Source organism: Ipomoea nil, unplaced genomic scaffold (assembly GCF_001879475.1).
Source record: "Ipomoea nil cultivar Tokyo-kokei standard unplaced genomic scaffold, Asagao_1.1 scaffold2151, whole genome shotgun sequence".
Classification (NCBI taxonomy): Eukaryota; Viridiplantae; Streptophyta; class Magnoliopsida; order Solanales; family Convolvulaceae; genus Ipomoea; species Ipomoea nil.
The window spans coordinates 177440-249528 of NW_017618579.1; the positions used below are offsets into that span (position 1 = coordinate 177440).

Consider the following 72089-nt stretch of genomic DNA (forward strand, 5'->3'; position numbering starts at 1 on the left):
AATGCTGAGTCAGCCCGCTCTTTTGCGATCAAAAGTCATACAAAGAGGGTTTGAAGTTAATTTGTATAATGAAGAAAAGTATAAGGAAGGAAGAATAATGTGCGACATATTTGGAAGGGGGTGAAAAGATGGAAGAAAGGGAGAAGAATGAGCAATTTTGTCAACTTGTCATTCCCATACACACTTGTATATGGAATAATCTCCTACTTGCATGCTACACTGAAAATGATGAAAGGATGTGTGGAAAAAAGGTGGCAGCTTAATGACCATGTCAAGGCAGAATGTATACACCCGCACGGATGCATGAAGCTTTGAGAAGGGGAAGTTACATAATTATGAAATTGAAATGCGGGAGCTCGGGGAAGAAATTCCAAATTCGTTGAAGGAATATGAGACAGACTAAGGAACAGCCCAATCAGCTTCAAGGTCGACTCCTAGAGTCTGACCGAGTAGGTCCGCCTATTTGCGCTGGGCCGACCACTCCGTGTCGGACATTGGATTGTCCGCCCAATCAGCTTCAAGGCCGACTCCTAGAGTCTGACCGAGTAGGTCCGCCCATTCGCGCTGGGCCGACCACTCCGTGTCGGACATTGGATTGTCTGCCCAATCAGCTTCAAGGCCGACTCCTAGAGTCTGACCGAGTAGGTCCGCCCATTCGCGCTGGGCCGACCACTCAGTGTCGGACATTGGATTGTCCGCCCAATCAACTTCAAGGCCGACTCCTAAAGTCTGACCGAGTAGGTCCGCCCATTCGCGCTGAGCCGACCACTTCGTGTCGGACATTGGAATGTCCGTCCAACTAGATTTAAGGCCAACCACCGAGCGCCCGGACCTCGGATGGTTGACCCATCTAGTTATACGGATATAAGATGAAGAAGGGGCAAAATTGTTAACACGCAAAAATATCGACGATCTCTCCAAAGCCAGTGAAAATAATAAAAATAGAAGGGGTACATATGTGGCATGCAATATGTGGGCGCAACTCGACATGAAGATTTAGTTCAGTGACAAGTATGAAAAGTCAATACATGAAGAAACAGAGGAGTGCGGGATTAAGAGAAAAGAAGAAAAGTCACAACCGATAGTCGCCTCGACTGAGGGACTCGGAAAGAAAAGAGATAGGAAACAAGGGCACTAACCCTTAGACGTTTCTGAGAAAAAGCCTATAGGAGTCGCCTCGACTGAGGAACTTGGCGAGAAAAGAAAGAAACGACGGGGCAGTGACCCTAAACAGTTTCTAAGTTAGAAAAAGCATAAAGGGTCGCCTCGAATGAGGGACTCGATGAGAAGAAATAGGAAACAAGGGCACTGACCCTTAGACGTTTCCGAAAAAAATCCTAAAGAGTCGCCTCGACTGAGGGACTCGGCGAGAAAAGAAAGAAACGACGGGGCACTGACCCTATACAGTTTCTAAGTTAGAAAAAGCCTAAAGGGTCGCCTCGACTGAGAGACTCGGCGAGAAGAGATAGGAAACAAGTGCATTGACCCTTAGACGTTTCCGAGAAAAAACCTACAAGAGTCGCCTCGACTGAGGGACTCGGTGAGAAAAGAAAGAAACGACGGGGCACTGACCCTAAACAGTTTCTAAGTTAGAAAAAGCCTAAAGGGTCGCCTCGACTGAGGGACTCGGCGAGAAGAGATAGGAAACAAGGGCACTGACCCTTAGACATTTCCGAGAAAAAGCCTACAGGAGTCGCCTCGATTGAGGGACTCGGCGAGTAAAGAAAGAAATGACGGGGCACTGACCCTAAACAGTTTCTAAGTTAGAAAAAGCTTAAAGGGTCGCCTCGACTGAGGGACTAGGCGAGAAGAGATAGGAAACAAGGGCACTGACCCTTAGAAGTTTCTGAGAAAAAGCCTACAGGAGTCGCCTCGACTGAGGGACTCGGCGAGAAAAGATAGAAACGATGGGGCACTGACCCTAAATAGTTTCTAAGATAGAAAAAGCCTATAGGGGTTGCCTCGACTGAGGGACTCAGCAAGAAAAGAGAAAAGGAGCAAGGACACCGACCCTTAGACATTTCCCAGAGGGAAAAGAAACTACCACCGAAGAGTCGCCTCGACTGAGGGACTCAGAGAACAAAGAAGGAATCGAGGGTCCGAACCCTTAGAAGTTTATTAGAGAAAGAAAAAGTTATAGCCGAGATTCACTTCGACGGCTAAAGAAAAAAAGGGCTTGAAGCCGAAGGCTTACATCCACTGAAGCAGTCGGTCATATGGCAAACGAAGAGAAGTCGGGAGGATGGAGTCGTTTGGAATCTTGAATAAAGAGTTGGCAAAAATCGAGGCGGCTAATAAAGGGAATTTTGAGGCGAGACAATATACTTTCCCATGCCCTGCTGAGTGCGAGACATAGAAAAGTGAGGGACTAGTTGATGGGGTGTGAACCCCGTGGGCTCGGGACCCAAGAAGAAAAGAGATCAAGCCCAGAAGAAGAAGGGAAGCCCAAGAAGAAAATTGAGCAAGCCCAAGAATAGATGTGGGCCAAACCGAGGGGTCGGCTCGACCCAGAGGTCGGCACGGGTGGAAGGTCGGCCTAAACTAGCCGTTAACCCATATTAATCTCCTATTTACTACCCTATATATCTACCCCACCATTCCTAACCACCCAATTATTACCCTACTTACCAACTAGCCGTTAGCCTCCTTATCAACTAACTTAATACCCATAACCCCTTAATTATCACCCATCAATACCCTACTAAATTGTCCAACATACACTATTTGGTTGGCTAGCTATAAGAAGGGATGAGCACAAGGGAAAATGGGGGCCATTCATTCATCTACATGTGGGAGGACTCTCCCAAGTACTATCTTACCACCCAATATTCTTTCATCCCCAAGAAGACTCCATCACTCTCCCAAAGAGAATGTACTCTTCCACAACCACTCTCCACTCATCTAAGCAAGAAGACCACATGAAGAAGACTCCATATGAGAAGACTCCACCACTCTTCCACGCATGAAGAAGACTCCCTCTCAATGTACAAAGTATAGTAGCTCTATCTCTACACAACATCATATACACAAAATAGCCCTACAATATGTACAAGGACACCTCCAAAATACATAGTGAATTTAGGCTTGGCACCGCCCAAAAAGGCCCGTGGTTTTCCTTTCGGTTTCCACGTACAAAAGCATTGAGTTATATTGTTTCTACTTATTTTTCTATAAGCCGCATTGTGAAAGGTGAATCCACCAACTAAGGTTGTGTTGGACCTCCCTGGGCCCAAAAACCCTAAAACCAACACTTTTCATCAACAATAATGAAATCATTGATTTTTTTTTTTTTAATTTACATTCGTTGTTGAGACAAATTATTTTGAGAGTTTGTCAATGACAATTGTTACAATCACTGTCAATAGAGGATGATAATAAATAATTCAAAATATATAGTTATAATAGATATTGTTATAATGATATAGTAAAAATTAACTTACAAATTTCTTTGAAAGTTTTCATGCATTGATAAAATTCTTATGTGTAAACTTGTTCAATTGGAGCCAGTGGGATGTCAACATTGTCAATTCTTTGGAAAATGATCCTACTGTGACACCCCAAAAATCCACATTTCAATCCATGAATTAATTGAGTAATTAATTCTATATCTTTTGAGAAATTGATTCCTAAAATCCTGATTTTTAATACTCAAGGACTAGAATTTGACTAGTCAACCTTTAAGTTGTGTTGTACCTTGTGCTTTGAGGGGAGTTCCCTTGTTCCTTACACTTTCTAAGGGTTAGTAAGGGTATCCTTGTTTTTTCACCAAGAGTTAGTATTGTAACCTAACCTAGAAGACTTCTTCATTTCATTCTTTACAATTCCTAGAAAAATATCTCTACCTTCTCTCTAGAAAAGAAGTGTAGCTTATTCTTCAAGCCAAGTTGAGACCCTTTTCAAGATTCCAAGTTTTGCTTCCAAGATTCAACCTTTCACCTATTTGGGCATCTAGGAGGGTAAGATCTAAGCTTGTCTTGTGTTTTTGGTTCCATCTTAGTTGTCTTTTTCTTAAAGGTAGGATCTTTATGATCTTTTGGTTTGATCTTGAAGTGGGTTTGAGAAGTGAGCCTAGTGGAGAGCTTGTTGTGGTGTAAAGTGAAGTCTTTTGGTCTTCAAAAGGTAACCCATGCTCTACAAAACCTATTTTGCTTACCTATATGTGATTTCTTGGATTCTACTTGTGTTTTGCTATGAAATGTGAGGGTTTATGCATTTATCTTGTGATATTGCATATCTAGAGCTTGTGTTTAGGATTCCTTTGTGCCATTGCTTGGCATTTTCCATGGTTCAAGTCATTTTGTTGTATTGGGTGAGATTTGGCATGTTTTGGACTTGAATTTGTGTTTGGAGAAGAAAATCCCCGAAGGGATTATTTTGCCCAGGAGTATGTACCCGCGGGCGGAACGGCGGGGAGAGCCCTACCCGCCGCCCACCCGCAAGTACATAGGCTTGTGGGTAGTGTACCCGCGGGCAGAACCACGGGTAGGGGCCTACCCGTGGGTCCACCCGCGGGGAACACGATGGTGTTCGTTCGGGATTTGTTCCCCGTGATTTGTTTGTCTTGGTATTTGGTCTTTTGGCTTCCCGATGTTCTTTTGTGGAACTATTTGAGTGTCTTCTTGATGTTTCGTAGGTCTAGAACTATATGGTAGGTATCTATGTAGGACTTTGGTGTCTTGAATCGTGCTAAGTGTTCAACATTGTGTTTTGTTGGACCAAGAGGTGTCTTGTGTGTTCCTCGGAACTATCTTGAGTTTCCCCGTTATTAAGAATGCTAGTTCGTTGTCTTAATACTAGCGTGTGTGTGGTTTGTACCTTCCGTTTGGTTGATGATAACTTGTGTTATTCATCGTTGTTGTTGTTGGGCTGTGACCCGTTCCTTGATTGAGTATGTTTCATACCTTCATTGCAATCCTTTGATTGATTCCTGTTGAGGTGTGGTGTGTGTGACTTTACCTGGATTGCACGATTAGTGGTATGGGACACTAGTCACCAAGGTATTGCAGCGGTCCTCGTGGTGGCCGTGACGTGATTATGAAGTGTGACCTGTGTGTCAGGTTCACGTATTTCTTGGGTAAGGCGTGTGTCGCCGAGGCGTGTGTCGCCATGTGTGTGAAATTGGTGGTTTTGTTGGTGGTCTGTTGGTGGGGACGACGGTCCCAGGAGGGAAAAGGTTGGACTAAGAAGTACAGGGGTTCCTGGAGGTAATGGTTGGAAAGAAGATACAAGGTTGGGGGTAGCCATAAGGTTGGAACAGGGCATAAGGCAGGCATATCAACTCGTGATGGGTGATGTTGCGAGGGCTTGTAAAGCCGGGGTTGTGTGAGCTTCTCTCGTGATATGTGTAGTCACGGAGGCTTGTGTTGTTTGGCATGTGTTGCCGTTGGGTGAGACTTTATCCTTGCGTGTGGTTAACCTTTGTGGTTTGGGATGTGTTCCCGGTGTTATCTTTGTGAGTGGTGAGTCTTGTGTTAACTATTGATCTTGACTTTTGACTTATATACTTATGTATTCCGTTTCGAAAATGGTTTTGTGGCTTATATCTATCTATATATGATACTTAACAGTATTGGTGGGTTACCAGCATTATTCGCTGACCGGGCGTCGTCCCGATGTTTATCTTTGTATCTTTCAGGTGATGTTTAGACGAGCGCGATGTCTAGAGCCTGGTAGCTTAGCTCCTTTACCTTTGTGGTTTTTGTGGCCTGTGCGCCAATGTAATTAGATAGACTGATGTTTTGGGATAGTTGTATACACTTGCAGATTGTTCGCCTTAGCGTGTACCGAGTTCGGTAGACGTGGCATAACACCTCGTTGGATTTCTTTTTATCCAGTTTCTGTTTTATCTTCCGCTGTGCTAGTTTTGTTGTTTAATCTACATGTGTTAGGGCTTTTATATAGGCCTTGTTTGGGGGTGTTACACCTACCGTTTTAGAGTTCAGGTGTAATTGTATTTATGATCAACAACTTTGTAGTTAGGTCGCGCAGGTCTGACAATGATGTAAGAACAATTTTGTCTGATAAAAAAATAATAGTATAATATTTATAAAGTAATGTACAATTATAAAAATACATACAAAAAATATTAATACCATAACGACCTAAATCATACCAATAATGCAAAAATATAATTAAAATATTATGTTTTGTTCTGATCTAAATAATCAAAAGAAGATTAATTATATGAAAAAAAAAACTAAACATAAATTTTATTTTTAAATGCATAAAAATCAAATGATTTTTAAAGTTCATGATTTATAATCTTTTATGCTTAACTTAGAATGTTATGTATTTAGTCGGACTAATTATTTGACCAAAGTTTATGTTAAATTTTATATTATATATATTTTAATACATTTTAACATATTCGTAGTATATGTTTACCAATTATTCCAACTATAACTGGGATGAGGTTCGAACCTAAGACTTTTCTTTTAGAAATTAATGAGTAAGTTAAAAATAATAAATAGTTATCGGAATATTCCGTTACTAAAGTTTATACTAACGGAATTTAGGTTATTTAAGGGAAAAAAAATAATATAATAGAGGGTAAATAAGGAAAATCATTAAAAAAAATATTAAAATCAAAATAATATGAACCATTCATTTTAAGAAACAATACTACCGATATTTTTTTTCCAGTTAAAGGCCTAACATTATTGGCTCTTATTATAATTGTAGATGTAGAAATGATAATTTAGTAGCTACAACAAAAAATAATACATATGCATTTCTTTAATTTAGAATTATGTGTTTACAATGTCTTTATTCAAAAAAAAATTATTCATTATCAATAAATTATATAAGAGAAATAATCTCATTAGTTATATTGTCTTTATTTTTCTCCAATATAAAAATTATTTACATTCAAATTCATTCATTGATTATATTCGCTACATTGTCCCTACAATGCCTTTATTAAAAAAAATATTCATTATCAATAAATTAATTAAGAGACATAATTTCATTAGTTATATTGTCTTTATTTTTCTCCAATATAAAAATTCTTTACATTCAAATTCATCAATTGATTATATTCTCTACATTGTCTATTATCTTTTTTTGTGCACTATTTTTTAATTAAATATCAAAGTTATAATACAAAATAATACTATATATTTATTTACCAAGTATTTTATTAATGCTATGAACAAATTAAAATATATATATATATATAATTAAGTCAATCATATTAACTATGTAATTTTGCATATTCTCTTAATCTAGAATAGTCAATTTAATTTCATGCCGACTTGATAGTGGATAGATTAACACACACTAACGATCAGACACTCAATCAGATAGATAATCAGATATAGCGTAATGCGGAAGACTAAGGCAGAAAGTAAAGGCAACACACAGGTTTGTTTACGTAGTTCGATACAGTGTGTATCTATATCTAGGGGATGATCACCGATGCGTCCAATCCACTAACTCAGAATCCAATGTACAAAGGTATAGAAGAACAATCTCACCCAAGTGCCCCACACAAGGTCAGTACCCAGTCTACAAAGGTTTAGTGGATTGTTGAAGTTGAAGAGTCACGCATCCAGAAGTCCACTGAAATTCCTTCAATGGAGAGCTAACTCTGATGCAGACCGCTTCACTGACGCAGTCCCACGTTGTTCCCACAATTGGGTGATCTTCGCGTCCAATTGTTCAAGCAGTGTTGATTCTTCTCAAGTTCATCTTCGTAATCACCATGAACTATAGGTCTTGAGAAGAGGCATACAAACCAGAGATGTTTTTCTTTTTAATATTGAGAGCTGCGACTTCAATCAATGCAACTCTAACTTCTGAAAGTATATGTGTATATATACTTCTTGACTTGGCCTCTCTCCAAATATAACACTGGTTGTAAAAGGTAGGACTTGTGTAGCAAAAGGTCTTGAATCTTTAATGAGATTTAGTTCATACCTCAAGAGATGATTCGCTGATATTCTTTCCAAAATAGTCCATCTCATAAACGCGTATGCTAGCTTTTAGAAACTTTTCTTAACCAGTCCTTTGACGGCTTGACCTAGAGACGCTTCTGATGTCTGTACTGATCAATCAGTCTTCTTTAGTCTTCAAAGACGGTCAGACACCAAGCTAAACCCTATCTTAATTTGCCATAATAATATTGCCAATTATATGTTGGGGTTTTTCTCAAAACATAAAACACTAACAAACTACTTGAGGGATTTGTTGACAAAGAGAGTATTCAAATCACACAACAAATTGAAGTGGGAAACTATCTCGTAATTTCCTTGTTTGGCAATCAGCAGCTTGCGGTTAGCGTTAGCGGATTATATTAGCGGATTTGACCAGCGAATTATATCAATGGTTGGTAAAACGATATTTGAAAAAATTAGAAGTTTAGATTAACATGTAAAATGACTTAAGGTATAATAATAATAATAATAATAATAATAATAATAATAATAATAATAATAATAATAATAATAATAATTGTTTTTAAAAAATAAAAAATAATAATAGTAATTTTATAAAAGAAATAAAATTTTAAAAAATATTAAAAAAATAAAACATAGGGGAGTCGAACGTTCAGCTCCCATTAGTTTTGTCACTTTTCCCACATCGGTGGAAAAAGTGGCATGGGAGCCCTGAGGCTCCTATAAAAGGTGCCTTAAGGCTCCAATTTAAAAATAAGCTTGCCCATCCGTTGATGGGCAAGCAGTGAGCCAGCGAAATTGGCTCTTGTTATTCAAGGAGTCGAAATGATTCTACAGTTTTAACTGTTTTTTTTTTAAATAAAAATATAGAGGTGTTTTGGAAAATTATTCTCAAAAACGCTAAGTGAAAATATTGTAAATTGCAATGTTTGTATTTTTAGTGGCTTGTAACAAATTGTTGCTTCAAACTGTTGAATAACCAAACACTTTCTTTAGCATTTTGATCTTTGGGTTACATCATATTTTCCAATCGTCCAATATATTTCGGTTACATTATAATTAAATTTTTAAATTTTTACTACATCTAAATTCCTTAAATTATGGATTTCTTTATCCATAATAATTTATTCAACAATAATGGTTGAACTAAATGAACACCGAGCAAAACACCTAAAGGATTGGCCCTATTCATCCATTGATCTCCATTGATCTTGTATATATGTGCATTCATTAAATATATTGAACCCTTTGCAACAAAAATACTTGATTACTATTTAAAAAATGTTTAGTAACAATTATCATGAATCTCCTATATTACATTGTATTCATATACTAAATAAACAAATTCGACATTAAATTACTTATGTATGAACTTCTCATATATAATCTTGCATTGATATACTTTCAAATATTTATTTAATTATAAACAGTGGACATTAACTCATTCGCGCAATGCAGCCCTGAAATATTGAGAAAATCATCAATCATCTTTTATTCATCATTCAAATCAATATATATATATATATATATATATATATATATATATATATATATATATATCAAGTACAAAATTTCAGTATAACTACAATACTAAAAAAGATAAATATGTATTATAATAATATAATATCTATAATAATGTCCACATATTTTTTTTTATACAACAAAACGTTTATTATTTTTGGGAGGTAGTAAAATGTTTATTTTTATAAGAATAAATTTTTACTTTTAGTCATTGATTATTGTGATATTGTCATATTTACTACTTTTTTAATGTCATCACATTAAATTCTTTTTTTTTTTTTTGAAAATAAATTATTGGCTTTCATTTGTTTTACACATTTAGTCATCATTTTAATTTTTTTTGCGAAAACCATCATTTTAAATTTTATTATTTCACAATTTAATAAATATGGCTAATTTAAAAGAGACTTGGATGACATGTTGGTGAAAGAGACTTAATGATGAAATTATATGTTATACATCTTTATTAAATGGTGAAATGATAAAATTTTTAAAAGCGAACTAAATGAAAGTAAAAAATACAATGTGACAAAATTAAAAGAACAGAACTACATTTGATAATACAATAATAGGCGATAACTAAAAGTGAAATTTACAATTTGTATAAATTGAAATTTTAACAACGTAAAGATTTAATACAAATATTCCTAAGATAGTCAATACAAATAGTACTTGCAAATTATTTTATTTTATTATATAGAAAAAAAAATTCCATATTGTATTGCTTGATGTTATCCTTAAACTTGGTTAGTCGTATACTCGTATATGTACTTTTTGCTTTGGCCGTTTGGGTTGTTTGTGGAGTTGTGGGGTCAAATAGCAAATGATTTATAGTTTAGGGGTAACATTGTGATTTCAGAAGTACTCAACAAAACCCAGGAAAAGGATGAATGTGGTTTGTAATTTCCAAGTCTACGCCACGCCTTCAAGTTTGAAGGAAAGAAAGAGAGAGAAAGAGAAGAGGGAGATAGAGAGAGGAAGTCAGAGAGACAGAGAAAAACTCATACTCTACCTCTCTTCGTCACTGGTACGCTTCCTTATCCATACAATCCGTTTGAATCCCTATTTAATCTCAATCGTAATCTTCGTTTTCACTGTTGATTACAGGCATGGTTATTATTTTAGAATAGAATGCTATGAAATCTAACATTTTTTATTTTAGTTAATTACGGAGTATTTGATGATTTTGTTAACAAATGTTTGAGTTTTTTGATAACTTTTTCTAGCTGAAATTCCGATGTGAATTTTGGGGTTCGATCAGTCGGAGGAATTGTGTGTTTGTTCGGTCAGAGATGATGTTTGGCTTGGGGGTTTTGGGTAGTGGAGGATCATCTTCTTCTTCTTCTTCTTCTTCTTCATCGTCGTCCAATTTATCGCCTTTGGCACCACCCTTTACTGTTGATCGCTTCAATCATTCAAAACCCAATTCCAATCCGCTCTTGCCTTTAAATGACTCGTCTTATAATATGCTCTTTAGCCAGTCTTGGCAATACGCCAACCCCTCTGCTTCTAGCCCAGGCTTCTTACCAAAACCGGAACTGGGTGCTGATTCTATGAGGACTACTTCGGTGCCTTTAGCAGCTGAAGAAAACTCGGTTCCACAGTCTGTGAAACCCAGTAGTCCCTATTGGTCCACTCAAACCCTGGAGGCTAATCCTCTGATGGATGCATTTTCATATGTATCTGAAGGCAGGCCTTATTATCCTCCTTATACATCTCCGGTGGTTGGTGACAATACCCCCTTGTTGGCCATAAATGAACCTCATCCTGATTTGTTGCCTACTTCTAGTGTTGTACCGGGAAATGTATCATCTCAAGTTGATTATACACAGAGTTTGGCCGGTTTGCAATACTCTGCACCACATTCAACTGGTGTTTGGAATGGACTCACTGATCAGATGCAGGGGAAAAAGATGGAAGTTAGTGGAAATTTATCTCTTGAGAATGCAACTGCTGGTTGTTCAAATCTTTTAAAAAATTCTATGAACCAAGGTATCTATTTTTCCTTTACTATGTTTGGTTGTAATGAGTTGAGCAATTTATCTATTTATGTACCCAAATGAGCCTATTTCTGCATCAAATTTTTAAAAAATTCTATGAACCAAGGTATCTAGTTTTCCTTATGTTTGGTTGTAATGAGTGAGCAATTTATCTAGTTATGTACCCAAATGAGCCTATTTCTGGTGCCTTTGCTGGTTATTCAAATCTTTTAAAAAATTCTATGAACAAAGGTATCTATTTTTCCTTTACTATGTTTGGTTGTAATGAGTTGAGCAATTTATCTAGTTATGTACCCAAATTGAGCCTATTTCTAGTGCCTTTGCTGGTTGTTCAAATCTTTTCAAAAATTCTATGAACCAAGGTATCTAGTTTTCCTTTACTTTGTTTGGTTGTAAGGAGTTGAGCAATTTATCTAGTTATGTACCCAAATTAGCCTGTTTCTGGTGCCTTTGGCTGTTTCACAGTTTTTGAGATTGACTAGCATATCATAATTTGATGTAGCTTAGTATCTTATAGGTAAAATCAACTGCAATGGTCTTCCCCCATGGCCCCATTTTTTCTAACTATTTTTACAAGAGATGGGTTCTTGGTTGTACTTGAATGCTCTTTCTCTTTGGACTGTCAATATTTATAATCTTGAATTTTGGTTAGCCTTATGAACGAATCATCTAGTGCTTTCATCCTGACAATTGCTCATTTTCCGTAGATGTGATATCTAGTATTTATAGGAAATTGGTTTTACTTTATAAAAAATGGTGTAGGTTACAGAAAGAAATCTTACATGAATAACTATTGTATATATGCTTCTTACAGGTATTTTACTATAAACTTACTGATTTTGTAATCATATAGGAGTTCATTCCCTTCACTGTGGAAACAAAAATCAAGATAATTCTGGCACTTTTTGTGGGAATTTTACTGAAAGGGAAACACATGATGGATTTCTGAAGATGGGACATGTGACAGACAAGTCATATCTTGTTCAAGAGCTAGGCTTCTACCCTTCTATGTTTTCAACATCTTCTGAATTGCATTCAGTTGGCCAATCAATGGAATCGCCTACGGATTTCAGGAACTATAAGAAACCTTACAATCCTTATGAAAAATGCATCCAGCCACCTGATTCCTACAAATGTGATAATGTACCAGCACCTAAATCCTCAACTACAGTGGTCATTAGGCCACCAACTGCAGGCAATATTTCCTCAATAAAAAAAGGCAGTTCTCACAAAACTGGAGATGGTGGCAAATTTGCAGCAATTCAAATTGATGGATTGGGTAGCCATGATCCCTTGAAGGGAGGACTTTTCCAGCCAGCAAATTCTACAGAAAAAGGTGTTTATTTGAACTGTAATCAACTTAATGTGCACAAAGATGATGATCGTAGCTTCTGCAATGTTTCATGGTCTTTAAAGGAAAACCTGTCATGCCAGTCCCCTGCTAATGATGCCTTTAAACAAACCATTGAGTCAAGCCCTGGATCGCAGGTTACTTTTACAAAAGTCTTGGATGATATTTCTTTGGCTAGCAATAGTATCCAAGCTGTTCGGTACACTGAGAGTTATTCAGATGGTGTAGATCCTCATAATCCAAATGTTGATTCACCTTGCTGGAAAGGAGCTCCGGCATCTCGCACTTCTCCTTTTGAAGTTGAAGCTGCATCTCCACCCCAAGGGAATCATCAGTTTCCTCTTGATGTATCTACAAATGCCACTTCTCATTTATTATGTGAAAGCAATGTGCACAATGAGAATGAATCTGCTGTAAATTTTATGGCAATTCCTTCTAAGAGTCCTGCAATTGAAAATTACACTGCTAAAGAACATCTGTCATCTGATGCTGGAAAAGCAGAACTGGATCTCCCAACTCTGAGCAGCAGCAAAGGTGTTCAAATTTCTCTTGACCTAAGTAACTCCGGGAAACTCAGTTTTGGAGATAGTGTTGATGCTGTGCTCAACATCAATGATGCCTCAGAAGGTTGCACCGTTGCTCTTCATGCTGCAGAGAAAGTTCTAAACTCACCAAGTTCTCAGGAAGATTTTGAACATACTCAGACGTATGGAAGGTTATCAAATCCAAAAATGGATGTTCAAACACTGGTTATGGCTATACATAACCTCTCAGAGTTGCTTCAATTTCATTGTTCAACTGATGCATGTACACTGAGGGAGCAAGATCATCAGGCCTTAAAATATGCGATCAGTAACCTCAGTGCTTGTATCCCTAAGATCGGAATGATGAATACAACCCATGACAAGGTGTTACCTGTGCCAAACATGGTGGATAAAATTGAGGAAGGTTTCCATATGGTATGTCTTTTAAATGAGTCTCAAGGGTTGAGGATCTTTTGAACTGTATCTCTAGTCATGGCACTTAAATAACATTAAGAGCTGGTTAACCCCATTGTGTGCCTTGATTATCAAAAACTTATATACTTGTGCATCTATTTTGTACTGTTCTAGTTCTAGTTCTAATTTCTGAATTTCAACTTTTCATAATAATAGCATGCTCTCAAATGGAGATTGACTCAGGTTGGACTTTTACAGATGATCTTACCTGTGGTCTCAATTTGTCACTGATATTTTCTGTGATTGTTGGATGTTGATTTTGTTTATATGGATTGCTTGCCTATTTAATTTCTGCATTTTTTTGTTTACATTTAGCGATTGTGGTAATTTATTCCTTTTTTTCAGGATACTGGCTTTGGCATACCTCAGTTAAACAATGAAGCTGCTAGATGCTTACATGATCAGCCTGGTAATCAGAACATTCATGAAGCAAAGAACCACTGTGGTGAGAAAACTGAGAATTTTAAACTTTTCCCCTCGAGCAATAATGTAAACATTTCAGAAGAGGATAATGTGGCCCAGGTATGATTTAAGTCCTAGTGCTGTGAACCAATCATCAATTCTGGTGGCTGGGATAGAATGGAGAATTATTTCTCATTAATTTGTAGGACATTTCAATGTTGTGAATCTGGCTTGCAGGCTATTTTGAAGGTCCTAAATGAAAATTTTCACTTCGATGGAGAAATGAAATCACAAGCTCATCTCTTTAAGAACCTATGGCTTGAGGCTGAAGCAAAATTGTGTTCCGTCAGTTATAAGTCTCGTTTTGATCATATGAAGATTGCTATGGAGTTGCAAAATTCCACCAGGGTAAATGGTAAGGGCAGTTCATTAGTCCATATCAAGTTTGTGTATCTCACTGATAGGTGTCTATGCCTCTTATGCTTCAGAAAATGTAGCTGCAGCAGAAAAGAATTCAAGGTTCAAGCATGTACCTGATGGAAGCTTTGTGCGGAAAACAAGTGTCTCGAGCTCATCTGTTTCTTGCACTACACGTGATATTCATGATGTTGAGGGTTCTATCATGGCCAGATACAATATCTTGAAATGTCGGGATGGAAATTCCAATTCAACATTTGTGGAAGGGAAACAAGATTCAGATGTGGTTCCTACTGGTTTTACCAGTAAAAAGAGTGGTAGGCCCCATATAGGTGATATGGACATGCAAAATTCCATGGGAGCAAAAGGTAAGGTGGTCTATATATCAAGGGTATATCTTGCTGTCATGGTCTCTAATTAGTCTTTATTTTTCAGGTGTTTCAGAAAACTCAGCTATTGCCAATAGTATTTCAAGCTTGCAATCTTCTCCAGAAGCAAATATGTATTCCCCTCTGGCATCTACTACCCGTGATATTCATGACGCTGAGGGTTCTATCATGGCCAGATACAATATTTTGAAATGTCGGGATGGAAATTCCAACTCAACATTTGTGGAAGGGGAACAAGATTCAGATGTGGTTCCTACTGGTTTTACCAGTAAAAAGAGTGGTAGGCCCCATATAGGTGATATGGACATGCGAAACTCCATGGGAGCAAAAGGTAAGGTGGTCTATATATCACGGGGTATATCTTGCTGTCACGGTCTCTAATTAGTCTTTATTTTTCAGGTGTTTCAGAAAACTCAGCTACTGCCAATACTATTTCAAGCTTGCAATCTTCTCCAGAAGCAAATATGTATTCCCCGCTAGCATCTAGTGTTCCAGATGCAGGCATCCAGAATTGTTCCCTTTCATGCTATACTACTACCCGTTGCAATGATGATCCCGAGAGTTCTGTCATGGCAAGATTGAATATTCTGAAAGGTCGGGATGGGAACTTCCATTCAACATATGTGGGAGAGGAGCAATATTCGGATTCATCACACACAAAAAGCGGTCAGTCAATGTATGTAAAACTACCCGAAGAAAAGATTCTGAACGCTACCATTTTGCCTCTACTGCATCAAAGCTCGGGTGTGAGTGAAGTTGGTTCCTATGCTGCAGATGGATCTGGAAAAGAATCCATGAAAGAGTTTCAGCTCTCAGTTGCAAATAATCCAGTCCAACAAACAAATAGAAGAGTGAGTCTGGGATCTTCAACATTGTATGATACTTCTTCATCGGATTGGGAGCATATACAGAATGATGACTTTGCATGGCAGAGCTGAGCCATGTTTTCCATGGCAGTCTGGTCTGAAAGTTAGCTAGTAGTAGTTGTATATGAACTTTGTTTGATTTCACACTCTACGTATCTGTTGTGTATTTTGTTGAACGAATTGGATGATATCAAAACTCTTTTTTTTGTGGGTTTGCAGTTTCTGCTCAGCTCTTTTCAATACATATCCTGCAAATTTTCTGAAATGCAGCAAACATGTTCCTTTTGGTGTAAATCACGAGGTCTTCCAGGTCTATCTCCGTTTGTCTTACGATTTGGGTACACTTGATTAATTCCTATTCGCTCCAAGAAGCATGTGAGTTTGCTAAAGGGAAATTGTCACGTGTTGAAATCAAATTTGAATTATTCCAAAAATCATCCCTCAAAAAATTTTATTTGTCACTTGAGTTACACTTTACGTGGCAACATGTTTCTTCTTAAAGTGTGTGTACACCACTCATAGAATTTCATTTCATATTTCTCATCCCATGTCACACTCCAATCCAAATCATTATAGAAAGATATGGCCTTTTGATAAGGCACTAGGCCAAGATACAAATGAAAATGGAAAGTAAACCAATCATGGATCAAACAAATTGAAAATGGAAAGTGAACAAATCAAACATGGATCAGAATCAGGTTAATTTGTTTATAGAAAAAGGTTCAAATTAGGCAATTAGTTACGTTATTGAAAATGCAATTTGGCTAACTCAAAAAAAAAAAAAAAAAAGACCACTAAACAAATTAAAATAATACAATTGGATCAAAATTAACTAGTACTACAGATTAATTTTTAATAAATTATTTTATTTATTCATTTTAAATATAAAAAAAATTAAAATATAAAATATATAAAAACACCAACCCCCACCCCTTCATCTCTATGTATGTTCACCTTCTTCATTAGACTATCTCCTTGATAATTGATATGCCTGCTTTGACTTTCCTTCCAAAGTTCCAGTTCCTGCAACTAGTACTAATAGAGCATCACTAATAGCAAATTTTGAAGGGTTTTAACACAGTTTTTGAGATAACAATTGCCAACATGGAAGAGAGAGAGGGAATAAAAAGAACGTGTGAATTCCTCCTGCAAGAGAGGAATTTTTGCATAAATGTGAGACCCACTGCTCAACATTGCCATTCGCGCGCACAGGCGTGGCTGTCACCGCACGCCTCGCTGGGCGCATAACTGTCGCTGTGCAGATTTTTTTTTTTTTTTTTTTTTAAATTTTAAATAAGCTTATTTTGTTTGTTTTTTTTTTTTGTTTTTGTTTTTGTTTTTATTTTTTATCTTCTCTCCCATCTTCTTTTTCTTAATCACACTTTCAAAAACTCTTCAAAAATTATAAAAATAACCCCATTATTGAGGATGCCCAGTGTAAGATAAGCCCAAAACATAGTCATAAAGTGTATTATACTAAAGTTTGTAATACGGAGTAATAGATTTCTACCCACCAAAAAATACTCTTTCAGGTTGTAAAAGATTGATCCCAGCACACTGATACCACCATTTGAAAACTCCTCAAAGCGAAAAACTCCTTTGTTCTGTAGATGTTTGTTTAGAATATGTGCACGAGAATTAGGAGTGTTAGGGAATAGAAATTTCAATAAATTACTTGTGTTTGTGTTCAGTAAGCATTCATTTATTAAGGTAAAAGAATATAAATGAACAAATTTTAGAGCTATGTTCATAAACAAACAGAGTCTGAAAAGTTATAGGCTCGTTTGCTAAGAGCTCGTGAACAAGCTCCTATTCGTTTAGTGCTCGTTTAATGTTTATGAACATGTTAATGCACAAATAGTTTAAAACACACACACACACACGCGCGCGCACACACACACACACACACATACACACACACACACATATATATATATATATATATATGGGGAGATGCCTTTGCCTCCGCAAAGGTTTAATTGAGGAAAAATAATGTGAAAAGAGTGTGGAATAGTGTATTGTGTAGGACAAGAATTAATTGAAGACTGATTAATCAATGGCATGTAGTCCAAATATGTAGGGGAGATGCCTCTGCATAGGTTTAATTGAGGGAAAATAATGTAAAGAGTGTGGAATAGTGTATTGTGTTGGACAAGAATTAATTGAAGAATGATTAATCAATGACATGTAGTACATATCATTAATATATATAGGAAGAGTTAGAGAAAAGTAAAAAGTAGAATAGTAGTTTGAATTTATTAATTCGGAAATAATTTTGGATGAAGAGTTTGGGTGTGTGTAGGATAAGTATTATTGAGGAATGATTAATCAATGACATGTAGTACATATCATTAATAAATTTTGGAAGAGTTAGAGAATAGTAAAAAGTAGAATAGTAGTTTGAATTTATTAATCGGAAATAATTTTGGATGAAGAGCTTGGGTGTATGTAAGATTTGGAAATTAAATTTAAAGTGTAGGAATTTAAAAAAGATAGTTGGAAACATTTTTAATTTCAAAATTACTAAAATTATTCAATTTCAGCTCCATTGTAGTAATTTTCATAATTATCGGAGTCATAATTTATGGGATAAAGAGGAGTTGAATATCTGTAAGATTCTCCTATTTCATAATTTATGTGTGCATGTTGTTAATGAAATTGTGCTTCAAAATTTTTAATGTGTTTTAATTGAGAAACTAATTCGATTATTTCTTCAACCAAATTTTCTAATTTTTCTTCTTCAAAATCTATTTCAAATTGTTCTTTTAATTTGTCTAATATAAATTTTTCTTGAAATGTGGATAATTTTAAATACTTTATAATTTGTTTACCAAGTCTGGGTAGGAAAATCTCTTGAGTAGATAATAAATTTTTTTGTTAAAATTTGGTATATTTATTGTATATTCAATAAATTATTATTATTTTTTTTTGAAGGGAAGAAATTAATGCATTAAATAAGAAGAAAGACACTGAACAAGATAATGATGAGGATTATCAAATCACTCCCCGCAACCTGACACAGAAACGGCTTCCCGAGCAACAATGTGGGCAGCACGATTCGCAGATCGCCTAACAAAACGGAAGTGAGCACCATTTATCGTGGAGGCCACTTCTTTAATATCATCAATAATTAAACCAAAAACAGAAGTAAAAGAATCTGAACATAAAGCATGGTAAACTAATTGCGAATCAGTCTAAATATCAACATCGCCCATTCCCTTTCCTTTCAACCAGCTTAAAGCCTCGTGTACACACACCGCCTCTGCCTCTTTAACTCCATAATACACACTCCTTTTGTAGCAAAAAAAAAAAAGCCATAAATTGTTGTTGTTGTTGTTGTTATTATGTGAATTAGTCATCTAAGTCATCAAAACATATTAATGTAGAATTTCAATCACCTTTAACTTCGAGGTTACCTGCAATAACAGGTCAAATGTGGTTAATTGCACTTTTTTTTTCTTCTTCTTAAAGTTCAGGTGTTTAATTGGAACTTTTTCTAGTTTGATGGCTTAATTGCACTTTCATGAATAGTTAAAGAGCTTTTTTGATCCTTATCTCAAAATATTAAAATATTTTGTATTTGCAATTAATAAATAATGTACCAGTTACAACAGCTAAACTTTTAAAATATTATGTATCTTCAATTTATAAATTATGTATGTACAATTAATGTATTATGTACATTCAATTAATTTATAGGTACAAAATGTCTTAACTAAATATACATAATATGTTAACAGTATGTACATAATGTGAACGTCGTTTTAGACCAACGTCCACAATATAATGCAAGGTAGACCCTGACCCATGATATAATTTGCCTACATGTTGTACCTACCAATTGTTATACAGTGGACCATGGTCCATATAGCTGTGTGGACTATGTTTCAATACGACGTTGTTTCTTTTAATTAAAAGAAATGATTACCGTTACTGTGAACCAATAACGGCGTATCACATTACAGATATGTATATTATCAAATGAACTTGTAGTAGAATTAAAATGATACTTTAGTGTTGTTATAATGAACCTATTGTGTGTATAAAATGAAACTGAATAGCAGAGCGCGCGCACACACACACACACACACACACACACACACACACACACACACACACACACACACACATATATATATATATATATATATATATATATATATATATATATAAAATTACACTTTTGGTCCTGTGACTATTGGGGTCTTGTTAATTTCAGCACTCAATTTTAAAAACTAACAATTTAGTCCCGTAACTATGCAATTTTTAACACATTTGGTCCATCCGGCCAAATTGCCGGTCAATTGTCGCCGGAATTTTTTAATTTATTTTAATTTTGTTAATTCGGGGGCAAATCAGACATTTCTCGTTCTTCCTTCTTCATTCTTCTTCCAGGTTACAATTACGACGTCGCTTGGGATGTCATATTAATTGATTTTCAATGCCGGTGTGTTGACGATATCGGGTGCTGGCCACCGCCGCAAGGTTGCTCACCACCTTCTCCAAAATTTGACTTTCCACCAATCCTATTCATAGCAATTGCAATAACTTAATGGGTTTCCCTGGAAATAGCTCCAAGTGACATACCACCAGTGCAAAATCGCTGCACAATTGATGAAGCAGGTTTAACCTTTGTAAATGGAATAGGTGAACAATCACTTTTCCGTTCAAGAAGGTCTCGAAGAACATGTAATTACAGTAAATGTTCAGAAACTTTTAGAACATCAACCAGATATCTGAAGTAATAATAACCAAATCAGTACACAGGGAGCAGAGGACTGGGTTCGTTACCCAATCAAGATTCAAGCTGTTCGTCATATCCGAAATAAGATTTAGGATTATTAATTGGTCAAATAATAGTACTAGGTTGTACTAATACTGGGTTGTTTGTCGGATTAAGCTTTCATTGAGAAGAATTTGTGCATTAATTCCAATTTTCTTGAAATCCAAACGCAGAAGTCATTCATATAAACTAACAGATGAACTAAACATCATATTTGCAGCCTTCTTCTTGGGGAGATTGTTGATGGCGAATTTGCGATCGGAGAAGACCGTATGAAACAATGTAACCTGGAGAAGAACGAAGGAAGAAGAAGGAAGAAACAATTTAACTTAAATTGACCGTTTTGCCCTCATGAATAAACATTTTAAAATATTTATATTTTTTCGGCAACATTTGGCCGGTGATTTGGCCGGGAGGACCAAATGTGTTAAAATTGCATAGTTACGGGACTAAATTGTTAGTTTTTAAAGTCAAGTACTGATATTAACAAGACCCAAATAGTCATAGGACCAAAAGTGTAATTTTCTATATATATATATATATATATATATATATATATATATATATATATATATATATAGTCAAATGAACATATAGTAGAATTAAAATGATGATATTTTACTGTTGCTATAATGAACCTATTGTATGTATTAAATTAAACTAAATAGTAGAGCTTATACAGATAGATACATTGTCAAATGAACCTGTAGTAGAATTAAAATGATACTTTTGTTTTGCTATAATGAATCTACTATGTGTATAAAATAAAACTGGATAACAGAGATATGAAGTATGATTAAAAGGACACTTTAGAGGTACTATAAATCTATAATGAAACTAGTGTGTAAAAATGAAACTAAAAAACAGAACTCATACAACAGTAACGAATTAGGAAAACGGTAACGATTTCTTTTTAATTTCTAAAATTAAAATTAACGACGTAATTTTATTTCATGGTCCACGCTACTACATGGACCATGATCCACAATAAGAATTGCATTTACCTACTCTTAATTTTATTTAGTTTTTTTTTTCAGAAAATAAAAAAAATAAAAAAAAATCTTATGATGTGATATGTAGCTACAAAAATTAATTACAATTTTTTATTCTTTTCATTTTTTTCCTTAATAAAATCAAGATGTGTGAAGAGTTTTATTCATATGTATATTTATCATTTTTTATTAAATAATTTCTTTGGAAAAAAAAAAGAAGAAGAAATTTACAGGGACAAGAAAGGGCTTTAGTCAAAACTGAGAAGCAAATAATTAGCAACCAATTAATATACTTATCTTAATGAACTTGTTTCAACGAGGGTCCATAGCTCAGTGGTAGAGCAATTGACTGCAGATCAATAGGTCACCGGTTCGAACCCGGTTGGGCCCTGTTTGATGCGTTTTAATTTTATTCCTTTCTATAGGAAATTTAGCATCACTACACAATCAAAATGCATTGATTTATTGAAGTTTGGGATAAGGGTCAAATAGGCCCTTCAAGTATAGGCTAAAGTGCAATTGAATCCTCAAACTAAAAAAAGTTTCAATTAGACCCCTTAACTTCTTATTTTGATACAATTAGATTAATTAATAGGTTACTTTTAAGTAACCGGTAATTTTTTATTTTAATTAAAAAATATAATTAAAATTAAAAAGACATATTTCTTAAATTCAAATAAATTAATTAAAACAATTTTTTTAAATTCAAATAAGTTAATTAAATGTAAGAAAAGAATTTACCTTCCGCCCAGTATAGAAAAGCCCGCGGCCATGGCGTACACAAAACATCTTTGCGGCCATGGCGTCCACAAAACATCCTTGCCCTTTAATTTCTTTCCTCTTCACATTGCCACCCCACATCATGGTTCTTTCCCTTCAACGTAGGAGATAACGACCTCACCTCTCATGTCTTCTCCTCTCCGCCGTCACCACTAACTTCACTGCCACTCTCAGTCACCAACGCCGCCGCATCCGCTACTACCGACGCGTGCTGCTCAGCTTCCGCGACCGCCACCACCGCTATCTTCTCTCTATCGGTTTTTCAGCTTGAGAGAATGGGCAGTAAATGGAGAAATCCATGGACGAGGCAGACCAATCTAAAGAAGTCAGCCTTGTCTTGAATTTTTAGTTTTCTGCCTTTCTGGATATTGGACACTGAAGCTATTTCATTATTGTCTTCTTATTCCTATCCCAAAATAATTGATATTCGTTTAGATCTTGCTTCTCCACACTCGCTGTCCACAATTTTGTTTTTAAAGACTGATAACCACTTAGATCTTTTTACCGCTAGTGTGTTTCCTGTTTGAATCTCCATCGTCATTTTAATTTGTTTGTACACTGTTTATGAGCAGGTCAAGTTCTTGCTAGCATAGTGGTACACCTAAACTAAATTTTTTCTAATTACTTTTCGTTTTCATACTCCATATGTTTTTTGCCTTCTGTTTTGAGTGTTTTAAGTAGATTAGAGATTAGAGAATGTCTGTGCAAAACAGTTTAGGTTTTTATGGGATTTTGGATCAATCATGTAAAAAATGATGTGAGTTACTGTTTGAAGTTGTGAAAGATTTGCACAATAAGGAATAGTCTGTGACTTGGTACATAAACCAATTTGTCTGGTAAGTTTTGGAAGAGCTTCGTGAATTCGACGGAGGGAGAAGCCCGTCGTCGGGCTGGTGTAATTTTTTTAAAAAATTTATTTTTAAATTAATTTTACCTACTATTACCTTGAGGGTTAATACCTCCAATGGTCCTTCAAGTATTAGCCATATACCAGTTGTGGTCATCATTCGACTTTTAAACGACCACGAGACGTCCTCCCAGTGGCGGACCCTAACCATAAATAATGTTGGATATAGGAAAATTATATAACACGTCAAAACATTATAAAAATATTCATAACAAAATATGAATATAATCAATTTGATAAAATAATTTGAATAAAAGATCCATTATAAATTACACATCTCATCTCATTATTAATATCAATGAAGAAAATTATATAACACATCAAAACATTATAAAAATATTCATAACAAAATATGAATATAATCAATTTGATAAAATAATTTGAATAAAAGATCCATTATAAATTACACATCTCATCTCATTATTAATATCAATGAAGATTATATTATTGTGTTGAAGCAATATGCACGCACTAAGCCAACCACAAATTCGAACCTTGGCCTACCTTTAATCCAACCATGCACTCTGCCAACTAAGCTAAGTCACATTCTGTTATCATTTCTCTATTTTTTAATACTTATACTAAAACTTCTACTATATATACACATATACATACAAGAGTTATATAAGAGGTGGGGGTGGGGTGAGTGGGGGCAGTTGACCCCACTGCCCCCACTGTGGGTCCGCCTCTGCGTCCTCCATCTTTTAAAAAATAACCACATATGGTCCTCCCTTAAGTTTGGTGTTAAATGTGCATTAAATGTGAGGACAATGCTATCTCTTCACCTATATTAGCATTCCTCTTAAGGTTGCAGCTTTATTGCTTCTATCACAAGAAGAATAATGACACTTTTTTTTGAAGGTTTAAGCACGGCATACCATTACCCAACAAAGACTTCAAACTTACCCACAACCAGAAGTTCAGTAGATGAGAATAGATGTTCCAAAATGCATGCATTCTAGTTTCAAACACAAAAAAAAGGACGGAGATGCAAAAACCTGTGCATTTTGACTAATGGGTAAGCTTAAAGTAAAGAATCAATATGATTGCAATCACCAAGACTGCAATGATTGATCCAATGATCCATTTGTTCCGGCTCATCCTTCTTGACATGGTAGTCAGTATCTTCTTGCTCCTACTAATATTGTCATCCACTCCATGAAGCGTGTTATGAGCATGCAGAAGAGACTGTCGTTGTTGGTGCAAATCTTGAAGATTTGAAACCCCAAGCTCTTCAGTTTCCAGCATCACTTTTTGACCTTCTCTAATCCTATCAGTGGACTGATTTAGGCTGTGTTTGGAAACCCAGAAAATGACTTCTAGAAGTCATTTTCCGAGTTTTTGGTGTTTGACTACACCTGGAAAATCCAGTCAACGGAAAACATTTTCCGTTGGGGAAAATGAGCTCAATTTGGCGGAAAATGACTTCCGCCAAATTTGGGCGGAAGTCGTTTTCCGCCACTTCTCTTTCATTTTTTTTTTAATGATTCTATGGTTTCTGACGGAACCCAGTTCCGCCGGAAACCATAGCCATGGTTTCCGGCGGAACTGGTTTCCGCCAGAAACCAGCCTTGGTGTCCGGCGGAACTGGGTTCAGCCGGAAGCCATAATTTTTCTTTTTTTTTTTCTTTTTTTTTTTTTTTTTTGTTTTAAAGATTTAAAATGTATTTTTTATTCAGAATAAAATAATTAAAATATTTAATTATACCATTCTACTCATTTTCCAGAAAATGAACCAAACACAGCAAAACAGTTTTCCAAATGCAACCAAACACTGGAAATGGAAAATGTTTTCTGAAAAATGACTCATTTTCCAAAAACCATTTTCCAGAAGTCATTTTCCTACTTTCCAAACGGACCCTTAATCTCTTAGTTGATGTGCACATTGACAAGTACGATACCTGATTCCACAGAGATTGAATTTAGAACCCAAAGAGTGGTTCCGTAGGCGAGATTGAGGTTAGGCTGGCTAGATGCCGAGCGCGGACAGGTCCGTTCACACGTGGTGAAGTTCTTGCCTGCCCGCGATTAAAGAAGAGAAAGTGAGTTTGTGTGACTCAAAGAGAAAGAAGATAAAGTGATGAGTCTGTGTGACTCAAAGAGAAAGAAGAGAAAAGCGGGTCTTTGTGACTCAACAGAAACCTCCAAAGAAAAGTATACATTTTTTAGTGTGAGAGTATATATCTATACTTATAGCATCATGGTTTTTCTTTACACTTGATTGCATGTGTTGTATTTAGAGTATGTTGAGATGTTAGTTTGTTATTGATTGTTGTTTAGCATGAAAACATGAGATTGTTGTTCTGTTATTTAGTATCTCTTTATTTATTGTTGAAGCATGAGATTTGTGTTACGTTGAGTACTTAAGAAAACATGACTATTGTGTTGATTTTATGAGTTATTAGGTTGCAAGCATATAGAAGTGTTTATAAACATGATCTGAGTTTGTTGTTTAAGTGTGAAAGTACTTGAAATAATGTGTGCTTGCCAAATGATTTTCAAAACCTATATTCTATAGTACTTTACATGGTTGTTTGATTTTATACTTAGCATTAATTTACTAACAGGTTTATTTTCTACCTGTTTTTATAACCTCTTTCAGGTCGGCCCAGTTGTTGAGGCGCACGAGTTTAGTTTAGTGCGTAGATGAGTTGTTAGACTCTAGATAGTTTCTGTTTGGTTGTTGATGAATAGATACTGATGTTTAATGTTAGATGTTTGTTGACTAATGACTTAGTTTGATCTTTTGTTGGTGTTGGACACTGGGTTTGTACCCCAAGCTTTATGGTTATTTTATTGAAGTTTAACTTGAGTTAGTTTCTCCCTTTTTAGCCTGTGCAGTCGCCTCGAGTGGTGACTGTGGCGGTAACACCCGTTGGTTGGTTTTAGATGCTTTAAGTTATTAATCTTCCTTTTAATTCCTTGTTTAGCTTATCTTATTACATTAAGTAATTGGGATTTAGATTAAGAAAAGTGGGGTGTTACAAGTTGGTATTAGAGCGGTACGAAACGCGGGATTTAGGAAGGCTGAACCTTAGGATTCAGTATATATAGGAGACCTAAGTTGAGTACTAGGATGGACAAGTTAAGGAAGTGAACTTTAAGTTGTAAGCTTTGAAGTAAGAAAGACTTTGAGTTAAGAGTAAGAATTCTAAGGTTAAGAAGTTTCTTAAGTCTTACAGTTAGGAACGCGGTGAGATTGTGAGTTTCTTACGCTTGCTTAACTATTTATGTGCTTTTTCAATGTGTTTAAAGTACTGTTTGCTTGCTTCTTGAAAGTTTAAAGTTGAAAGTTAAGATTTGGGAGTTGAAAGTGAAAGTTGAGACTTTAAGACTTTGAAAGTTAAAGTGTAAGTGAAAGTTTTGTGAAAGTTGTTACATGTTTCTTGTTTTGTGCCTTACTTGTTGTGAGCCTTACTTGAGAAAAGAGAAGTTAGAAGTAGTTAGTTCTTAGAGGTACTAACTGAGCTGACCTGTTCTAATCGTGTAAAGGGCTAACATAATGCCATCGAGAAGAAGAGTTAGAGAAGAGACTCCTCAGCTCGTTCTAAAGGAGCTAGAACTTCGTCTTCCACAGACTTGACTGAGAGCCTACATCAGCTGACTCAGTTGACCCAAACTATTGGAGCCGCTGTACTGAATGGGAACAATGGTAGTGGGGACGTGACTGGGAAGATCACGGGGCGTAATCCGCCGAGCTATTCGGGCCAAGAGGGCCCCGAAATCCTAGAGGGATGGATCCGAACGTTTGACAAGCTGTTAACGTGTCAACTGTGTGACACCCCGAAAATTTATTCTTTTAAGCCGAATTAATAACACGATTAATTCCTATTTTGCCTTACAATTCCTTCATAATTCCCATTGAGTATAGTTAAGAGACCTAGTTTGACCAAATCCCTTAGCCTTTTAAATGTGGTCAATGGGTTAGACCTTGTGCCTTATTCCTTGTACTCAAGCCTTTAACTAAAGAATTTCTCCTAACTTGCTTTTGGGAAGGAGATGCCCTTTTGGTCTTTTCACAAGTCTTAACTTGGAACCCAAGATATTTCCTAGACAATCACCCAAGTCTTCCACATTTAGCCAAAGAAAACCTCTCTCTCTACACCCTAGCTTACTCTCCAAGCCACCCTAAACCCTCCCATTCTACCAAAGAGTTCTTCATCTTCCTCTACCTAGAAGACCATCAAGTTTCCACCTTTCCCCATCTACAAGCTTAGGAAGGGTAAGTTCTAGACTTCTAGCGTTTTATTTCTTAGTTTTTCACCTTCTTTATCTAAGTTTTCTTGTGTTTGTTGGGTTTTGGTTTGTGTAATGAAGATCACTTGGAAGAGGACCTTCAAGAAGGATCTTAGGAGTTTGGGAAGTGTTGAATAGGCTAAGAAGGTAACCCATGTCTTACAAAATCTATTTACACTTGCTATGTATGATTTATTGATGCTCTTGAGTGATTCTATGCATATTCTTGTGTATATGCTATGTAGAGCTTGTATCTAGGGTTCTCTAATACTATTTGTTGAGCTATTTATATGTATTCAAGTCCCTCTTGTTATTGATGTGAGTTTTAAGGTGTTTGGGCTTGAACTTGTGCATTCTAACAATTTTTCCCAAAGTGGTCTTTCTTCTCTCTGTTCGGTACCAGCGGGCAGACTGGCGGGCAGTTTGCCACCCGCCAGTCCACCCACTGGTACAAGGTTGGCTGTGGCGGGTGGTTGACCACCCGCGGTACCACTCGCTGGTACGGGGTATTTTCGGCGGGTGGTTTGCCTCCCACCCGAACCGCCCACCGGTACGTTTTGTTGATTTCTTGTTCCCCGGTTGTTTGTGAGCACTGATTGATATTTCGTAAGCCTAGAACGATGTCTTAAGTATCCTTGATAGAATTTGTGAGTCTTGAATTGTGTTTGTGATCTAACTTTGTGATTCGTTGGATTGAAGTGAAATCTATGATGTTCGTATGAGCCTTTATGATTATCTTGTTAATTTGCATGCTAGCTACGTAGTTTGTTGGTACTAGTATGTGCTTTCCTCGTAATAACCTTATTCTTGATGAGGTTGGTAACTTTTGTTTACCAATCGTTGTGGTCTCTTGGTTGGAATCTGTCGATATTGTGGAAATACCTTGGAATGTCTCCTTCGTGTTCTTTCTTGAATTCCTTCAACTGAACCTATCATTGTGAACTTGTGCAATTGTTGTACCTAATCGTGATTATTCCTTGATTCGGCTATTGCTGAGCCTTGATTATCTATGTCGATGACTATGTGTTTATGATTGATATGGGATTGGCAGTAAGGAGCTTTGCTCCAAAATGAGATTGGCGGTATATTATATGATGTTTATGAGATCGGCGGTATTATATGATGTTTATGAGATCGGCGTCAAGCAGGCAGGGAGCTTAGTCTCCAGATGGTATAAGGTTGGACTGGTGTACAGGGTGGCCTTGGAGGTACAGGTTGGAACTATTATAAGGATGGAGCGGTGTAAAGGTTAGAACTTGATCATTGATTGTGATTATTGTATTCCCTCTTGCTTATGAGCATACCTCTATGTAACCTTTTTGGTTGTTGTTTGATTACCTCGCCTTGTTGATTATCTTTGTATCCTTATCATTGTCTCCTCGAATTGATTCTATTGATTAGCCATGTGTTGGTCGGTATGATTGAGTGTGTCCTTTGATGAGTCAAATGATACTTCCATCTCTCATGTTTTAAAAGCTAGTGTTGCTAAGACTATAATTATGTTTCCAAGTATCAAATGATTTTTATCTATAAAGTATATATTATGTACTTCAACGCGTTTGAGTGTGTTACTTAGCAATTTTCGCTAACGGTTGTTACACCATATGTTTTTTAGGTACATAGTAGTTCGTTTACACCATATGTTTTTTAGGTACATAGTAGTTCGTTCATGAGCGCGTTAGATGAAATCTTTACTTAGACTAGTCTTCCCACCTCTCTCTTAGCTTAGATAGTATGGCCTATGAGCCTTGAACATTTAGACTTGTTGGATGGTTATTGACTTTCGGATTAAGTAGATTGAGATTGGCCTGTGCATCTAAAGTTATAGTTTAGATGTGGCATAACATCCCGATTTTCCGCATCTTTAATACGTTAATGATTAGTCTTTGCTTTTATTCCTAAGCTTCAAATGCTTTAAATTATGCTTAAAATCGGGAGTGTTACAAACTGTCCGCAAGACCAGCGTGTGGAGAGCGCTGTGTACTACCTACAGGATGAGATGTGTGTGTTTACATTATTCAAAACTTGTCTATCATCCGGAAATCTGCAATATCCCTCCCTCCCTCCCAACTAATACTACTCAAATCTCTCATAGCAGGAGTAGTATTCAACTGAAACAATGTCTATGCTGCATCCTCCTGCAATTAGGTTTCACTCCCTTTTCCCTTCTTCCTTGACAATGTCTTTCAGCTTTTCCTTGAGTTCCCCACTCTGCAAAACCCACACAGATTCTCAGCATCTTAATCGAGCAAGAAGCAAAAGCAATGATGATGAACATACCTGGTGCATACTAAGGATGATGTCTGATCCACCAACGAATTCTCCATTGATGAATATCTGTGGGAATGTGGGCCAGTGGCTGCATTACATTTACATCCATCAAACACCAATCAAACAAACCTCCCATGCTAATTAATTTCATAATATACAGAACACAATTCAACTTCTGGCAATGGGAAGCACATATTTGAAGTAAAAATATACAGTCAAAGTTTGACAGTGAAGAAGGGAAAACAATTCAAATAATACAAAAGAAATCTATTTCAAAACTCCCTTACAAAACAGTTAACTGTTCTGGACCACATTGGGTAAGAATATACTCAATTCTACATTTGTATATTCCACAACTTTAAAGTAGACAGTTTAGAAGAGCTCACACGTGTATATTCCACCACCATGGCGGTAACCATTTATTTATTTTTGAAAGGGCAGTAGGGAAAAAAAATTGCCACTTGGTCACAAGTGTTTGCTTTAATGCATCTTCAACTATACTCAATTAAAGCTTGATTTACATCTAAAACCGGTTTTTTGCTCATTGAGAAATACCCAAGTTGGAAAATCAGAGTGCTATAAAGAGTTTCATATCCATCCACAGACAAAGTATGTAGTACAAAGCATTGACTTACCTGAAGGATTTTACAGCATCCTTTAGCTCATAACTATCCAATATGTTTCTGGCACTTATAGGAACATCTGCAGACACCAAATCAATTTTTAAGCACACCAAAAAATCAAGGTCACAACTCTACCAGAAAGGAAGAAACTCACAGAAGCAATATGCAAAAACCAATTGTATCAATGAAAATTTGTCTTTTCCACTAGCTTCACGTAAAAGACAAAGTCAACAATAAAAGGCAAAGAGACTAATTAAAAGATTCGCATATTAATTTACCTCCAAATTAGGCATTCCGTTTCACTCAATGGAAGTACAATTCATCAATTCTATATTTTTCTCAATTTCAATCAATGATTACTTCACCATGTCAAGAAAATAAAGAAAGAAATAAACAAATAACAGTCATCCATTTGAACACTATTTTTTTCATCATTGCTAAGCGGTACACAGACTTTTTGTTCTCTTGCATGTTACTCTGTACTTTATAGACCTGTTTCTGGTTCCACTTGACTACATGAACCAGTACTTGTAGTTCACCTGATTCAGATCACATGTGCTTAAGATCTCATCTTAAGGTTAATTAAGTCACTTTAAATTGTTTTCCAACATACTAATTGTTGGGGATGAAGAATCAAAAGGCTGAAAAGCAAATTAAAATGATAAAAATAACATTACAAAGGTCACACATCACGTGAAATGTGTAAAGTACAAGCAATTATCTAAGCCCATATAGTTAATTACACCTGGAAAACATATATGTACTGAAGTGCAAGAGAGCCAAAAGTGCACATAGTGGCATGCAAAATCCCTATAATTTGTAAAGTTAAGGTCATGTAAAACTGCAGCAGGTAGAAAGCAGTCAGACTAATATAGGGCAACCTTTTAAACAGAGCTAAAAGTAAAAGCACTTTCAAAGATGCATTTGCTTATAAATACTCAAAGTGCAAAAGCAACAAATAGAATAAAAACACATAAAATAAGAGAATCATAACACCAGACCTTTATCAATAAACAATCCTTTTACTTCACCAAAAACAAGCAAATATGGTGTTTTATTTTCCCTTTTTTTTTATTTTTTTATTTTTTTATTTTTTTATTTTTTTATTTTTATTTATTTAAGATTGTCTATATGCAGATGGGCATAAACTTAACAGCAGTATTCTTACTATATTCTTGTAAAACCCTCACTGCTAATGAGCTGAATCCACATAGAGGACGATTGGGCACCCCTTTCATGTAAAGCATCACGGGGTTTTCTTTGACATCCTACAGATAGAGAACTTTAATAGCATAAAACCAGTCAATATATACAAACAAATGCTTTTTTCACGGAGAATATATTGAAATACAAACCTGCTCAACTATGTCCTTCAATGAAATACCGGAACTCTCAACTTTACTAGTAGGTCGAAAATCTTCGTGTGTGTCCGGGTCATTAGGCACAGAGCTTAAGTACCGATTTCCAGCTTGATACAAGGATCTGGATCCCTGTAACATATATATTTGTAATTATAAAGCAGCAGTTAATGCACAAGGCCATTAAATATAATCCCTTGTATTCAATATTTATACACTCCTGAAAATCCAGGCTTTTCCAACCAAATAAAAGTCACAAGATATTAAGTGTTTCATACAGTTTGTATCTTTACCAAATGCAATTCAGTAAACAGTTATCATCTAAAACAGGGCATCTAGAGTAACAAACAAATTAACAAGATTGAAACAAGGAATTGAATCTTACAATGGCAGATGTTCGGTACCCGGCAAGGCCTTTAAGCAGCATGTTAGGTAACGACCTCGCCATAATCTTGGAGCTTCTATCCACCTCAAACTCGTAAAACTGCAACACTGGTGCATTAATTTACTTATCAATTAAAAGAAAATGCACGAGTTTATTCAATTGCTTTATAGGGCTAACAAACAAGCACTTCCCAAATTAAAACCGTACCAGGCAGAATAAATAAAGAAAACATAAGTTGGAATGTGCTAACTATATATATATTAACAGAGCAAACTCATCGAAGCAATTCGTCGAACAGCTGTTAGATCCACTGAGGCTATTGATAAATTAGTAGAAAAAAAAAATTAAAAAGGTGAAATGAAAAGGAGGATTACCAGCGGAGAAGATCAATGGTAGAGCAGGGGCGTTGTATAAACAAACAGTAAGAGGCTAAGAGCTTCGTTCTTCTTCCGTTCCGTTCAGCTTTCTAGTTTCGTCTGTTGTTGAAAGACGACGAATCTTCGATTTTCCTTTCTTGCCCTTGGAAAGAAAAGCAAAATCCGAAAATATGACTATACTAATCAAAAATATATGTTTCAGTTGTACATCATAAGTTAAATTGTAGTTGGTTAGTTATCATATTCAGTTGTAGTTGGTTAGTTTTCATATCTCTTTAGGAAGGTTTATTAAATTGTTCATCATTATGTTCAAAGTATCTTGTAGTGAAAGTAGATCAATGACCTTTTTGCGCAGATAGATGTGGTTGTATCCCTTAGTTTTTGGTGTGTGAAACCCAATTGTATTACTTTTTTATTCTATATGTTGTAGGAAAAATGAACTAAGTCGATTTAATCACAAAATCAGGTCCTCTTGCATGGCCCGCTGGCCACTGATGTACTCCCATTTCCCATATGCCCAAACCAGGTTCACCGATCTCGGTCTTCAAGAAAGATCGGAAGAATGGTACGACGGTGGCCCGGTCGCGGCACAAATGGGCGACCAGTCAGGTAGAGTCGGCGGAGGCATTGGAGAGGAAGGATGATGAGGTTTTGTACTCCGGGATTGCGGCCTTGACCCCCTGTTTCGCCTCTTTCGCTTCCAGCTTGGCCGTAGTGAGCTCCAAGTCCTTTATTTTGGCCTCCCAATGAGCCACGATCCTTTTGAGCGGATCGACCTCTTTTTCGTGAAGGTTGTCAAGGGCTTTGGCCCGACATAAGAGGTCGGTTGCCAAGTGGGCCATCTGCAAAAATAAGTATTAGCCGAGAAGTTGTTTGCTCGCCGTATGTACAAGATGATTGTAGAATCAATACTAACTAGCATGAGCTCCCGAGCGAGCCGTTTGCCGACCTGGTTAGCCGACTAGACGAGAGTACTCTCGCAAGATGGGACCAGCCTGCATATCTTTTCTAGCAAGGCGGCTGGGTGACCCTCCCCGCTGAGCAAAGCGTCAATCACGAGCATATTGTCCGGGTTACCGATTTTGCGCTGCCTTTTCAGCGGTGTTACTTCCTCCACCTCCACCTCTAGGGCCTTGTCCTTGCTCCGCTTGGCGTAGGCTCAGGTCACCAGCATGTCATACCCCGAGCTCGCGGGCTGCGCAGCTCTGAGCGAGAGTGCAGTCGGAATCGACGGCTCGAAGGGAGCAACCCTGGACGACATGGCTTTCTTACCCCCGAGGGAAATTTTGGGTCGGGCTTGACGGAGAGCATATGAGATGGTCTGGAACCCCTCGTCAAGGCCCATACCTACAAAACAAGCAAAGAGAAGTTAGTAATGCTCGGTAAACCCGATTAGATGAGTTAAAAACATTTTGAATGAAAAAAGAGCTTTTTTCGTTTGCGATCGTTTAAATTCCGGACCTTCGACGCTCGGGCCGGTCGTTGGTGGTAGGATCGCGACGATGACAGCTATGGGCTTGGGGGCGTTATTCTCTTCAAGGTCATACCTTGAGGCATAAAGTCAAGCCGCCGTGTATTCCTCGGGTGACTGGAAGATCCAATAATAGTCATAAAACTCCGAGGAAATCTTTGCCACAACGTTGGCTAAGGCGCGGCGGGTCTTGGTCGGGATGGTATGCTTGGTGAAATGCATCGACCAAACCCGGGGCACTGGCAACTTCCAAGTATATTTGATCAAAAGAATTCGATCTTTCCAGCCTTTATTGTTGTCTAGGAGATGGGTGATGCTGCAATGGTACCCTCGGGATTGTATCATCAAAATCCCTCCCCCATGTTTGGGCAAAAGAGACCGGACATAAAAGAGGAAATTAAAAAGCTCGATAGTGCATGGGAGACCATGCCGAACACAGATCTATAGGAAGCAGGCCAAGATGTGGCGGGCATTCGGGTGGATTTGCCCAGGAAAGACCTCGTAATATTGAAGGAACGAAATAAGAAAGGGAGGAAAATGGAATGTTAACGGGGCCTTGAGGGAGTCGGGCTGATCCCCTCGATGACATTGCCCAAAGAGCGGCGAGTGTCAAAACGGACTCAGCCAGTCATAAGAGAAGAAACCTCTTCGACCACAGCTCGAGTGAGTAAGCAAGAATGCTAACACATAACGTCACTATTGAGGAAAATGCGTTTATAGCTCGGAGGGGCGGGAGCACGGGTTGAGGAAGAACGCTTGATAAGTGCCAAAGACACACATCTTTAAGGGTCTTTAAGAGGGCATTTTACACTCGTTTGATATCCTTTGTGTTTGTAATTGATTACAACCAATTTATGGTTGGTTATGCTTGTAATTGCTAATGTGCCGCAAAACACCACTCTACTTTGTGATTTTATGACTTATGAAGGTTTTAAGCATGAAACGGAGGCATATGGGCACGGAACGAGCATCACAAGGAAAGGGCAAAACCGCAGCCGTGCTAGAACCAGCTACGCACGTGGGACATTGCGTGGAAATGGAACAGAAGGATCCACACAGAGGCCCACGTGCGTGGAAGTAGGATAGAAATTTCCACGCACCTCCTCCACGTGCGCGGGAGGAGGCGAGACCATGATTAAGTGGCCGATCCACGCACTTGGATCGTGGCGTGGGAAGCAGCCCGGCGACTTCATAAGCAATTGGCAGAATTCACTTTTAGATAGTTTTCAGATTAGAACACTTTCTCTCTCTAGCATTTTAGGGTTCTAGTCTCTCATAGCTTGAAGATCTTGGAGAAGAAGATTGACAACCTTCCATCCAAGATTCATTGTAGAAGAAGACATCAATTTGCATTCTAGTTTGGTACAACCTAATTACTTTCCTAGTTTAATTGCTTTCTTACTTTGATTGCCATTTCAATTAGTTTGCAATGTTGATTCATCTAGCTATGTGTGGCTAGGCTTTTAATAGGATTAGGATTGTGAATCTCAATCATGATGCTAATGTGAGATACAATTCTTAATTAGGTTTTGATATTGCAATTGTATGAGTTGATTTTGCCATTGTTTATGAGTTGTGTTTTCATTGAATGTTTTGTATGCTTCTTGTGAAGTCCGGCCAACTCCTTGAGTTGATCTAGTCAAGTAATTAGGCAAGAGCTTGCTAGATCACTTGAAGCTCCATTTCTTTGGCATTTCCTAGTTCAAAATCTGGGAGGATGAAATTAGGAATGAAGCGTAGGCAAGATGTTCGTAGAAATGACTCTTAGGACTTGGTCACCTAAAGGTGTCCTAAACCTAAAGGAATCCTAGTATACCGAGAGTTGAACAGACTTGGCATAGCTTCACACGATTCTACTCTTGCAATATCCTATCCTATGTTAATGATCCTAAATGCATCATGAAGTAGATTAACAATCCTATCCTATTCTCTTTACATTTGATTTAGCTAAACGTTTGTATTGTTTGAATGCCACAACTCGATTTAATCATGTACAAATTCGTGACGAGGTACATGATTGGCAATAGGTCTCTTTCAACTTAATACCATTCGACTCTTCCAATTTGTCATCCCCAGAGAACGATAAAACTCGGGGTTCATCCCAAACATTTTGACGCCACGTAAAGCGGACGCAGTTTGTCAACGCTCAACACTGGAAAGACCGACCAGAAGGGTCGAGATAAGATGAGAAAGAGAAGAAGGAGAGAGAGAAGGATAAAGGGAGGAGAGTACAGCTCGGGGAGACTTCCCGCGCTCGGAGGGATCATCTTCCGCGCTCGCGGGGAGCGGGGTGGCGGGTTGTTAGCTGGCCCCAACGTCGACAACTCGGGATGACTCTGCTAGGTTCCTCGGGAATACGTCGATCTCCAGGATGGTTGAGTTGTCGGTAGAGACTGTGAAGGAGCCGATCTCAACCTCGTCATCGTAGTCTCGGCCCGAGACGTTTTGGTTGTTAGAGTTCGACATGTCTTCTCCTTAAATAGTAAAGGAAGACGTTTTAGTGCCAGAACCTGGGCAAGGCTACGTGCATACGTTTAAAAACAAAGGAGCTTTAATGAAAAGTTTAAACAGAAGAAGCTTGGGAAGAATACTTACTAGTTGAGTCGCGGTAGGTCGGGAAAGCGTGGGGGAACGAGAAATTCGCAAGTGCACTAGCTCGGGAAGCTTCGATCTTAGTTAGCGAAAGAAAGCATGGAATGGGACCCCCTAAAGTGCCATATTTATAGATGGTGGATGGGGGGAAACGTTTCAAATTTCAAAATTCGGCGCAAATCTCGAGTGCGCGGTAAGGGTCGACACGCGTTGATTGGCCCCTTGTGAGCAGTGATCAGTACCTGATTATGCACCCGCGTCGCACAAGATCTGTGCAGAGTGGCGTCTTCCGTTCGAGTCGTAGCCCGAACCCTTCCTCCCATACCGTCGTCAGGCTCCAGACTAGGGGGGGGCTACTTGATGGGGATTATACCCCAGTAATTGCGCCTATACGATGGTCGGTTACGGATCCTCTGTACAAGCTGAGTTTGAGCCGACCTTGCCCGTTCACTCCCCTAACTATATTGCCAATCGAGCCTTGCCAAAGGCAGCGTGCCTAGGTATTTTCATGATATTAACGCCAAGACCTATTCAGGTCGGGACAGACCGCCTACCCTAACCCTAGCAGTAGGGGGCCAAGCCTTCAGGGATAGCAGGGCACGTGGCCAAGCTCCCTTGGGCCACAACCTGACCCTAGGGGTGTTAGCGAACAGAGCTTTCGGTAAACTACTCGTGTTCATGTTCGGTAAGCGTTCGTTTATGTTCGTTTATTAAGGTAAACGAACATTAACAAACAAAATTTAGAGCTTGATTTGTAAATAAACATAGTTTGAATAGTTGTAAGCTCGTTTTATAAGAGATCGTGAAAAAGCTCGCTTGTGTTTGTTTAATAATGTTCGCCGAACAAGCTCATTTAGTGTTCATTTAATAATGTTCGCGAACAAGCTCGTTTGTGTTCGTTTAATATTTGTTTGTATTCTCTTTGTAGTTGTGTTACTTGTTTGGTTATTTTTTGTGAACATAGATTATTTCTTGTTCACGAACGAATTGTGATCATGAACATGTAATAGCATTCACGAACGTGTTTATGAACGTGAACGAATATGTTCGTGAACCTGTTTGTTAATGTTAATGAACACATTCGTGAAGGTGTTTGTGAACGTTAACAAACACTAATGAACGCTTAACAAATGAACACGAACAGGATTTTCAAAAACCTTAACAAATGAACACGAACACACCAAAATCCTTAAAAAACAAATACGAACAACCTCCGTTCGTTTATGTTCAGTTCGTTAACAGTCCTACCTGACCCCATGCATGTGTCCCATGTGCCGTTCATGCCGCACGATCGGAACCTGTTCCCTCTCGATCCCTATAAATATCGCATTTATTGAGAGAGAAGATTTTTGGCTACTTCTAGACACTATCCTTGAGCTCGGGTGTCACTGACCCACTGTCGAATATTCCAAGCTATAACACTTAAACCAACAAGTATACTAGGTGAAGGATCCAAACCCGGAACCAACCCTATAAACCGTATTCGTAGTTGATTGTATTTACTACATTAAATTCCTTATGTGACACCCTGAAGTCACATAATTCCTTATAATTCCTGAAATTTAATGGTTGGGGACTAGTAATTGACTAGTCAACCCCAAAGTCAAAGTTGTACATTGAGCTTTATAAGGAGTTCTCTTGTTCCTTACACTTCCTTATGTTAGTAAGGGTATTCTTGACCTTTCACTTGTTGTTGGAATTGTAACCTAACCTAGTAGACCACCTTCATTCTCTTCTTACACTTTTCTAAAAATCTAGCTCCACCTTCTCTCTAAAAAGGTGAGTAGCTTTTCTTCCAAGACAAGTTGAAGCTTTGCCAAAACTTCAAGAGTTGCTTCCAAGATTCAACCTTTCATATATTTGGGCATCTAGGAGGGTAAGATCTAAGTTCATCTTGTGTTTTTGGTTTCATCTAAGGTGTCTTTTCTTAAAGATAGGATCTTTATGATCTTTTGGTATGTTCTTGAAGTGGGTTTGGAAGGTGAGCCTTGAGAGGAGCTTGTTGAGGTGTAAAGTGAAGTCTTTAGTCTACAAGAGGTAACCCATGCTCTACAAAATCTATTTTGCTTACCTATATGTGATTTCTTGGATTCTACATGTGTTTTGCTATGAAATGTGAGTGTTTATGCATTGTCTTGTGAAAATGCATATCTAGAGCTTGTGTTTAGGGTTCATTTGTGCCATTGCTTGGCATTTCCTTTGATTCAAATCATTTTGTTGTATTTGGTGAGATTTGGCATGTTTTGGACTTGAATTTGAGTTTGGAGATGAAAATCCGCGAAGTGTTTTATTGTGGTACAGGGATGTACCCGCGGGCGGAACGGCGGGTAGGCGTCCAACCCGCCGCCCACCCGCGGGGTACACAGGTTGGGCAGCCTGTACCCGCGGGCGGAACCGCGGGTACGTATTGTGGTGATGGCGGAGATTTGTTCCCCGTGATTCTTTTGACTCGGTATTTGGTCTTTTGACTTCCCGTTGTTCTTTTGTGGAACTATTTGAGTGTCTTCTTGATGAAAGTATGTCTAGAACCATCTGGTAGGAATCCATGTAGGTTTTTGGTGTCTTGAATCGTGCTAAGTGTTCAACATTGTGTTTCGTTGAACCGTGATGAGTCTTGTGTGTTCTTCGGAACTACTTTTGGTTTACCCGTTTGTTAAGCTTGCTAGTTCGGTGTTTAAATGCTGGCATGTGTGTTGTTTGTACCTTCCTATTGGTTGATGATAACTTTTTTTATTCATCGTTGTTGTTGTTGGACTGTGATCCATTCCTTGATTGAGTATGGTTTCATATCTTCGTTGTGATCCGTTGATTGATTCCTGTTGTGGTGTAATGTGTGCGTGGTTTTACCTGGATTGCACGATTAGTGGTATGGGACACTAGTCACCAAGGTATTGCAGCGGTCCTCGTGGTGGCCGTGACATGATTATGGACTTGTGATCTTTGTGTAAGGTTCACGTGATTCTTGGGTGGCATGTGTTGCCGTGTGTGTGTACGGTACCCTCGTGTACTATGAAATTGGTGGTCTTGTTGGTGGTTTGTTGGTGGGGGACGACGGTCCCAGGAGGGAAAAGGTTGGACTAAGAAGTACAGGGGTCCTGGAGGTAATGGTTGGAAGAAGATACAAGGTTGGGGGTAGCCATAAGGTTGGAACCGGGCATAAGGAAGGCATATCAACTCGTGATGGGTGATGTCACGAGGGTTTGTGTAGCCGTGGTTGTGTGTTCTCTTCTTGTGACGTGTGTAGTCACAAAGGCAAGTGTTGCCATGGGTGAGTCTTTATTTTTTGCGTTGTGGTTATCCTTCTTATGATTTTGGGATGTGTTTCCGTATCCTTGTTGAGAGTGCCGAGTCTTGTGTTGACTATTGCTCTTGGTTTTGTACTTATATATATGTATTCCGTTTTGAAAATGATTTTACAACTTATATCTTATCTATGTATGATATTTCACATGTATTGGTGGGTTACCAGCATTATTCGCTGACCGGGCGTCGTCCCATGTTTTATTGTGCTCTTTCAGGTGATGTCTAGACGAGTGCGCGGTCTAGTGCTTGCTAGAATAGCTTCTCCCTCTTTGTTTTGTGGCCTGTGCGCCAGTTTAGATATAGCACTTTGAGACTATGGGTTTAGTTGTAAACATTGCAGATGTTGCCGTAGCGTTCATCCTTTTGGTGGAAGTGGCATAACACCCTGTGTTTCGGATTATGTTTATCTAGTTATCTTTCAGTCTTCCGCTGTGTTTGTTGTTTAACTCAGTTATCTGCATGTTTAAGGCTTTTAAATAGCTTGTTTTTAGGGGGTGTTACACCTTAAGTACCATAATTATATATATATATATATATATATATATATATATATATATATATATATATATATAAAATAAAAATGACCACAATAATTATGCGGAAGAAATTGCTGAACAATTAAGATTCAAACGATATTAATGAGTATTAATAAAAAAGACTTTGATGTTTCTCTACCAGAATGAGAATTTAGAGTTTTCGTACACCTTGTAATGTATTTAAAGTAGTAAAATTATTATTGATTACAACCAACAACATAACTAACAATTATAAAAATTACTTGACATAACATACAACTCAAAATCATGAACTTTTATTCGTGTCTATATAGACACTTGAGTCATGGATTATTGTAATAGAAAAAAAAAATAACATAAAGACTTCATAAGTAAAAATCACAAGACCACTCAAGTCTTGGACCTTTTTCTCTAACACAGTGATTGTCAACATTTGAGGGAGGTAAATTTGTTGAATCTTCTACCAGATTGCTAGATTCTCCAAAGGCAAGTTTCTTTTTAGTACCAGTAATTAATGAAGTTGATATCTCTTCACAAATAGACGCAACTGTGTAGGCCATTGTCATTCCTCCTGGGTCTTGGGCCTGACACCTAAGTTCAATTGCAAAAGTTGGTGTAGAAAGTTTTTTTTTTTTGGAGCTTTTGAAAATCAAAGCTATCATTTTCATTCCCTGTTTTTGTTAAGGAAAACAACTTATCCACATGACGATTAAATAGAGTAGCTTGAATTCTATTTGTCCCATCAAATAGCTCAACAATTAATCTATATTTGTAAAAAAAAAATTGCATCATGATCACTATGAGATATAATACTATAAGTACGTTGAAGAGTCATGATTTTACCTCTTGATATAAATTGTCTTTGCATGACCACAAAACATGCATCGGAATTTAATACCTTCATTAGAATTAATTTTATTATCACAATAGTTGCAACCAATGTAGTAGGTAGGATTTCCGTTGTCTATGAGTGTGATCTTTGATTTAAACCACACTGCTTTTTTGACTTGATTTTTTAACACATGCATGCAGAAAATAAACAAAATAAAAGTGAGTAAAAGAAGTTAAAAAGAAAATGTAAACAATTAAAGGGTGTGGCTTTAGTGGTAAACCTAATCAATGACTTCTTTAAATTTGAAATTGGTGATATTTGTTGACCAAGACGGTTTGCCAATTCACTTACAACATTGTTATGTGCTTTTTCAACAATCAATCTTTCAATAACCAAAGAATTAGTCTTCGCCCTATCAACAATATTGAACCATTTATCATGTTGAACAAATAGAATATTTGAATGACAAAAGATGAATTTAGGTTACCATTCTTTAAGAGCCCCAGCACATTTACCAAACAGATTCACTTTTACACCAAAGTCTATTCTTGTAGATAAGGAAATTCTTATTTAACATGTTAAATATACTTGATAAGGAAAATGTTCATGCTGCAAAAATACGAATTACAATTAATTGATAAGGAAAATGTTCATGCCGCAAAAATTTAGCCTTTCTAACAAGTACATTCAATACTTGATCATGTTATTGATACTCACTCTTTCATAATTAACTTATCGAAATGAATATTAAGTTTGCATACATACCTTGATATGGGGTGACAGTAATCTTTCTTCCAAGAACTACTGGATAATCTCCTGATTGGAGTTCTTTGTCAATTTCAACACCTTGATATAAATGTTCAAAGTTAAATAGTTTGAAAAACATACTCTTCATCAACCATAAAAAAATCATTAGCGTTTTGTTGTCCTGTCCTGTTGGGGCTGTTGGTGACAATAAATTCTCTTGGTAGTTTAGAAATCACAACTCTAATGATATCTACAAATAATATTACAATTATTAGATTGACACAATATGTTCTAAATATAAATAATTGTTCACAAATAAAAAAACACATGGAAAGAATCTAAACTCGCTGATTGCTTGTCTTTTAGATTTGTACACATATAATTGTTCGAATGATTTTGTTTCCATGTCAGAAGAAGGTTGTAAATCCAATTGGTCATCATCATCGACATCTTGTATAAGAGTTTTCCTATTAATTGACCAAACAAACCTATATCACTCATCTAGGACATTGAAAAATTCATTAGCACGAGAGACAAATGCATTAGAGATAATATATGTGGAGTATAACTTGAGCATTTCATCAAGCAGTTCAATATCATTCTGGTAAGTCATTCATTGAACTTTGTTTCCCTATAATAATTTCAAAGTAGATGTCAATAATTAATATAAAATATAACAAATATTCATAATCCTAACCAATGCATTATTATTATGTTCAAAATTCGGGAATAATAAAAGGAGTACCGCTTCATCTTGCAATATTATAGGTTTGTACAATGTTCCATGTCTGGTCTTTGACTCTCTTGTATTCAACTTTTCAATAACACAAACTTTGCAACTCGATTGATTTATCTCTGTTGTGATTTGATGGATTAAAAGGAGTTTTTCCATCACTGAAAATTTTACAAAAAATAAATATTATGGAAATACAGTATACACATTTTCAAGAATATTAATTGGCTTGCTTTAAAACTATGATCATACTACTAATACTTATTGAATGGAAAAATATATATATGAGGATTTGGATGTAAAAAAATACCTTTGAATTGATTACTTATTTTTTTTTTCTCAAAAGGAATAGTAAGTGTAGCCAAAGTGATTGTGCGAATATTTTTATGGAAATACATCGTACACATATAATAAGCAAAAAATAATATCCATGGTGGCTTGAAGGTTTAGAAATTAATTTATTATTATTATTATTATTTTTTTTACTGAAAATTCTCTACCAAAGAAACGTAATTTGAAACGAGAAAACATGTCGAAAAAGATAAAATCAAAATAAAACAATCATAGATAGAACCAATGGTGTTTGAACCCTGTTTGTTTGCTACTGCGCTAATGAAACTTCTTCATCAACCTTCAGTGATCCTGATAGTTATAGCAATGGTATTCCGCCTTCCCTTTTTGTTATCTCTCTACTCTTTCACACCTCATTATAAAACATTTCATTAATTTCTATATACTACTGTCATTCTAGATTTCTTCCATTAAACAGCAATGGAACAAAAGGTAATTTAAACTCGTATGACTGTTCATCAGATTAGAATTTACCAAACAACATGAAGGTCGACATCACATTTAATTTGCAATGGTCAGCCCAACATGACTGGATTTCCCTCCATGTTTCATAAATTGACAACAAATTAAACTTTTCGGAATTCAGGACAGGGGTGTTTCAAAAATGGCAAAATGTGGAAGAAATTCTTTTTGCCTTGTTTTCTACTATTACGCATATATCATAAGTATGGCTCTAGACATTTTACTAATCTGTGACTTCCAATTATTTCCTCATTAACATAAACATAATTTGTTAATAGCTTAGACTTGATAGCATAAACATGTATGAATATTAATATTAATAGCTTAGACTTGAATGGATGACCATGTATTAACATTTTCTGGTAAAACTATGCAGATTAGATAAATCACATAATTTTTTTTTTTAAAAAAAAAAACACACCCACACACACACAAACAAGTCAGCAATCTAGCTAGTCTGCAGTTGGAGTGGTTGTTCTACTATTGATTATTAAAAACTGATACAATACAACTGCCCAACTTGTTCACAGTGCTTAAGAATCAATTTAGTTATATTGTTTCCTTTACTACTTTAGTTATGTTGTTTCCTTTTATTAAGGATTGCCTTTATATTTAGTTCAACATATTTTAAAATATTATTCCCTTATATCTTTAGTTGTAACTCTTATATATAGGGAGAATATTAGTTTGTCTTCGAAAGTTGGTATTGAATAAAATCAAAAGGAAGTTTCTTCCCCAACTTCTCCTCTCTCACACTATTACCGGCCATCATAGGTAATCCATCTTCTTCTTTTTCTGTTAACCATAGACCCGTGAAGCGTAGTCAAACCATTGAGTCAAACCATTGACACATATCATCTGGTTTTCATTGCCGGCGTTATGGGTACTGATTTGAAGATCGAATCAGCCATCCAAGATTTGCAAAAATCTGTCAAAGCTTTGGAATTACAACATGACAAAATTGAGAACTTGTCCACTACCATCGCCTCCATGTCCGCATCCTCTCACACACAGGCAGCTTCTCTTGACAACTTGGAGAAACTGGTCCAACAGCTACTCACCAGCCTCGGTAAACAACCAGTTCAGGAGGAGGAGTCCGTTACCACCCTTCACATCGAAGGGATATCTACTATGGCAGACATAGGGGACCACTCTTACCGTTTTTCTCGGTATCCTAAAGTCGAATTCCCTTTGTTTTTAGGAGAGGAATACCCTATGGTTTCACTATGCTAACACACCATACCACGAACGTGTTCCTCTGGAAGCACACCACATGATTAGCAATGCCCAACTTTGGTACCATTTTGAAACTGCGGTGTCACTGTTTGCTTCATGTGCATCGTTTAAGGAAGAGTGTTGTTTGAGTTTTGAACCACCTCGGAGCATTAATCCACTAGGCGAACTGAAGCTGCTCTTTCAGATCGGCAGACACGTTGATGATTATGTCAAGGACTTTCGAGCTCACCTTGCACGTGCAGACACAGTACTCCCAGCCCAACGTGTTGATCTTTTTACTGGTGGTCTGGACGAGGTTCTTCGGATTGATGTAGAAATGATCAAGCCTAGTTCTCTAAACGAAGCCCTTAATACTGCCCGTGACTTCTACCAGAAATGTCACATCTTAGGCCTTCTACCTGCCAAAATGACAAACAATGATCGTCACCTTGTCACACACCGTCCCTCTTCCCGTATCTCACTACCCCCACAACCAACCAACCAACCACACCAAATCACTTCAACCTCCGTATAAATTCTTATCCCCAGCGGAAAAGGCTGAGAGGGATACAAAAAAATTGTGTTATAATTGCGATGAGCGATTTTTTTCCGAGTTGTAAATGCTGCCACCTTTTTTTGTTGTTGACATTAGAGGATAGGGAAGAACTGCCTGCTTGGCTTGCATCCACAGAGATGAACACACGTGATGGAATCACCTGAATTCAAATTGAACGTTGTCACCTGCTTCAAAACTTGATGACAAGCTTGATCTCCGGGAGGGGTGTAATGATAAAATACAGCTGCCCAACTTGTTCACATTGCTTAAGAATCAATTTAGTTATATTGTTTCCTTTACTACTTTAGTAATTTTGTTTCCTTTTATTAAAGATTGCCTTTATATTTAGTTCACCAGATTTTATAATATTACTCCCTTATATCTTTAGTTGTAACTCCTATATATATGGAGAATATTAGTTTGTCTTGGAAATTTGGTATTGAATAAAATCAAAAGGAAGTCTCTTCCCTAACTTCTCATCTTTTACACTATTATCAGCCATCATAGGTAATCTTTCTTCTTCTTCTGTTAACCATAGACCCGTGACGCGTAGTCAAACCACTGACACATATCAAAAACGTTGTGAGTAAACTTAGAAACATAGGACAGAAAATGGTCAACACTTCAAGACATATCCAATCATCCATGAAATTAAGTTAATCCTCAAAGCAAAGACATTTTAAATGAATCCATGCTAACTGAACACATAGCAAAAACTTTGAAAAAAAGAACTCATGAACTCAATTGCAACCCTTTGGGCTCAATTACACACATATTAGCATTTACAGAATGCACAACAAATAAATAATAAAGCCCATGCATATAGAGGAATGGATGCGAATATACGAACACACAACAACGAGAATAAAGAGAGGGAAGTAAGAACCTGAAGGGGGTGGAGAAGAGATAACAAAGGGTGGAATAACAGAGTAAAGTTTTAGAGAAAAAAATAAATAAAAGGCAGCAATTATTCTATGGTGCCTTCACTGTACAATGAAGTCTTTAAATAACTAAATACATCCTAACATCAAGCAACATTCCAAAACTAAATAAAGTAAATGGAGATAAATCAATAAATTCTTAATTGTAGACATAATCATGGCAATTATGAGAAAAGGGTAATATACTTAATACGAAATCAAAGAATTCAATCAGGGGAGTAGGCATAATCGTCGCAATGAACATGATAACACATATCAATAAGAAATTTGATAATCGGAGCTAACCCCAAATTGACCAACCAACATCTAATTATATGAAATAAACAAAAATATTAATAAATTTACCTTGGATTAAATTTTTTAAGAAAGAAGGCGTTAGTGATTCCACTTAAACATTGAGGCGCAATTCATATTCACACCCATTGAATGCCGTTGATTGCTTCAATTTTTCTTAACTATCAAAGCTCTTTTTCCAGCTGTTGAGAAGGTAATGAAGAAGATTTCGTTAATTGCAGATCCTCATATGTATTATATGAAAGATGAGTGGATGAATGATGGGAGGAATCATTGAAGGAAAATGAGTGGAAGATTGTGATCGTTGATTGCAAATCCTAGTATGTAAGATGAGCGGATGAATGATCATAGGAATTAGCGAAGGAAAATGAGTGGAGGAAATGGATATTGGCATTTTATATTATACTTAACAATAACAGAATATATTTAGGTATTTTTGTCAACAAATTGTACAACATACAAGAAAGTCAACAGTTTAAAAATAGACAAAAACAAGGGATATAACTATTATTGAAACTTTTTATGGTTATATATATATATATATATATATATATATATATATATATATATATAGAGAGAGAGAGAGAGAGAGAGAGAGAGAGGAAAAAGTTTAAATGCGGCGAGACCCTCCCGTGCGGTCGTGCGACGGTTTTCAGAACACCAACAGTGTTAACAATATGCACCAATAGTGTAAGAGAAACACACAACAATGAAATGCAAAAATACACAACACACCCAAAAAAATACACCATATAACTCCCTACCACTAATGCTGTATTTCCGAACACTCTGTGGTGCTTTTAGTCGTACCTAATGGTGTGTTTTTGGTGATGCGTACATAATTTGTGTGTGTTTTTGTAGTGCATTTCCTAACGTTGATGGTTTATATATTTGCTTAACTATTGGTGTATTCTGAAAACCGCTGCACGACCGCACGGGAGGGTCTCACCGCACCTGAACTATATATATATATATATATATATATATATATATATATATATATATATAGGCGAGTTCAGGTGCGGCAGTGTCTTACGGTGCGGCGGTGCGGCAACACCAATAGTTCAACAAATATGCACCATCAACGTTAGGAAAATACACCACAAAAAACAAGAGTAAACAGAGCCCGCATCACCAAACACACACCATTAGGTGTGAGTAAAAACACCATACACTGTTCAGAAATACACCATTGGGGGTGGTGAGTTATATGGTGTATTTTTTTGAGTCTGTTGTGTATTTTTGATGTTTTATTGCATTTCATTGTGGTGTGTTTTTCTTACACTGTTGGTGCATATTGTTAACACTGTTGGTGTATTCTGGAATTCCGCAGCACCGCCGCACGGGAAGACCCCGCCGCATTTGAACTTTATTATATATATATATATATATATATATATATATATATATATATATATATATATATATATATATATATATATAATGCTCATATGTGGTCATGTTGTTAGGTGTGGTCGTGTGGCGGAATTTCAAAATACACCAACAGTGTTAACAATATGCACCAATAGTGTAAGAGAAACACACCACAATGAAATGCAAAAAAACATCAAAAAATACACAACAGACCCAAAAAATACACCATATAACTCACCAACCCCAATGGTGTTTTTACTCACACCTAATGGTGTGTTGGTGGTGCGTACCTAATTTGTGTGCGTTTTTTGTGGTGCATTTTCTAATGTTGATGGTGTATATCTTACTTAACTATTGGTGTATTCTAAAAATCGCCACATGACCACACGGGAAGGGGTCGCCACACCTGAGTGCGACCATATATATATATATATATATATATATATATATATATATATATATATATATATATATATATATATATATATATATATATATATATATATATATATATATATAATGGTGTATTTTCGAACACTGTGTGGTGCATTTATGCATACCTAATGGTGTATGCCGCACTGACCGCACGGGAAGACCTGTTGTCACAGGAACCTGACCCTATATAGAAGAGTGCTCATATGTGGTCATGTCATTAGGTGTGGTCGTGTGGTCGTATCTGTGTCGTTGAATCAGTTTAAATCTAACGGCAGTGGTAATTCTGAGGATTTTCGCGCGTTTTGGTAAGTGGGGGTGTTATGGTAATTACAGTGGCCATTTATAGCGGGCGGGTTCCAGAATACACCAACAGTGTTGACAACATACACCAATAATGTAATAAAACACACCACAATGAAACACACCAATGGTGTATTCCCGTGTTATAGTAATTACAGTGGCCATTTATAGCGGATGGGTTCCAGAATACACCAACAGTGTTGACAACATGCACCAATAGTGTAATAAAACACACAACAATGTGATTTTCCCTATAACGGTGTTTTATGATGAGTTTACCCTTGCAATTCTCTGGGTAGGAGAATGTGCGCGAAAATACTGAAAAAATCTTGATTAATAAGATTCATTGGATCTATCTAATCTAATGGCCTATAATTGACCATATGACCACACCTAACAACATGGTCACATGTGATCACCCCTCTCTCTCTCTCTCTCTCTCTCTCTCTCTCTCTCTCTATATATATATATATATATATATATATATATATATATATATATATATAATTAAGATCATATGAGAACATGTGCTTAGGTGAGAACGTGAGAACACATCATGTGCATCTATCTAATATTTTTTAATGGTCTAGATTAGGTTAAGTATGTGCGAATGCGCATTAAATGTGTGCAAACACAATAAATCGCGTTTGCACACATTTAATCCGCATTCGCACACACTTAATCTAATATAGACCATTAAAAAATATTAGATGGATGCACATGATGTGTTCTCACGTTCTCACCTAAGCACATGTTCTCACTTGAACCCTACCCTCAATATATATATATATATATATATATATATATATATATATATATATATATATATATTGTGAAGATCAATGGCTTAAAATAAAATATTGAAAAAAAAATTCCCTATTTTTCTGTGTATATTTTTGGGTTATTAATCAAGATTAAGGGTAAATTAGGTATGCTAATTGCTAACTAATCTCAAAGTTTGTAGGATTTTAATTAGTTTTCTTAGCCATTTCCTTATTCTTCATTGCTAAAATACGGTGGTTGTTTTTGTTTGTTTGTTTGTTTTTTTTTTGTTTGTTTTTTTTTTTTGTTTTTTTTTTTTTTGGATGTGTGATGGATCCAAGCTTGTGGGCACATCTTTTGATTCTTTTCTGGACTCGTTGTCGTTCTGAATATGCTCGTTCATATAAGTGTACATTGTTGCACACAGAATTGTGTGTTATTGCATACACAAGTTTACTTTGTTGCACACGGCATCGTTAACAGTTGCACAATCACAGCAGCGTTAATAGTTACACATAGAAATTGTACAATATTACACACAATAGTGTGTACCGTTGCATGAATGGGTATACACTGTTGCACACAGTTGTGTACATAGTTGCACACAGCTGTGCACACAGTAGTGTACATAGTTGCACACAGAAGTGCACATTGTTGCACACAAAAGTGTACATTGTTGCACACAGAAGAACCACATGCTTCTTATACAACACCATTAAAAATAATAATCCTAACAATTAAAAAAAAAAGCACATAAAATCCTAGTCATCCATAAACCAAAGATCAATGGATAAATCGTACATTACGTTCAAAATATATCCCTAAATTCATGCACACTATCTTCAAATGATATTAAAGAGTGAATTCCATTTTTGGTCCTACTCTTATTGGGTCTTTCCAGATTTAGTCCACTATAATTTTTTTTGCCAAATTACACCCACAGTTATTAACATCGTTCCAGTTTTAGTCCACGTTAGACTTTCCGTTCATTTGGCCGTGATTTGGAGGGGCATTTCCGTCATTTTATTTTGTTTCTCTTCTACTTTAAGTGTTGACACCACTTCTTCTCCCTTTCCTAGTTTTCCCAACGGAGGTCTTCTTCTACCGTTCTACCCATTTCAATCTACAAACTAAGGAGCTTTGCTTGAATGGAAAGATACAAAGGAGAAAGCTCTAATTCTTCCCGTTCTTCAAATACAATGAGAAAGTGTTATGTGTATGGTGAATGGATTTCAATTCAGAAATGTCGATGTGGCCAAGAAATGGTTTTGAAGACATCATGGACAAATGAAAATCTAGGTAGGAGGTACTGGGAATGTTCAAGATGTAAGGTTAATATTTTATATGTTTACAATTTAGAAATTTTTGCAATGGGTCAATTTTCAGTTTCCAAATTCGCAATTTTGAGTTTACAATTTCGCAATTTCGAGTTTTTAATGTCGCAATATTCAGTTTAATCTTCGCAATTTTGAGTTTCATCTTCACAATTTTCAGGATGGATCATGTGGGTTTGTGAATTGGTATGATCCCCCAATTTGCCCTAGGTCAAAGAGGATAATACCTGGGCTATTGAGGAGAATTAACAAATGTGAAGAAGAAGTTGCAAGGTTAAAAGCCAAGTTGAGAAGTCGAAGAAATGAAGAAGAAATGGAAGAAACGGAAGAAATGGAAGAAATGAAGGAGAAGCATAGGACTAGTAAATGTAAATTCATGATGGCTGTTGTACTTCTGATTGTAGTGGTAATGGGTTGTTTGGCTGTAGGGAAGAATGATAGTTTAGGTGTGCCTATGCTCCCATAATGTTTATGTACTGTATGTTTGGTTTGTGTTGCAATAAAAATGGTTTGTGTTATGTTGGAATACTGCAATTGAATAGAAGGTTTATATGCAAATGAACATCAACCATGGCTATTTTGTTGTTGTGCCTTACTGCCAAAAGAATAATTACCAAATGACAAAACTTTCATAGCCAAAATAAACACAAATATACTGACCAAACTGTATTCTGCATTAAAGAGTAATATAACCAAAATACAGTTCTTCATTGTGACCAAAAGCCAAAACCAAAAGACAGAGCCAAAATGGTTTCTGACCAAACTGTATGTTACACATCAGATAGCTCTAATACATAGACAAAACACATAGCCAAAAGATATTACTTCATAGCCAAAATACATAGCAAAATGAACAATTTTGATCACAAAAAGCAGTGTATTCTGATCAAGGTTAATCAATGTTAAGAGGTGTGTCAATGGTGTTGGTGAATCTTGACTTCATAATAGCTCTTGTGCCATATCTTCTCACAGGTTGAACACTTGATGTCTTGGATTTCTTGGAAGTCTTGGAAGTCTTGGAACTCTTGGAAGCTTTGTTGCTCACTTGTGGTACAATTTCTTGCTGAGTGTTGTCAAACTCCATTGATGGTTGAGTAATTGAAATTTCTTCATGCTGAACAACCACTCCACCTTCAGGAACATTGTCAAACATAGCAGCTACCTCTACTGCTTCAGTCCAAAAGTCTACACATATCTGACCCTCCAAACCAACTTCATGAGGCTCACAACCAAGTCCAGGGAGAACAGCTTGCTGAGAATCAACTGTAGGGGGCACAACCTGCTCAGAACCAACTGTAGGGGGCACAACCTGCTCAGAACCAACTGTAGGGGGCACAACCTGCTCAGAACCAACTGTAGGGGGCACAACATTTCCTGTTTGCTGCTTCGTTTTCCTTTTTTTTGGGATTACACTAGATGAAAAGAATATATCAATGTAATAATTCCGGTCAAATGTAATAAAGAATGAACAATTAGTTTGTATAAGGTACATATACAATACCTTTCTTTGCCTGACAATAGGATCAGTAGGACATGTTCGTGCATTATGGCCTGCCTTGTTGCATTTCTTGCAATGTTTGACAATCAAGCTACGGTTCATATGTGTCCCATCTTTGGTCAGTGGTGGTTGATCTTTGGTCATCTCATGCATAGACAGCTTCCTCAATTTTTTTGATCTGCCAGGTTTACTTTTGTATAATGGGGGCAGTGGTGGTTGCTTGTTTGATCTAGGCCATTCAGCAGGACCAGCAATGGGGATTATCCTCCCTCCATAGGTATTCAAGTAAGCATTAATTGAGTAACAGCTGTCTACATAATGATGCACAGCACCACTTTTACCATTCCTAATCCATATGGCACACACTCCATGTTTACAAGGTATTCCTGTTAAGTCCCATTTCCTACAACTACAAGCCCTCCTAAACAAATCAACAGTATGCTGCTCTAAACTCCCATTCCCTGCCATACATCTTACTTCAAACAAGTGTTCATCACTCTGATTCCCTAAACAGCCACCAACAGCTTGCTCAATTACTTCAAGTTTTTTCATTATTGTAGGGCAGAAAGGTCCCTTCCATGCCACAGCCTTTTCTCTACTATCAAATATTTTTGTCATCATTAATTTCCTAATGCTTTCTAAACAGGAAATCAGTGGTTTTTCTCTAGCATCTAATAGCATGGCATTAAAACTTTCTGAAATATTATTCACTAGAGCATCACATTTAGAGTAAGGTGTGAAATGGGACCTTGACCATTCAGAAGGGTGCTTATCTGATAGCCATTTATATGCTTCCACATTTAAGCCCTTGATTTCTGCTATGGCATCATAGAACATGTTCACTGTGGTGGCCTTGGCTACTGCCCATAATGCATCCTTCATTGCCTTGCCAACAAATCCTGCCACCTTCATGTTTCCGTGAAGATGTCTCACACAGAATCTATGTGAGGCATGTGGTAGAACCGCTTCAAATGCTGGGAGAAGACCTTTTTGTTTATCTGCAAAACAAGGTATCTTTCAATACATGTGGGTAAAAGATATATAATTCACTGTACAAAAATAAATACACTGCCAGTCTGCCATACCTGATATAAATGTCAGTTCATGTTGATCTTCAGTTGTGATTTCCAAGTCCCTCTTTAAAAACTTCAAAAACTAGGACCATGATTCCTTTGTTTCCCCTTCTACAAGTGCATATGCTAGTGGGAATATGCTGTCATTCCCATCAATCCCCACAGCAGTTACAAGAATCCCTCCAAACTTGCTTTTCAAATGGCACCCATCAACACCAATTAATTTTCTACAAAACTTATATCCATCTTTGCTAGCTTCCCAACAGAAATACATTCTAAGGAATCTAGGCCTCCCATCATACAACAAATCAGTTTCTTTAACCTCACATGAAGTTCTGGGGTTTCTTTTTTGAATCTCCAATTTATAGTCCCAAATCTTGTTGAAAAAGTCCATAGCTTCTCCTTCAATCACAGCCTTAGCTTTTGTTATGGCCCTCCAAGCTTGCTTCTTACTTATTTCACATTTGTCATCAACTTTCACCTTGTTTCTAAATTCATTAGTACTCCAGTTGTTGTGGTGGCCAATTTCTTTCACCCATCTTTTAGCCATTCTTGTTGATTTCACCATGGAGTTTTCATACACCCAACCACACCCATCATGTTCTTCATGATAACTAACAATTCTCCAAGACATGTCATCCTTAACTTTCCATAAATTAATCTTGAAAGGACAACCACTTTGTCTACACCTTACACACATCCTACACTTGTCATTCTTTGTAAACTTTAATTCCTTCCCAGTATGCAAAGCATAATTATAGACAGCTTCTCTAAACTCAACCTTAGATCCAAAAGTTAATCCAACAAAGAACTTAGGGCAATTCATCTCAGTCTTTGCCCTAAACTCTGGCCACTTAAATTTCTTTTCATCATCACTGTCCTTCCCACTGTCTTCATCAGAGAAATTCAGACCTTCATTTCCATATTTCACACTCCCAACCCCATTTCCATCATTCACAGAAACAATATTCTCCCTAGATGATTGAACAGCATCAACCCCTGCAAATTCTGCATTCTGATCTACATGCCCATCAAACTCTAAGTCATCATTTCCCTCAGTATCCCCACTACCCTCACTGTACTCCAAATCATCAAACTCCTCCTCACCTTCAACTACATTTTCACCATCCCCAGCTCCCTCATCACCTATCACCCAAACCTCAATCTGTTTGGGAAACTGGCCACTGTCACATATTGCCCAACAATCACTATCATTGTTTAATTCAAATAAGACCCCACTAGTAGGTGTGAAGTATTTAAATTTATCTAACATTTTATATCCCAATTCCTCAACAGTGTCCCTTAAAGTTATCATCCCCCACAAATCAATATTCAAATTATAAGACTGAGTAGCCCCTCCAACATATCCTATTCCATTCTTTTTTAGGCTCCCTCCATGTCTTAACTTCAGACTAAAGGTATCTGTATTATTTCCAAACACATAAACAAAGCAAAAGCAAATGATCAAGCTGAATTATTGGTTTTTAACATATTCTAACAAAAAAGGGGAAAAAAGCACAGTTTACCCAGCAGTGGTCCCCAGAACATAACTTTCTAATAAAAACCCTACAACAACATGTGGTCCCCTGTTTATATGCATATATACAATTCCAAGTGCATAAGTTAAAGCATCTACCCTACAGAATTTAACATAATTTCATAACAATAGCAGACAGCAAAGCACAATGACAACCCCACACATAAAAGCCGTGTACAAGCAATGGCAGACAACAAAGGACAATAACAAATACTTAAATGGCATTAACATGCTTTACCTAGGTTACTTTATTCATTGTATACACATACAACTCAGAATATGTAAAAATCAACTTTTACCTAGGTTTTTGTTGTCCATCGTTCTTGCTTCCTCCCGTCAGTACTCATTGATTTAGCTTTCCAATTTCATCGATATTGGTTGGGATTTTCGTCGAAGAATGTTTGGCAATCGATGCGTCGTTGATTCGATTGTCAAACAGGTTGGAATTTGGCTGGGATTTAGGTTTGATTCGATTGTCGTAAGAGAGGGTTTTACGTTTGATTAATGAGAAGGGTATACCATCGTCTGATTTGGAAACAAATGGTAAAGTAGAATACAAACACAAGAAAATGACAGAAATGCCCCTTCAAGTCACGGCCAATTGATGGAAAGTCTAACGTGGACTAAAACTGGAAATAACTGTGGGTGTAATTTGGCAAAAAAAAATTATAGTGGACTAAATCTGGAAAGACCCCAATAAGAGTAGGACCAAAAATGGAATTCACTCGATATTAAATAATGTTTAAATGCACATCCAAATTACCAAGCAATCCCTGATTAATAACAAAAAAAGGAATTTAATTAAAATACACATAAAGTCATAGCCATCCATTATTCAAAGATCAATGGATATGACTTGTCCACACGGACTCGTGGAAAATGGTGGTCTCACTTGAACAGTGGCAAATATATATACACTTGAACAGTGGCAAATATATATATATATATATATATATATATATATATATATATATTGTTTGGTTCCTGTGAGAACAGGTCTTCCCGTGCGGTCAGTGCGGCATACACTATTAGGTATGCATAAATGCACCATACAGTGTTCGAGAATACACCAGAATGAAATGCCAAAAAATGTACCACACACAAAAAAATACACCACACATAATGGTGTATTTTCGAACACTGTGTGGTGCATTTATGCATACCTAATGGTGTATGCCGCACTAACCGCACGGGAAGACCTGTTCTCACAGGAACCTGACCCTATACAAAAAAAAAAAAAAAAAAACAAAAACAAAAATATACTCAATACTTGAAAGGACGCTTTTACCCCTCAAATTAACACCTACTTAACCTTCATCTAACAAAATGACTAACATTGGAAAGAATTCAATAGTCAATGGTCTAAATTGTCCAAATTAAAAGTTGGGGACCAATTGTGAAAAATCAACATAGTCAGAGGACAATTGCTAGAATTAACTCATCTCTAAGTTCATCAGCAAACTAAGAGGAGAGATTCTTGAACAAGACACTGGTGATTCAAGGGCAATTACCTTACCTTCAATTCTAAGGTAACTTTGTTGATTATGACAAATTGCTCATTCTTGTTAGCAGGCTTCTGATGTTATGTTCTCTTCCCTGATAAAGTAGTCAAAATTATAGTCTGTCTTCTCCTGGAATGGGCATTTTGCAATTTGTTTATTCATTTATATGGTGGCCAGGGTGTTTGGGAAGTGAATAAAGTAAATTTAGCTACAGAAATTTTCTTTTGTTTGCAGTCTTGTGGCTGTATGGCTGTATGGCTGTACCCTGGACCTTGTTTCCTTCCATTTCTTTTTTAATTCCTCTTTCAAAGGTGGGGTGGGTTTGGCAACATTTTTAAATTCATTTATGTATTTGGACCACCAACTATTTTCACTCCAAAAGATGGAAGGATAGCAATAGTGCCCATGTTTTTGTTTTTTGTTTTTCTAATTTTTAAAATTTCATTTCTAATTGACTTATTGATGTGCTGCCTGTGGTATTGTTGTTGCTACTGCTATTGTTATTGTTCTTGTACCCCTTTATGAATTTGAATAACAGATATGCTTCTGTAATATTAAAATGGATATGTCGAGAAGAGCTAAACTGTAATTGCCAGATGACGGTAATAGTTAAACTAAATGTGATTAATTTTGAAGTGAAAATTCTCAATTTAACTTGGATGCAACGTAACAGATACGGTAATAGTTAAGAACTCAATATGATTGATTTTGAAGTGAAAATTCTTAATTTAATTTAGATGCAAAATTGCCCGATTACAAGATAATAAACTTGTTTAGGTTGTCCATAATTGACCTATTGAAACTAAAAATGTTAATAGTCTTTTTTATTGATCGGCTCCAATCAAAAAGATCAATAAGCTTTCTTTATAATTACCAAGTTATCAACTCAATTAACTTGGTTGGGTTGTACTTGCCTTTCCACTATTGCTACAACTAAAATTGGTTTGGTGAAGTTAGCGAAGTTTTCACAAAACCATCCAATCCAAGCATGCCACTTACATGTCCAATGCCAACTAATTATCTATATGTTTTGCACATGCTAAATTAAAGCAGCTTAACTACACTCAACATGCTTTGAAATATCATGTTATGTGCCTTAGCTTGCATGCTTAGTAATATCATTGTGCTATACTAAGAACCATGCCCACAACTTAATATATGGAATATACTAATGTTTTAAGTTTTAACCAATCAGTCAAATTATTTTGTGGACAAGAGTTTAAAAATACACCATTTACATACTGAATGTTCATAACTTTACATACTAAATGTTCACAATTTACATACTAAATGTTTACAATTTAAACTATGAATATTCAGTAGGTAAATTGTGTATTTTAGACATAAGTTCACCTTGCAAGGTGGATTCGGATTCATGGTATAATTGTTGATTGACATCATATATGGGCTAAACAAATAACAATGCCTAAACTTTTGCCACAAACTATCGTTTGTATTAGGTACATTGACATAGCCCAAACCAAAGCCTTGTGCACCACATGTACATGCACATCAAACTTCAACAACTCATTTTTTCCCTAACTCTTATAATGCTTCACAACCTCCGATCCCATGGTATTCAAATCAACTTCTCTACTATGTAAAATAAAAAATAAAAAATATTGCAATAAAAAAATAAAGGATGGCCTGACACAATTCATATACGTGATCGTACCATGTTGAATAAGTATTGTAACATGAAAGTTGGGCCTGGATATGCCCTTGTAAACCTAACTCTATTAAAATATAAAGTTAGAGGAGACCTAATTCAAGTTGTTATCTTTATTAAAGTATAAAGTTGGATTTTTATTAAAATATAAATTAAAGTGAGAAGAGACCTAACACAAGTTGATAAAGTTGGAGGAGAGAGAAACATGTGAGCCTATCATAAGTTGACATCTCTTTTCCAAATGATAATAGTATCTTTATATAAAACACTATTCTGTTTACATCGTCTACAAGCAAAGCTTCAAACTTTTTCCGTAGAGTTACTTCTCCGAAGGAGATTTTCACTACCTTTATGGCTACATGTAACTTTTTACTTCTCTTCTCTCTATATTTACACTTCAACTATCTCTATATAGATATATCACATACCAATTTTCGCTAATCTCCAACTTTTCTCCAATTTAATCAAACAAATTAAAACTTGTTATTTGATTTGAATAGACTGATGAATTGCATTTGAATTACTCTGTTTCCTCATTATCACTTTATTCGAAACTCCGGACGTATAGTACCTCTATTTTCTTGGTTTCAGTTTTTCTTTTGGAATTTGTTTTATAATGTCGATAATTTAATTTGCTGATCGGCTGGTTCTGAGTTTTAACAGTGAAGCTAGAGGCCTCTACTCTGACGATAACAAGCCTGAATTTGGGTTCCGCGAGACCCAAATTGACTACATATATAGGCATTTGGTGGTGTCAAAATTCAGTCTTTGGTTCATCAGTATAATGGTCTTCTAATATCCTCCAAGCCAAAGAAACCATTGGTGGGGTGTCGAGCTTCCTCTTTAATTTGCATTGTAATTACTTGTCTGATGCCATGAAAATTTCTTTAATTTCTGCCCAGCCTTTAAAAGTGGCATGATTTTGATAGATCAGGAGGATTATTCCTTTTTCTATTCAACTACATATTGCTCTGCTATTCAACTGCAATCAAAAAATAAAACTCAACACATTGTCTCCTTTCCTTTTTCTTTATAGCAGAGGTCTCCACCAAACATTAACAAAAGAACCCAACACACTGCACATGACATCACTTAAACCAAAACAAGTAAGACAAAATATATATATATATATATTTCGTATGCGAACAAAAAAAAAGAAACAAACAAACACTACAACTTTGACTTCTGCAAATATGGCTGAAGTTTGAATACTTACAAGTACGAGTTGTATTAAACCCATTAATCCTCCTACTAGTCATTGCTTTTGAATGGCGTCCTCTGCTCTGCAATGGCGTCATTTTCTTCAACGAGTTGAGTTTTGGAAGGCTAGGGTTGAAGATTTTGTGGTGTAAATGGCAGACGGGAGGAAGGAGGAAGAAATTGGGTAAATATATTGAGTGGTATGTGAAATTTCAAAAATGTCAATGGTCTAAACGGTGTTTAGTAGGGTTAAATGATAGAAGGACTAAATTGACTAATGTAAGAAAGATTAAGGGATCGAATCTGTCCAAATTAAAAACTAGGAACTACAAACGCGCTAATTGAGGGACAAAAAATGTAATTCCCTCCCAGCACGTTTGGTTGGTTCACGGAATGAATTTGGAAAGAATGGAAATGTTATTCCACAGGGAATGGAATAGGTAATGAATAGAATAGGAATTGTATTCTGCTGTTTATTTGGCTGAAGAAATAGACTTTAGTAATTGTATTCTAGTGTTTGGTTGGTTAAAGAAATAGAAATGGAATAGGTTTTAAATACATAAACATAAATACCCTTATACAAAATAATAATAATAATAATAATAATAATAAATATGATTATGATATACTGAATGTTATATATATATATATATATATATATATATATATATATATATATATATATATTTATTTATTTATTTATATACATGTATATGCATGTGTGTGAGAGAGAGAATAACAACAACAATAATAATAATTATTATTATTATTATTATAATAATAATAATAATAATAATAATAATTATTATTATTATTATTATTATTATTATTATTATACAAATACATATTTATATTTATTTTTTCACTTATCCCACATCGATTGGAGAAGTAAGGAATGGAGCCTTGAGGCTCCTATAAAAGGAGCCTCAAGGCTCCATAGTTTCAATTGCAATGCTCATCCGCTAGGCAAGCTTGCAATGCCCATTCGCTAGGCATGCAGATGGGCAGACTACTTAATTTAGGAGCTAAGGCTCCATAATTAAGAAGTTTTATACAGTTAATTTTTTTATCTACATATATATATATACACACACACACACACATTTTGCAATTGACATTTTGAGAAAAGAAAAGTATTTCTTTTCTCAAAATGTCAATTGCAAAATGTGTGTGTGTATATATAACGACGTGCGTTTTTAATAAAACGACGTCGTTTTTGCATCCGTATGCACCATGCATGGTGCATACGGATACACAGTATAATTTGCCTCCCCTTGATAAGGTAATAGCTCATTCCTATTTCCTAGACATGTTATTCCCATGACAAAATGATCCAACCAAACGATGGAATATGTCTATTCGAAGGAATGTTATTTCATTCCTGACCTATTCCATGAACCAAACATGCCACCATATTTTCATACATCGTCATAACAAATTCAAATCCATAACTACGAAGCTCAATTCATACAATTTTTTTTTAGTATATTGAAAATTCATATTTAATGTATTAAATTTTTATTATTTGAAAGTTAATTTTTAGTATATTAACAAAAAAAAAAAACTTTTAATATGCTAAAAATGAAAATTTGAACATTTATCCCAATATAATTTACCAAAAGATCCCTTTATGCCTTGGGCAACACACTATTTTTTATTTTAAAGAATTTTACATTTTTTATAATAATATTTTACATTATTTTTTATTTTAATTTCAATTTCTATATCAAACAATTTTGATTACTAAAACATTTTTACATTTTATAGAAAAACCTATAATTTATGTTACATTTTGGTTTTGGAAGCGTATTCGGCGAGTTTGATGTAATTCATCTATGTTTAAAGTTCAAATAAATTGCCAAACAAGATTTGCTCTTTAACCAAGTGGATGAAAAAATTAAAAACTAACCGAAAAAATCGTATACCATACAAGGTCATATACATTATAGGTTTCTAAGTTTTTATTTTTTGGCTTAGACAAGTGGAATCTATCAATCTAATGCATAGTTGACACTTATGATTGCAAATCAAGAATTTCATGGTACAAAACAAGGAAGAATAATGTTAGTTGTAGCTAACCCTTTGCTTATATTATTTAAAATTTATGTACTTCATCCTTGTAGCACCGATTAATTAGCGAATAATCAATAAATATAAATAGCAATGGCACATACCATATCATCACTATAATGAAAAAAGTATATACTATATAGTCTATATTCTTTTAAAATGACCAAACCAATTGTCTATTCATATTTTTATTTTGTTATTTTTCTAGTTTCAATCAATTTAATTAATTTAGGACTTTACTAAAAATCAGTTGAAAAATATTATTACTAAAAATAAGATGTTACCTAAAGTTATAAACCAATTAAACCGGAAAAATAATTTTAAAACAATATGAAGAGACAAAAATGCCCTTACTAAAAATATAAAAAGTGATGAGAATGACTAAAAATGTCCAAAAAATAATAGTCTAGGGATATTAATTGGCAAATACGATAGTCTGAGACTAAATTTGGAATTGCCACCAAAGACAAGGGACCTCTGGTGGAATTAACTCTTCAAAAAAAAATTGATAGATACCCTTTTGCAGCAAAGAGAGCTCCGGGTGTAGATTTTCTTGGTACATATATATGATGCTGCTGTAGATCGACGCCTCAGGCAGAGTCAGTTTTTTGTGCTTCAGAGGTACTTTCTGGCGAGAGCTCTAACCTTTGTATCAAAATGAGATGATGTAATTCGAGATCCAGTTAAGTAGAGGGGATTAAGCAGAGTCTGCAAATTCCAATTTAAAGATCAGTCAGTGCAGTAGCAACTAGCAAGAACCGTTCATGTTACTAACACTCAGATAAACTGTTCAAACCTTGTTAGTGTTGCTGACATGTATCATTAATGTCAATAGAGTTTATACATAGACATGCTTTGATTGATAATGAGAACTAGGTTGCAGAATGAGGATCTATAGGAGAAATGGAAACCAGAGTGTTTTCCCAGGCCTTTTATATGTATCCTATGCTGGCAAAGTCATCTCTAACAACATTTCAAACTTTTTATTTGTCAATTTGTCATCATAATATTCAAAAAGAAAAATTTCACTTTTGGTTCTATAACTATTGGAGTGTTGTTAATTGCAGTCCACGAGTTTCAAAACTATCAATTTAATACTGTAACTATGCGACTTTTCTCAATTCCAGTCACTCCGACCAAATTACCGGCAAAAAGTTGCCGGAAAATTTTAATGGGTAAAATAATAGTGATGGAGAAGAAAGAGAAGAGATGATGTAAATGACTAAATTGCCCTCATTATTTTACCTATTAAAATTTTCCGGCAACTTTTCACAGGCAATTTGGCCCGAGTGACTGAAATTGAGAAAAATTGCATAGTTACGGTATTAAATTGATAGTTTTGAAACTCGTGGACTACAATTAACAACACCTCAATATTCATAGGACCAAAAGTGAAATTTTCTCTATTAAAAAATATTCCTTTATAGAAGACGAAAATTTTCATGAATAGAAATTAAAGTTCTCAACGCGTTTTGAAGATAATTCATTCCTCCTAAATGAATGAAGGAATAACTACTCCAGACTCCAGTCCGCGTACCTCATCAAAGTTACTGTGTGCCCAAGTCACGATTGAATAATTCAGAATTTTTGTAAAACTGGAGAGTCCAGAGTCAATGGTACATGTTTAGGAGTAGTTGAGTAGGACTTTAGGTTTTAACTTTTGTGTTTCAAATTTTCATCATCACCAAAGAAATCTATATTTTAAAATTTGGAGCATATAATGTGTTTCCAGAATAAAAAACAGATTTTGGAAATGCATTTCCAATTTTTTAGCTAATTAAGAAATGGCCTGGTATTTTTCCAAAAACTTTTGTTTTATTAAGAAAAAGCACAGAAACGTTTCCAAACAAGTTTCAAATACGAAATGCTTCTGAATCAGGGTAGCTCAGAATTGAAAATTGTCTCCTTGAATATTATATGCATGTGTTTTAGTAAGCCTGTCCATATCTAAAGAAAATTTCAAACAATTAAAATCCTAAAAAGACCTCTGAACATCAAAATGGGAATATATTCCCAAAATGACAGGCAACATTCTTAGCATTTATTTTATTAGCTACATGGCTACACCTACCTATAAAAGTTGTTTCATTTAAAAGAAGTTTCAGCGTAGATCTATCAGTCTGATGTGGAGTCTCACAACAAGGTCCAATCAAGTTTGGATACAACAGAAACTTATCATGGGCAAAGATAGGATAATGCAGGTTAACATGCAGAAGAAAAACATGGAAGAGAAGAAAATTCTTCTTGAGAAGCAGAAAGAACATACCTTTATATAAAGCTCATGAACTTCTTGGAAGAAGCTTTTGATCCCATCATCATTGCGAGAATCGTGAAGCAGCATCAGTCGTGTATGTATACTTGATTAGTCAAAGAAAACACGAAATATTTTCCAAGAAGCTTATAAGATAGAAATTAAGGCACTAACAGCAAACAGAAAGTGATGTCCAAGGATAAATCCATATTATTGCACATATGCTTTATTTATAGCAAATGTGATTAGAGAATAAAATGTACTATGTTGACAGGACAGGAATTAAATTGGTGTGACTATCAGCACAGGTAGGAACAAAGAAAAATAAACTAAAAAAACAGATGTTTGGCTTAAGGACAAAAATAATACTTACTAGTGAACTTTACCAGACACTAGAAGCTATAATGTTTAGATAAAAAGTTTACTGGCTTTTACCCAAATATCTACATGGTTAATGAAGATAATAAATTTTGCAATATAAAACCACCTTGCTTATGTGCTACTGTACATAAGTTCAAAATTCAATATTTTGCATCCATCCAGTTAATTGGATGATATGTAGGATATGACCTGCAGTGACATATACTGAAACTGCCAAATCATTGAACCGGTCAATTGCCTTCAGGAACCTAAATGAAAAAGGTAGAGAAGAAGAGTGTTTTCAGATAAAGTCAGGGACGCATAAGAAAAACTCTAAAATGATATAACGCATATGCAACATATACAGAGATTCTGGGGATTGGAATCTCACATTGCACTGGTAGTCCACGCCAGATCCTGCACAATGTCTAATGCGGCATGTAATATGAACTGGTGCTGATGAGAAGCATCCTCTTTCTGACATGTAATTGTTTAGTAAATAAGGTAACAAAATACTTGCTCAGAGTACATGTCTGCGATAGATATGGACCCTTACTAATGTGAAAGACGCCCAAACACAGACAGTAATGAAAAAACCGAAAACAATACTATCAAATACAGGGATAGAAGCCAATCAAAGATATGACTTTAACTTGAAGTAAAATGTATATCAGAGCACTTGTACCCTCACTTTTATCTCATTCTACAAGAGAATAGTGTTATTGTCAAAATCAAAATTTAAACCCGGTGCCGTTTTAGATCAAATGTACTCCACTACTTACCCCCTAAACACCAACTAATTTTTTTTCTTTCATAATAAAGATCAAACTTGATATAAAACGAATATCTTTACTTTGCACTTGCAGTAATTTTCATAGCCAATTCGATTCTAAACCACATTACCAACTACAGTGATCACGTAATTGCCTAGGAATTTGAAGTGTTCCTTTTTTATTTTCCTATAGTGCAGATCATAGAGCATTTTCAACAAACAATCATGCATTTTCTCAAACCGATCCGGGTTATATAATAGTGATTCAGAACTCTACAAATCAAACACAAAGCATCAAATTTCGAATTAAAAATGCAAAATCCTGCATAGGAAAAAAAGTTCATACTTTAGGTGCAGTTCCAACTTCGGCTTCGTAGATGGGAATGTCGTTCCTGCTTACAATCATAAAACACGCCGTAGTCGCCATTCCTTTCGTCCCCTCGAATCCCCAAACCTTAAAAATAAAAATAAATTAACAAAGAGGGGAAGAAGAATCGGTAATTGATTAATCGCGATGGTGAACTTTGACAATAAGTTGCAATACAAAAAATGAGAGAATCCGCAGAGAGATCCGAACCTGTAACTCAGCAACTGTCAGTTTACCAATTACCAGGATACAAACTTAAAATCAGACACAGTGACAACGACGCCGTATAGATGCGGGCAGTAGTAACTCTATTTGCTAGTACTAGTATTTATCCGTTATCCCTATGCGATGCACAGATAAAATTTAAGTGACTTTATTGTTGATAATGTTTTAAAAATGATAAAATTAAACATTAATCAAGAAATTAAAATTTATTCTGAAATGTATTTTTTTTAGCAATATTAAATTGATTGTTATATTAAACATCAAAATATACTATTAGCATTGGTAGGATATATCCCGACCGACATAAGTTGGGCTCATCTTGATTGTTTGGGCAGGATCTTTAGGTCGGGTGTCGTTCAGACAAGGCGGTCGGACCCGATCGATGGACTTCCCAACCGATGTTATTTCCCGGTTATAGTGTCTTTACTTTATAAAGAGACAAAGATGTTAGGGAGAGGCACGTGGCGATGCTATGCGTTGACAGAGAAGGCTTGCCGGGTGAAGACGAGTGGACGTTACGTGGGTTACATGCCGGTAGGCCGGAGGTTTGTCTCCGGCCAAAGCCTATAAATACCCACGGCGGCTACAGTGAGTGGGATTTTTTTGGACGATCAATAGGTTATTTACAGAGCAGCCCGACAGCAGTCAGTCGGCCCTCGGGTTAACCATTTAGATTGTATTAGGTCACCTTTTGATCAATAAAATCCCCTTCTATTATTATTACTTGTTCTCATTCAGTACTTTGACCGCATACACGTGGATATTAGTACTATCATTTTCGCGCCGTCTGTGGGGACCCGGTACGAAAAGTTGTCGTAGACGCGTATCAGATCCCAATCGTCACCATGTATCCATTCATGTATCAAGCACCGGAGGACGAGGAAACTAGCTCCTCCGACCACAACTACACACAGCATCAGGGTCAGACAATTGACCTGAACCTGAATCTTTCACCTCCTCGATCGGCGGCTCCCAACCCGATCAATTACATACAGCCAATGTATCCAACGCCCGGTCAACAATACCCGTTCCCAACAAACTACCCATATCCAGTACCACCTCCTCAGTATGGTTGTTGGCCCGGAACACCTATGTATTATCCACCGGCCGGTTATCCGCCTTACATGCCTGCGTACACGGCTCCAGCTTCTGCTCCCCCGAACCAACCGGCCATGTCGACCGAGCCCGAGCTTCAGCCCGGTCCCCGGACTAGGCGCTCGGCTCGCTCAAGGTTGGGATCGTAGGGGGCCGAGGTCATGGAGGAACCACGGCAGGAAACACATGCACAGGCGGTAGAAGAGCCAGAGTTAGAAGCCAATCGAGCGAGTGCGTTCGAGCAACTCCGACCAGCAATGCGGCAAAGATTGGGACCACAGGACCCAGACAGGCGTTCGGTCGATTCTCCCATGCAAGTGGCCAGTCAGGTAGGGTCGTCAAGACATAGCGGGCCTCAAGCGCATCGACGACGCCGGGCTCGGGAGCCAGCTCGTACGGTCGAGCAAGACGAGACCCGAGGAATGTTGAACGACCTCCGTGCAGAGTTCACCCGATGGCAGAACGAGCACGCCTTGAGGCCTCCTTCCGATCATACCGCTTCATTATTTCGGACACCCTTCACGGCGGAGATCATGGCTCAACCTTACCCCCTCGACCTGCGAATCCCTGGAAACAAAGAGTATGACGGCCGGACAGACCCGGAGGTCCACATCAACACTTATTATGGAAATATGCTTATGATGGGTGTAACTGATGCTGTGATGTGCCGGGTTTTTTACTCGACGCTTTCTGGTCGGGCGGCCGAGTGGTTCAGAACGTTACAACCAGGGTCCATTTCTGATTTCGCTAGTTTGGCGACAAAATTCACTCGAAAGTTCGTAACTTCCAAAGTCATCCGGAAACCTTACATGTACCTTGAGAAGGCTAAGCAACTAGAAGGAGAAAGCTTGACCGATTTCTTAGTTAAGTGGAAGGCGGCAGTGGGAGAGGTCGAACCCATGGACGACCTAACAGTCATTCACATGCTACACATTTCTCTCCGAGCCGGCTATCTGTACCAGGATTTTATACTCCACCCGCCTGCAACTTATGAAGAAGCGCTCCGTAGAGTGACGGATTATGCCAATGCTGGAGAGGCAAATGCCGTCAAACGCTCCCAAGAGGTCGGATCTTCCCGGAAACCCTCCGGTCGATCGGACAATTGGTCGGGTGAAGACCATCCCCGACCCCGAGCCCGGCCGGGAGATTTCACGGCATTAAACCGATCGGCGGCGGAGGTCATGCAATATGCCCAGTCCTGCAACCTCATTCGTTTAATTCATCCTGGACCAGATGGGAAGGATAAGTCGAAACATTGCGCTTATCATCGATGTGCTGGCATGACACGGAGGAGTGCACAAACTTGAAACAGTTGCTAGAGGACCTGCTCCAACTGGGAAAGTTGGATACGTGTGTTGGGAAGCGAGAAGAGAATAAAAGAACAGCCGAGAGAAAAAGATCACAGACGCTCTAATCATCCTGATCGATCGGACCAGGACCGGCGGGATCCCGATCCACCGTCGAGTGGTCGGCAAACATCAAAGCCGACTATTCATGTTATATTCGGGGGCTTGGAAGATGCTTCCCAAGCTCGAAACCCTTGCCCGATCGCGATCGTCGACTCCCGGGAGATTGGCAAGCGGCAGAAAATGGAGCCAATTACCTTTTATCTTGAAGACCAGCCTGAGAGCGGAGATACTGGACTGGAAGCGCTCGTTGTTACGATCGACATCATGTGAGTCGACGTACAAAGGGTGATGGTGGATACCGGGAGTAGCGTCAATGTTCTTTATTTGGACGTTTTCGAGAAATTGAAACTCGATCGACGGGAGCTGATTCCGGTCGGTGTACCCTTGTCGGGATTTACCGGGGCTACCATTCGCCCCGAAGGAAAAATCGTCCTCCCGGTCGAGCTAGGAACTCCGCCTAAGTCAGTCAAGACGGAGATGGAATTTGTGGTGGTAAATCTTCACTGCGTCCACAACGTCATCTTAGGCCTAAGTCAGTCAAGACGGAGAATGTGCATTGACTTCACCGATCTGAATAAAGCGTGCCCGTTGGATCCCTACCCCCTACCGAGCATTCATCAGATGGTCGATGAAACGGCCGGGGCCGAGCTTATGAGCTTCATGGATGCTTTCAAGGGTTATCATCAGATCATGATGAACCATGAAGACGAGAACAAAACGGCGTTCGTCACGCCCGATGGTTTATATTGCTACCGGGTTATGCCGTTCGGCCTACGCAATGCCGGAGCGACATATCAGCGCATGATCAACATGCTCTTTGAGGACCTGCTAGGCCGGACCATGGAAGCTTATATTGACGATATGCTGGTGAAGAGTCGGGACCGAGCGGATCACACTCGGGATCTCCGACAGTGCTTTCAGATTACGCGAACATACCAGCTATGTTTGAACCCGACCAAGTGCACGTTCGCTGTTAAGACCAGGAAATTCCTAGGATATATGATGACGAAGAGGGGGATTGAGCCAAATCCCGCCAAAGTTAAAGCAATCGTCGACATGCAACCACCCACAACTGTCCGGGAGGTCTAACAATTGACCAGGAGATTGGCAGCCTTGAGTAGGTTCCTCTCGAAGTTGGCCGAGCGCGCTTTACCCCTCTTTAAAGTGCTACGTAAGGTCAATGGATTTGTGTGGGATGAGGAATGTCGAGCGGTTTTTGATGAGTTGAAGGAGTATTTGATGTCCCTAATCGTGCTGTCTAAACCTGAGCCCGGAGAAGAGCTTGATGTCTACTTAGCCGTATTCGATCGAGCTGTCAGTGCGGTGTTATGCCGGACAGATCCGGAGGGGGTGCAGCGACTGGTTTACTATGTGAGCCACACGCTCCATGGTCCCAAGCTCCGGTACTCCTGACTGGAAAAGGTTATCTATGCCTTGTATACAGCGGCAAAGAAGTTAACTCCCTATTTCCAAGGACAAGCCATACGTGTTTTGACAGACCAACCGATCGGAGCAGTCCTCCGCACCGCTTCCTCATCCGGACGCTTAGTCAAGTGGACGTTAATGTTGACACAATACGCTATAGACTACCGACCGCGACCAGCAACTAAAGGCCAGGCCTTGGTCGATTTTCTGGTCGAGTGCACCGCTCGGGGCCATGGACCCTTATCCCTAAACCAAACCCTTAGTCCTATAAGAAATAGAATTAGTAAATCCATATCATTCAGACCCTAATTAGGACTCCTAGATATATATAAGGACATAGGAGGCACCTAGAACTCACACCACAATAACTTTCACCACACGAGAATTTCCAAGAATTCCCATAGGAGAAATCAAGAAGAAGAGATCTTAAAGAAATACCCTTTATAGCCAAGGAATTTAATTAAGGCTAAGAGGTAACGCATGTCTCAACAAAACCTATTTTCTTTGTTATAATCTTCTTCCTTGGCTTCTTCTCTATGCTTGTGTCTTGATAAATCGTTTATGATGATGATGATATGATCTTGATGATTGATGAGATGATTTTATGTATTGATCTTGATAATCTTGATGATTATGGGAGAATCTTGATAATTGTGTGATGTTCTTGATAAATCTTGATGTTCTTGATTTTAAAGATAAGGTATGATTTTGTGATTTAAATATGATTAGAGCCCTAGGTTGAATCGTGAATTTCGTATTGTGATATTCTTGGTATATTTGGGTGGGAATTCGTATGATCGGGTGTTGATTATGTTTAGAAGTCATGTTAGGATGTGTTCAATGTGATTCGTGATTTTGATCCATTATTTGACTACGTCGTGTCGTCGTTTGCGTTTAAAAGTGTCTAAGTATGATTTCGGGTTCCATAAAAGATCCCGGGACCTAAGTATTGAAAAAGAGTTAGTGGGGGGTAGGGGGACCCGCCATATACCCGCTGCCCGAATTGACGTCGCCGGCAGCGGGCAGACGACTGCTCGCCGGGCACCCGCTGCCCGGAGGCTCGTCGCAGGCGGGCAGCCGGTGGGTGGTCCTCCACCCGCCGGCCACCCGCTGGATTTTTCCCACCTTGGGATTTTGGCTTCCCCGTTTGATGTTCCCTGACCCTCGTGGTGTCCCGACGGACTTCGTTTATCGTGCCTAAGTCTAGTTTGATGTTTCGGGTACCGTTCGTAGGATAAAAGAGTCTTGTTTATTGCATGTGCTTGCTACGTGATATATGTGCATGAGTCTTGGCTGCGGTCAAGTTGGTTCTCATAGGCTGCAGTCCACCAACTGAGTTCGTCAGCGGTGTGTAGGGCTGCTGTAACACCCCCCAAACAAGGCCCAAATAAAAGCCCTAACACATGCAGATTAAACAACAAAACTAGCACATCGGAAGATAAAACTGAAACTGGATAAAAAGAAATCCAACGGGGTGTTATGCCATGTCTACCAAACCCGGTAAACGCTACGGCGAACAATCTGCAAGTGTATACATCTATCCCAAAACATCAGTCTAACTAGCTACATTGGCGCACAGGCCACAAAAGCAAGGATAAAGGTGCTAAGCTACCAGGCTCTAGACATCGCTCTCGTCTAAACATCACCTGAAAGATACAAAGATAAACATTGGAACGACGCCCGGTCAGCGAATAATGCTGGTAACCCACCAATACCGTTAAGTATCATATATAGATAGATATAAGTCATAAAACCATTTTCGAAACGGAATACATAAGTATATAAGTCAAAAGCCAAGATCAATAGACAGCACAAGACTCACCACTCACAAGGATAACACCGGGAACACATCCCAAACCACAAAGGTTAACCACAACACAAAGAATAAAGACTCACCCAACGGCAACACATGCCAAAACAACACAAGCCTCCGTGACTACACACGTCACGAGAGAAGATCACACAACGCCGGCTTTACAAGCCCTCGCAACATCACCCATCACGAGTTGGTATGCCTTCCTTATGCCCTGTTCCAACCTTATGGCTACCCCCAACCTTGTATCTTCTTTCCAACCATTACCTCCAGGACCCCTGTACTTCTTAGTCCAACCTTATTCCCCCGGGACCGTCGTCCCCCACCAACAACCACCAACGAAAACCACAAATCACGGCAACACATGCCCGGATAACACATGTTATCCCCCAAAAACGTGGACCCATCACTCAGGCCACAACTCCATAATCACGTCACGGCCACCACGAGGACCGCTGCAATACCTTGGTGACTAGTGTCCTATACCACTAATCGTGCAATCCAGGTAGAGCCACACACGCACCACAACTCAACACGAGTCAAACAACGGATCACAACGAAGGTATGAAACATACTCAATCAAGGAACGGGTCACAGCCCAACGATAACATCGATGGATAACACAAGTTATCATCAACCAATCGGACGGTACAAACAACACACACGCTAGCATTAAGACAACAAACTAGCATGCTTATCAACGGGGAAACTCAAGATAGTTCCGAGGAACACACAAGACACCTCTTGGTCCAACGAAACACAATGTTGAACACTTAGCACGATTCAAGACACCAAAGTCCTACATGGATACCTACCATATAGTTCTAGACGTACGAAACATCAAGAAGACACTCAAATAGTTCCACAATAGAACAACGGGAATCCAAAAGACCAAATACCGAGACAAACAAATAACAGGGAACAAATCCCGAACGAACACCACCGTGTTCCCCGCGGGTGGACCCACGGGTAGTGCCCCACCTGTGGTCCCGCCCGCGGGAACACATCCCCACAGGCCTATGTACCCGCGGGTAGGCCGGTGGGTGGTGCCCCGC

General features: G+C 37.3%; 3 protein-coding genes, 2 long non-coding RNA genes and 1 other non-coding gene across 11 annotated transcripts; 3 read left to right on the forward strand and 3 right to left on the reverse strand.

The window, feature by feature from the left end:
* Positions 1–5825: 5825 nt before the first annotated feature.
* On the reverse strand, positions 5826–8668 carry LOC109149086. The gene is made up of 3 exons (XR_002048917.1): positions 8571–8668; positions 7502–7506; positions 5826–5837 (listed from the first exon to the last, which is right to left on the reverse strand). It is a non-coding gene; the product is annotated as an uncharacterized LOC109149086 (long non-coding RNA).
* A 1619-nt stretch (positions 8669–10287) lies between these two features.
* Positions 10288–16081, forward strand: LOC109149083. 4 transcript variants are annotated; one of them, XM_019296729.1, is made up of 8 exons: positions 10288–10443; positions 10643–11408; positions 12270–13726; positions 14111–14287; positions 14405–14582; positions 14656–14952; positions 15020–15304; positions 15373–16081. In XM_019296729.1, the coding sequence occupies exons 1-8, from the start codon at positions 10303–10305 to the stop codon at positions 15909–15911; spliced, it is 3840 nt and encodes a 1279-aa protein (XP_019152274.1). In that variant the 5' UTR covers positions 10288–10302; the 3' UTR covers positions 15912–16081. The 4 variants fall into 4 exon arrangements, with proteins under 4 accessions (XP_019152274.1, XP_019152277.1, XP_019152276.1 ...); XM_019296732.1 differs by having other exon boundaries at positions 14656–14812; positions 15165–15304; XM_019296730.1 differs by having other exon boundaries at positions 10352–10447.
* A 5852-nt stretch (positions 16082–21933) lies between these two features.
* Positions 21934–22005, forward strand: TRNAC-GCA. Its single transcript has one exon. It is a non-coding gene; the product is annotated as a tRNA-Cys (tRNA).
* A 2151-nt stretch (positions 22006–24156) lies between these two features.
* LOC109149068 lies at positions 24157–38618 on the forward strand. The gene is made up of 4 exons (XR_002048913.1): positions 24157–24466; positions 25759–25765; positions 33918–33923; positions 38608–38618. It is a non-coding gene; the product is annotated as an uncharacterized LOC109149068 (long non-coding RNA).
* LOC109149067 (monothiol glutaredoxin-S15, mitochondrial-like) lies at positions 29401–32708 on the reverse strand. 2 transcript variants are annotated; one of them, XM_019296710.1, is made up of 7 exons: positions 32549–32708; positions 32175–32273; positions 31787–31921; positions 31600–31699; positions 30444–30510; positions 29818–29896; positions 29401–29748 (listed from the first exon to the last, which is right to left on the reverse strand). In XM_019296710.1, exons 2-7 carry the CDS (start codon positions 32235–32237, stop codon positions 29689–29691), a joined length of 504 nt encoding a protein of 167 aa, XP_019152255.1. In that variant the 5' UTR covers positions 32238–32273; positions 32549–32708; the 3' UTR covers positions 29401–29688. The 2 variants fall into 2 exon arrangements, with proteins under 2 accessions (XP_019152255.1, XP_019152256.1); XM_019296711.1 differs by having other exon boundaries at positions 32175–32281.
* Positions 38619–61677: 23059 nt separating the features above from the next.
* On the reverse strand, positions 61678–67622 carry LOC109149072 (transport protein particle 20 kDa subunit-like). 2 transcript variants are annotated; one of them, XM_019296718.1, is made up of 7 exons: positions 67618–67622; positions 65278–65283; positions 65047–65154; positions 64320–64405; positions 64136–64197; positions 63584–63669; positions 61678–62025 (listed from the first exon to the last, which is right to left on the reverse strand). In XM_019296718.1, exons 3-7 carry the CDS (start codon positions 65125–65127, stop codon positions 61933–61935), a joined length of 408 nt encoding a protein of 135 aa, XP_019152263.1. In that variant the 5' UTR covers positions 65128–65154; positions 65278–65283; positions 67618–67622; the 3' UTR covers positions 61678–61932. The 2 variants fall into 2 exon arrangements, with proteins under 2 accessions (XP_019152263.1, XP_019152262.1); XM_019296717.1 differs by lacking the exons at positions 65278–65283; positions 67618–67622 and adding an exon at positions 65245–65263.
* Positions 67623–72089: the final 4467 nt, after the last annotated feature.

Bases quoted from the DNA above. Each gene is read 5' to 3' on its own strand.
- LOC109149083 (XM_019296729.1), top strand. From the start codon at position 10,303: ATGAATGTGGTTTGTAATTTCCAAGTCTACGCCACGCCTTCAAGTTTG. The intron at 11,409-12,269 runs GTATCTATTTTT...GTAATCATATAG, and splicing joins AAAAAATTCTATGAACCAAG to GAGTTCATTCCCTTCACTGT. The intron at 15,305-15,372 runs GTAAGGTGGTCT...TTTATTTTTCAG, and splicing joins AAACTCCATGGGAGCAAAAG to GTGTTTCAGAAAACTCAGCT.
- LOC109149072 (XM_019296718.1), bottom strand. From the start codon at position 65,127: ATGGCGACTACGGCGTGTTTTATGATTGTAAGCAGGAACGACATTCCC. The intron at 64,198-64,319 runs GTGAGATTCCAA...TTTTTCATTTAG, and splicing joins GCGTGGACTACCAGTGCAAT to GTTCCTGAAGGCAATTGACC. The intron at 63,670-64,135 runs ATATCCTACATA...AATCAAGTATAC, and splicing joins AGTATATGTCACTGCAGGTC to ATACACGACTGATGCTGCTT.
- LOC109149067 (XM_019296710.1), bottom strand. From the start codon at position 32,237: ATGGCGAGGTCGTTACCTAACATGCTGCTTAAAGGCCTTGCCGGGTAC. The intron at 30,511-31,599 runs GTAAGAATACTG...TGGTGTCTGCAG, and splicing joins GAGGGTTTTACAAGAATATA to ATGTTCCTATAAGTGCCAGA. The intron at 29,749-29,817 runs GTATGTTCATCA...TGGGTTTTGCAG, and splicing joins TCATCCTTAGTATGCACCAG to AGTGGGGAACTCAAGGAAAA.